Source organism: Pagrus pagrus, assembly GCF_965226575.1.
Source record: "Pagrus pagrus genome assembly, chromosome: 15".
Taxonomy (NCBI): domain Eukaryota; kingdom Metazoa; phylum Chordata; class Actinopteri; order Spariformes; family Sparidae; genus Pagrus; species Pagrus pagrus.
This window is the reverse complement of record NC_140199.1, coordinates 20,833,268-20,904,625: the sequence shown is the minus strand read 5'-3', so window position 1 is coordinate 20,904,625 and position 71,358 is coordinate 20,833,268. Positions and strand designations below refer to the sequence as shown.

The window sequence follows — 71,358 nt, the reverse complement described above, 5'->3', positions numbered from 1 at the left end:
CAGGTATATTGATACCTGATACTGGCCTGTCACAGGTATATCGGTGTATTTGTTTTCCGATATCGGCCGATATGAATTTTGGTTTTTCAGAACATGATGCAGAAAATTTGGCCACAAAAATCGCTTATCGGTTGGGTTCTCAATATATGTGTACATGAAAAGTGTATCTTTTGATATGTCTTGATAAAATAATCAAAAGTTACTGTGGAGGTGAATTTTATGTGTGGGAATTTTAAAAAAAATTCTATGAGCAACAAAGACTAACAAACCCTTAGCAGCTGAAATTAACCAAACGATTGAGTGACTCTTTCTTGTCTCACAGAAGCCACGACTAAGTACAGAAGGTATCAAACATTTGTATAATACAGTGAAATCCCTGAGGTCTTGACTGTTCTTGAAATAAAGTCCAGAGTCCTCTGAGACCTAGACCAATCTCGAGTACCACAACACGACTATGAGGCAGTTTTTATGTACTCCAGCACTGCAGTTCATTTTACATCCAGGCAGTTAACAAAGGTTAATTAACATTAATAGCGACTGGCAACATGGATTTCAACAAGGCGCCACAGTTTTTCTTCTCCCCTGAATTTTTGATATATTTTTATTGATCCCTCCAGCGGGAAAACCTTCTTTCCCTCCTGTCTAATTGGGATGCGGCACTGAAAACATGCCAGTTTAATGCTGATTAAAAAAGCCTGCAGACGGAGTGAGGAGTTATTTATGCTGCTGAGCGATGCTTCCACACGTATAGACACACAGGGGATCAAACCTCTAACATCTAGTTTGGAGACAACTTCGCTAACTGCCGGACCAATCCTGCAGCTCTACTTAAATCACCTTACCAACAAATGAGAATTACATTATCTGAGCGTGTGCAGTGACTGAGCCAGGGATCCTGCTGCGGGAGGACCTGTTACCACTTTTCATTGGACCCTCTCCTGCAAAAACTGTCTTCCTGTTGGTGACATGGGACCTTAAATGAGGGATTCAGTCAATCTCCATCTTTGTTACAGAGTGGAGACTGCTGACAGAACTGGGAACGTCTTGTGCACAAATGAGAGCGGTGAATAACAGTAAAATATTACACCTGAGACTCTAAACCTCAATTATGCAGAGATTTGGTGATATGAATCAATTTGCTTGAATATAATTGAGCCTGGCAGACTGACAGAAATTAGACTCTGCCTTTTGTGGAGAATAATTCAAAGCTAGGGAATAGGCTCAAACAAAAACTCAAAGTTAAGTACAGTTGGCAGTTCCAGCAGTAACAATATGAAAGTCTTTCTCACGAGGGAGGAATGATATCTACTGATTCCCAAGTAGAAGGAAGAGGTTAATTCAACCCTGTATAATCACGCTGGCATCCAGCTTCAGATCTGTTAGTTTTTGTCTTTGAAGTGTTCGGATTGGAAGCCGAGTACAGCCAGGTCGCTTTCAACGCTGATCAAACCGGTTCCTGATCACTTGCGACTCCATCTCTCCAGCCACAACAGCAGCAGGTGTTTGGAGGCCCTTCAAAAGGCCAGGAGCAGGTGTGTGCGCTATGCAAAATCCACACTCTTACTTGCCATCCTCCATCTCCACTCCTCAGCCCAGCCTTGAACAGCGACCAGGCAAATAGTGAGCCGCCAGTGTTGGACAAAAATAGAACTTGATGTCCTTGCGTTCCCAAAGCTGTAAATGCCCAGCTTTGTGCACTTGTTAAGGGCTTTGTGGAAGAGCTGTTTTTCTTTATTATCTGGTGATGGGATCGCCAAAAATGAGGCAATTCATCTCAATGAGACCGGTTCTCATTACAGGGAAGTCTCCTCATTAGAAGTGTGGTGTAAGAAATATGGGTGACAAATGCCACCTGAAATCATGCTCCATTCTCCACAGCAATTACCCTGAGGAGAGGGAGTGAGGTGCTCCACATCTGAAGGTTGTATTGTCTCTGTCGCAGACCATTTGCATTGTTCAGACAGGATGTAAAATTAACCTTTAAAAGTTGTCTGAACAGTAAATGAACTCAGCAACCTGTTAAAAACAACAGGCTCGCCCCTAATAAATTACACTAATATCTAATGTAATATATTCTCATTGTGACCATATTTATTCTTGGTCAAAAGGCAGTGAAAGGACTTTAAAAGCTTCATATTTCTGTCAGCAACCGGAGATGAAACGTAGTAATCAAAGCTTTTAAATGCTTGATATAATTTCCAGTCATAAACAGTTCTGTCAGAGTACTGTCCTTAAAAGCGTGGAGTGATTGTGCATAGTAAGTACTTGGGCAAATGGAGGCCTGGGCATTGGCTTGATTTGAATAAGCATTGTGATTAAGTGGTTGTTCCATACATGTAGTGGGCTGAGGGATGTGGACCAGTCAGCTCCCTGAGGGGGAGAGGAGGTTCAAGCCTTCCTGGCTCCTTCTGCACTCCCCCATTGGCTGTCGGCTCTCATCCATGTCCACAGCTCCCTTAATTGCCTGATTTCCTGACCCCACGTTGAATAGTTTGTTCGCTGGGGGCTGCGGGGTTATAATAATGACTTATAGTGACATGCTTGGGGAAGAGTCGCTCCCTTGACTATCATAGTTCTCACCGACTGACTGTAGCCCCGACACAGAGCTCTTGATTTAATACTTAAATTAAATCCTCGTTTGAGGCTGCACAAACAGTGTTTCTCACAGATAATGTGACACCAACACTTTCAGATGGAAGCAGTGCAAAATGAACTGTATTAAGGGACTGTATTACTCCTGCTCTATTTAGATGTATTAAGTAATGCAGCTGGATAACAAACCTTTGCCTAAAACTAAGAAATGCTGTAGAACAGAGAGGCAGATGCATTTGGTCTAGTAATTGATTAGTTAGTGAAATTTCAACTAAAGTGTATTACAACTATTGAATGCTTTGCTTTGGATGAATTGTAAAAACTTTGATTTCTTGACTTTTCATCTAGTTCAATTACCAGCGAAGATTTAATTCTGTCCAATACTTTGGTTTAATACCTGCAAAACTGTCAGCTGTACATATTTAATGCTCATTGGCAAATGTTTTCATGCCACCATGCGAAACCGACACATCAACATGCTAAACACCAACATGCCAGCATTATTAAGTGTTTTCTTTTTATATTCTCCGACATTTTATAGACTAAACAATTAACCAGTCAATCAAGAAAATGATTGGCAGATTAATTAAGAATGAGAACAATCCTCAAAGTCCGCCTCTGGTTTCTTCTTGTTCCTGCAGTTGAATGTTTGAGCTTCACTGTGTAGAATGAAATGTGCAGTCTGACACTAGAAGGCTGTTTTCACACTCATTGTTGAAACTGTAAATTTCCTCTGTGCTCTTTGAAAATCGGATTTTAAGAATCCTAGTCACTTTCAATATAAGTGTGATGTGGAAACTTGAAGCCCCCAGTGCCCGAACACTGACAAACTGACTTTACATATTCTTACAGTATGTTCTGTATTTTCAAATGAGGAGAAAGGAGTAGGTGTCATTAGTAGGATTTGATGCTTTTGTTCAATTCATGTCAGAAACAAATTAGATATTTTCTACCTTAATGCATGTGGGGAGGGGATCTTTTAAACTGATAAATTTGCTGCTTTCAGCTTCTCAAATGTGAGGATTTGCTGCTTTTATTTTCTTGATTGTAAATTGAATATCTTTGAGTTTTGGACTAACTGTTGGAAAAATAGGATTTCTACATGTGGGCTGTACAAATTAAATGCTTACTACCCTTTACGAGTTGTGTTTGATGATATCATCAGATCATGATGTGAAGATGATGAAACATCAAATTACCGTGCAGCTCTTCTTTAAAGTCGAATGACACCATAAAAGCCTTCAATTCACTTCTGTGTTGATGTTCACAGAGGCAAAGTAAGCAACGTCTTGCTAAAAAAATGTATTCCTGACAGCTGCTGGGCTTTGAAAGAGTACATGAGAGGGGGGACATGAAATATCCTCCAAGTCATGTCCTACTCATCATGTTGAACAGTTTGTAATATGCTGCACCGAGGCTTTAAAGCACTTCAGATCTATGACGGACACATGAAAACTGGGAAGTTGTCTGTGCTCTCACTGCGCCGCTGTTCACTATTTATGAAATCTCCATGCAGCGAGGAAGCAGAGAGATGGTCGGATGAGCTTGCTCATGGCTTTTGGACTCCTAAGGAAATCAACTGCTCAGACTCACACGGTCATTAGTGATACTCCTGCGAGCACACCAATAATCCATGAGGTGGAATCAGAGACTGAGAGACGCAGCCAGACAACAGTGTACAAACGTGAATCTGATTCTCACGAGACGTAATTTCAATAAATCTGTATAACCTTATCTATTTCAATGTATTACCTCCGTCCTCATTACTTGAACTACTGACACTAATCAGTAAAATGCTATCTACGTTAATTAAATGTCAGTTCAAGGAGCACATAAAAGCAAAAGAGAACTTTCCCAAAAGATTAAAGTCAGAGTGCACAATGAGGAATATTCGCCTTTGAACAATTTCAGACAAAAGGAACGAGCTGTCAAACATCCACCAAAGATAATTTTTCTAATGCAAAAGCCTAGCACAGCCAATACACACTACAAAGGCAGCACGGGGGTCTCTATCATCTAGAAATAGATTTATCCACTTCATCTTCTTTGTTGTTCTTCTGAGCTCCATCCTCTTTATTTGACACATCTCTTCAGACTTTGTGTGGCTTTTATGACCACGCTCGCTCTGACATGTTTACAGTAGCACTAACATCCTGTCAGGAAACACATCACCTACTTCAAGGAATGGACTGACATTTTGAAAAACATGCTTGTTCGCTTTCTTGCCGTTGTTGTTGTTGCGGTTCAATCAGTTGATGAGATAGACAATTTCTCGTGTTCACTGTCTCCCCGGAGTCTTCACTTCCCTCGCAGCCAATTAAGAAATCATCTGACATGTTACTCAAGTGAAATCGAACTTAAATAAGCAGGATGTAACGAGTTAATTAGCTATACAGGCACTTGCAGGCAGATTTTGTTACCTTTGGATGGAGCCAGGGTAGCTGTTTTCCTTGGTTTCAAGTCTTTAAGCTTAGCTAACAGTTTGCTGACTGTAGTTTCACACTGACAAAAACTGGTGTCAATTGTCTCATCTCGCAATGGGCAAGAAAGTGAAAAAGCTATGTCTTTAATCCGAGGCTTTAGTGAAAAAGAGTGAAGATGTTTTCCATGTAGTGTGATGCACAATGTCAGCAGGGAAGCTTAGAGAATATATCTGCCGCCAGTGGCGACACCAAGCACTATATCCTGCAGGCTTAATTGTGCTCTTCCCCCCTGCTGGTTTGCCCCAGGCTGCACCATCACAACCCCCACCCATCCTCTACAACAGGCTCTTCTCCATCTCTAAACAAGAGAAGGAAAAACAGTACTGCTCTTATACAGCATGACCAACATACCCAACGCACTGCAATAAACAACGGGCTGAAAATAATCTCAGTGTGGCAATACCTTCCAAATGTACACAATTAATCGTCAGTGCCGACTTTTTAAGCAAGCAAAGACTGGATAAAATGTGTCTGTTAATCAGAACTGCTCTTCACACGCCATGCATGGCTGCTCCCGTTTGTTCCTCCTTTGCCTTAGACAACAGAAACCCTCTCCAAATTAATCTCAAGCGTCACATGCTCAGCTAACTTGATTTCTGCTGCAGTGGTAACAGAAATGGCTGCGACATGTTTCTCTCCTCCATGTCTCTTCCTGCTACCTAACTTGAAAAGGAAGGTGTATGGGTGAACGAGGACAGAAAGGCTGTGAAAACAAAGTTCAGGAGGTTGTGAAGGTTTGGAGGAGCAGATGGGTTGATCGATGGGATTGCAGCTCTGACACATTCAGTCACACATGCATTATATAACAAATGTCTGTCAGAGATATCACAACAGACAAACAATAAGACAGTGAACAAAATAAGAAAGTGGCGTGAACAGATGTTGCTCGACTGTGCAGCGGAAGGAAGGAGGATAATAATAGAGCATCGCACAGAGGATCCTAGGAGGGAATCGAACTACATTTTCATCTACATTTCTCTTTACAGAACTGATTTGTGGAAAATCATGCATTTGAGACACCTCAAAAAGTAAACAGTAGTAGAACAAGTAGAGCTGCTGAAGGTCAAAATATTTGCGAGATGGCTTTGTGCATCTTTGCCACAAGCAAAGTCTTGCATCTGGACCATATGTAATCGTGGCAGGCACTGTAATGCCCGCCGGTACAGTAAAATGATGCTGTGTGGTGCAACACCGCAGTCAATGTCAGTGGGTCCGTGGTTACATTGTTTGTCATTTTGAAGTGGTTTGTTATTATAAAAGCTACAGCATAAAACCACATTTGAATCTCTGTATTAGAGCCAACAATGGAAACAGCTTTACTGCGAATAAGGCCATCAAATCTCTCTGAGCAGGCCTCTATCCAACAAAATCGTATATTCCAGTCATGCACGGTGAACAGTTTGTTTGCAAGTGATTGTATTTTGTTTATGTTCATGTTTCACGCAGCATTGCAACCTTTCTTTTGAATGGGGGTCATAAAAAATGTTGACTTCAACGTATTGAAACATGACATCTTGTGGAACACTGGAGCATTTGTTCCAGGGATGATTTATCCTCGGGGCAGAGCGACAGGTTTAAAACAAGCATAAATGAACAGCTGAAGAATTAGTCATCATCTCTTTACTGTCAGCCTCTGGACAACATGAGTCACTGATGCTGATGAGAAGTGTGCTGAGCCTGGACCTACTCACAGTTTACAATATGTTTACTGCCCTGTGTTATGATCTGTGAGTAAGTGAGCCATTTTGGTCACTAGTGAGTAATAAATGCTTGTTTGTACAATTGATGTGATACAATATCTGCCTTTACATCTATTTGTTTGGTCAGAGAAACAGTATATTAACATTACTTTTTTATTTATTTTACCTGGTATATTATTATCAGGGTCATGTGTTTGCCTCCTATTGGCTTTTGCTCCTTTATAAGTGAGGTTGCATCATGTTGTTTGGAGCCCTGATGAAGACCTAGTGGTCGAAACATATTGGTTGTTTTTTAGTGACATAGCCACTGTGATAAAGCCCTGTTGATAGTTTCTCCCTCCTTTCATTTTGTGATCCCATTCTAACAAGAAAATAGAAGCAGCATTCATTAGCTCAACAAATATTTGAAACACACTCAGTGTGGCTTAGTTAGCCAGTCAAAGTGCAAAATGTGATCAGTTCCATTAATTTCATCTTAAAGCAGCACTAAAAGTCAATTTTTGACCAATTAGCGGCAAAAGAAACAAGCTGTTAACAGAAAAACGAAATTGTATCCCCTTGTATAGTTGTCATAATGAAAGTATTAGCAAAAATGTTTGTATTTACAGACACTGAGCAACATTACCTTCAATTTGGAGTTGTGTTTCTGGCTTCTAGATAAATTTAAATCTAATGTTCACTCGCCTCTTGGCTCTGTTTTGGACTCCACCAATTCCTGAGTGAAATAAACGGCTCTGTTCACTAGCTAGTTGCTAACTTTGCTAACTAATGTTTTTTTCCACTAAAAACAAGGTTGGTGAGGGCAATAAGAATGAAACAAAACATTAAAGTTGCGGGCTGTTATGAAAAGCCAAAAAATGCTACTATCAGTTGTCTAGTTCATCAGTATAAGCACCCTTTTGACATGCAAGTACTCATCGGATCCATTACGAATATAAAAATATTGATTAAGGCAGCTTTAACAAAAGGTAAATGGAGTGCATTCATATTGGGCTTTTCTAGTCTTAGTTACCGACCATTCAAAAATCTTTAAAATAGACATCAGCATTCCCAAATTCACACACACATTCATACACTGGGGGCAGAAGCTATCATGCAAGGCGATACCTGCTCATCAGGAGCAATGAACATATTCACACACAGATAGAACAGCCAGTGGGAGCAATTTGGGGTTCAGTACCTTGCCCAAGGACACTTTGACAAGCAGACTGCACGGCCCGGGATCAAATCATTAGCCTTCATCAGTGGATGACCCAGTCTGTCTCCTGAGCCACAACCACCCCTTAATCAAGTTACTAGTACGGTGATACAGTGGTTATAAATCAGGTATAACTCAATATAGTATGACTCAATATTTGGAAGTTAAAACAACACTGACATACTTCCCAACTTCTATACTCCCCTAATATAATGGGTGAGGGTCACTACAGGTGCTTGAAGTGGGGGTGATGGGATATATACAAGTGCCAGAAAAGGCTAAAGGAAGCTTAGATTTTTCTGGGAATGTATTATGATTGAATGTAAATGTAAATGGAGAGGAGTAGGATTGCCTCGAACAAATCGGGAGAGGAGGCACAGGGATATGACAGCGGTGCTCAACTTTATAAAACTAGGTCAGCTGATACACTTTTCTCCCAAATCACTGCTAAAACTACAGGCCTGAGATATAGATAGAGCTGACTTTCTTTTTTTATTCTTCCACACTTACACTCTTGACACTTGGCACAAATGCAAGTGTCAAGAACACAGTCTCATCTCTCTTTCTTGGACTATTTCTCTGTTATATTAACGATGACTGCACTCGCTGTTCAGACTGCAGAAAAATAGGAGACCATAATAATGTTTTGCAAGATTTACACTACTTAATAGCGGTCACTGGAGGCCTGTGTGAATCAGTATCACAAGCTGCCATCTACCCATCCTCTCCTATCAAGATGCCCATAAAAGCCTAATTACTTGCACACCCCCATTTACACTTTGCTCTCCCTGTTCCTGAGCACCACTCTTCTGTGGCCACACAGACAATGATGTGCTGCGTATGGCCACAGCAGAGCTTGGATTAATTACGCGGATGTAGGAGTCATCACTTCACAACTTCTAATTAACAGCAGATAAAAGGAGTGAGAAGGAGAAAGGGATGACAGCAGGACAGGATCTGGCATGAAACTGGCAGGATTTCCATTACAAGGAAGAGTGAGCACCGAGAACAGAGCAGCTATAATTCAGTTAACGCTTTTCTCTACTATTAATTCTGAGAAACAGGAGCAATGTGACAATACTGAGCTGAGGCAACCAATATTACCTAAGAGATACAGATGTGCCACTTGTGCCAATGTACACAGTTCACATTTGTACACGTCATATTGACATTTACACAAAAAGTGTCATTTCATGTTCGCATTACATGTTCATTACCTGGCTTTCATATCCGTAGGTTGAGGGGATGGTGGTCGAGTTACAGGAGAGAAGGCTGGGACCACAGGTCGAGACTGCATTACAACTAGGGATAGGCACCGAGCTCAGTAAAAATAAATCTGTGGCAAATGTTGGTACCTAAAGTCACATCTTTAGATTAAAGTTATAAAGATTTACACGTCAACCCATTCACATCTTCTACACCTTTATGTAATTAATTAGCTAGTTGTTGGAGATAACTGGGCTTTTCTCACTGTCTTGGTTGACGTTATCCTAGCATTTTTACTAGCGTAAGCCAAAGGTCTGCAACTGGCTCTATCCGAAATACCTTACCAACATGCCATCTACTGTTTGTTACTGATGTTTCTTTTGACAGTTATTAATATTCATTTTTATATAATCTGATCATTTTCTAATTTTAGTCCAGTTATCCAGATCTTTGAACAGCTTCCTCCTGAAGCAATGCTGGTCACATTTGGTGACTTATTTTGAAATGAAATTACATTTTTGTTGTTACAGAGAGAGTAAAGTACCGAAAAAAGGTAGCATTGAGAACCGGTACAGAATTCCAGTTATCTGTATCGGTTCAAATGTGAACGGTACCCAATGTATTAATGTCCCAAGACCTAGGGACAATTTCCAGCTGTGTTTGCGGTGACAAAAACAGGTCTATTATGCCAAAAATTAATGTTTTCCTTACCCTAACCAAGTGTTTTTTGTGCCTAAACCTAAACAGAGTGATAAGCACAGCGCTGTCACAAAATAAAATTGAAAATTTACCCCCAAAAAATGTAATGTTGTGACAGAAATCTGAAGATATCTGTGGTTTTCAGAAACATACATTTATTCTGGCAAATATTTATGCTTTCCATCAAGTCAAGTGTCTCTGTGCGAGACGTACAGAGGTGGTCTTGTAAGAAATATCCTGAATCTTCCTGTAGCCACTGAACTGACGGTCTCAGTTGCTCCTCTCTTCTCCCCATGGTACTAATCTCCACCACTCTGGATGACACTTAGAGTACAGATGAGCAGCTGATAGAGACAAGACTGGAGGTTTTCTTCTTTAGAAGTGGTATAGCTGATTTGCAGCTCCTCCAGTCCACTGGGCACAAGCGGGATGTCAGGAGCAGGTGTGTGATGATCTATGCATCCTTCTCAATTATAGATGTGACGTTACGCAACAGACGCTGCTCCTACTGTACTGGAGATGGCAAAAAAGCCTAAAATACGCTTGTTCTGAGGAGCCTTGCTCGCACCACTTGGACGGAACATGAAACTTGAATTGTTGAGCTCAAACACTGTTTTTTTTTTTAAATTATATTATGGCTGGTTGGACTATGATTTAGGTGACGACTCATCTGTAACCTTTCTGGCATGACAACACTCAAATCTTATAGAGCTGTAACAAAAACATAAATGAATCTAATGCATTTTAAACATTTCTAACCAAATTAAAAAGGTTTTCCTGTCAAATCTCTGCTGGTACTTTAATGAATCTGTATTTACTTTCTTCAAACCCAAAAGACAGCATTAGAAATGTCTCTTGCACTGAGCTGTGTGTTTGTTTCTTTCCACAGTCCCTTTGGCCGACTGAGACTGAGAGCTGAAGCAGGAGAATTTGCTGTTCAGTGCTCGTTTCTCTGCAGAGACGATGCCTCAGTTCCTCTGCTGATGGGTACGACTCCACAGTCATTGATACATAAATACCCACAAGTGGAAAATAACTGTATTTTTCTGAGTTATCCCAGCCAGACATGTAAGATCTTGTCAGGAGCACCGTTAGGATTTGGTACGTAAGCCTACCCACAGACTCATAAATATGTGTCCCAGTACCATATAACCCATTTACATCAAATATTTAGTACATCATGATGATCAAGTCCTCTGGGGATATGTTTTCTCGTATGTTATGCATATCACTAAAACATGTGACATGGTTTTAAAAATGGATGCATAAAGAAAGAAGAACATTATAGATGAAAGTCTGCATGGGGAATTAATTGTTTTCCTAAACACTGCACTGTTGTTGTCTCCTTCTTTTGTCTTTTTGTTCTGACTGCGCATGGGAGTGTGTGCAAATTTGAGTGAAACAGTGACTCTGTTTGCAAATGTATATGATCGTGCCCCTTGACTGAACACAGGCCTACGCGGTAAGACTTGTGCCTGGTCTGTGCGTGCAGTTGCTTGGCTTGAATAAGGGCGACAGATGTGGAGGAAGTTAATGGAGGTTACACATAGAGGTTACATGATAGTTCTACATCCAGGTAACACAAACAATTGTTTTCTACCCACTGAATAAATCAATTTATCTCTGTGGCTGTGACAAAAGACCAACTGAAATGCCAGCGCTGCTCCATTGTTATGCACGATTTACACACCATCAGGTAAAAGAATTATAGATTTTAAAGAACTTTTAATCTTACGCTATTAAAGATCATCAGTCTGTGACTGATTCTGTTTCTTCTCGCTTCTATTTGAACTACTGGTTGACTACATTTCCCAGAGTGCCTTCCCCAAACCTCAGACAACATGCTCAAAGTTGTGAAACTCAGCTGCGGACTAGTCTTCAAAAAGGGTGAATAACAGCTCTTCTATGTGAGAACAAGTTTGAGCTATACCCTTCACTCACAATGCAACATCTAACAGAATGGCTGCAATGCATTCTGGTCTTGTGCAACTGGTTTTGTTCTCTTATTAATGGTTTAACTGTAGTTTGTAGTCTCTCTGTAGTCTGTGTGCAGGCTGGATTTAACCGTAAGGACCCGAGCAAGCGAGAGCGTGTATCTGCATAACTATCCCCGTACTTCTCCTCAGCTCCAGCTGCGTTGAAAGGAGACGTTCTCTTCGTCACTCACAGCAAGCCCATACCTTGCCCATCCCTTCCAGCTGTCCTGCAAGCCAGCAATGAATGTGTACATAGGCCCTCTACAACCTGCTCCACTGTTGCATCTCACCATGTCCAACTGTGAGCTTAAAATAGAATCCGACCTCATTTCATGCCTCCTGAAGCTCTAAATTTGCACCAGAGGGGACGTTACATTTGTGATAGATAGTGCGAGTAAATTAGGAAAAGAACAAAGTCTGTTTGTCTGACGAATATTGCACTTCTCAGCGGGAAACAACAAACCTAAAGCGACTATTTTTATAGGCAAAGGACAAGCCTAATCTTAGAGAGCGCCATTTCTTACTATGAAGATCTGGAGTGAAACAAATTTTTCTACCTGAACTTGTGACCAGCCAGGCAAAATGTAGCAGGAAATACCACAGAAGAAGTTTTGGCCATCTGCCATGTGTTTATGTGTCTGTCTGTCTGTCTGTCTGTCTGTGGATACATTTCTTTTACAACTTAATAGCATCATAACTATGCGAGATGAGAGAATATTTTAGCAAAACACACACATACTGCATGCCAATACTAACATGGATAAAAAGTTGACCATGTGAAGATGTTTAGGCATATTTAATAAATCTGGCACAGTTTACCTATTGCTGCTGCAAGTGAAGATGGTGATTAGATGTTGTGTTACAGAAAGCTACTGAAACTTGTGAGAAAAATAGTCATACATCCTGTCATTGTGTTACAAATGTATGGTATTAAAGTGGACCTAAATTGCTGAGGACCCCATAGAACCCCCTTAAGGATGTCTTGGGGTCCCCAAACCTAACTTTGAGAACCACTGTTTGATTTAATGAATGCAGAAGACCAAGATAAGCAATCAAAAACATTAACCAGTAAGATAACTGAAGAGAAAATGAACTAAAACAAGATCAAGTAAATGTCCAAAAACATTTGACTCAAGACGATGTTAAGTGGTATCATTTTAGCTAAAAATGGTTCTTCGGTCTGTCTTGGGGAAACACTCCTAATTTAAAAAGACATTTTTACCTTCCATTTTTCCTGCATGTGAAAAGATTTCCCTGGTATCTTTAAGACTTAACCTGCAGCAGCAATATCAAACTCAATTTCTGTTCAGGCTAAGCCTGAAAAAGGATATTCATTCATGTTTTATTAATCATGATGTGGCTCGGTCTTATAAGATAACATTTTGTTCGAATTCAGCAGAAGTAATCCCCCTGGTGGATGGACATAAATGAGATGTCAGAGTTTCTGCAGCACTGATAGTATCAATGCTCTGCTGCTTCATATCAAAGCTGAGCAGTGGATGTCTCACGGATTTTGCTCTCAGTTGTCAAACATCTGCTTCCTTGATTGAAGATAGATGGTGGAGCTGAGCAATATATCTATATTATATCACTATCATGATATATAACATTTAAATGTTGTCGTTTCCTGATTTTAAAAGGTGCTTTGCAGTAAAGTGATGTAATTTTCTAAACTTACCAGACTGTAAAAAATGTAACTGTGTTAATACTTTAACTACCAATAGTCATCCCCACAATTTTGTTGCAATATTGATATTGAGGTATTTGGTAAAATATATATATATATATATAACAATTTTCAGAATGTCTGTATTTGGCATTGATGACTGCATGCACTCATCCTGGCACGGACTCCACAAGTTTGTGCAAATCCCAAAAACATGAATATATGATATAATAACACATAATGACACCAAACACACTTCATTGCTTTGCAAGAACATCTTCCCTGCACAGTCACCTGACCTCAGCCCTGTTAAACATTTATGGGGGCACTTAAAGACTGAAAAAGCCGAGCAAGAAGCTTTGTGGAACACTGTAAAATCATGCTGGGATAACATGAGTCATCACATTTTGCACAAACTTGTGGAGTCCATACCAGCACAAGTGCATACTGTCATTAAAGCAAAAGTGGGACGTACCACATACTGAGATATTCTGAAATTCATGGACATTTTTCAAACATTCAACTTCTCACTCAAATTGTTAAGCTGATATTATCATTTGTAATGAACGAAAGTGTTTCAGTCAAAACTAATGCAAAAACATTTAGACTAGTGGACTTTTTGACCCTACTGCCATGGTTTTGGTCAATTATTTCCTGTTTTATTTTGTAGTTGTATCCTCTCGTTTCTTGTTGTCACTTTCTTCTTTCTGCTCACCTGTGTTCCCAGTGTTCTGTTTCCATCCTGTGTTCCTGGTGCTCCTCCCCAGGCTGATTTTCGCCCCACACCTGTCTCACATCAGCCTCGTTAGTGCTGACTTGTTCCCAGTGTCTCTCCACCTGCTCCTCATCCCCTCGTTAGTTTGGCTTATGTTTAAGCCTGTGTTGTTCCCTCACTCTGTGTTGGTTTGTCTGTTTTCAACCATGTGTCTCCTGTTTTCCTGTATTGTCCTTTGCCTGCCTTTTTATTGTTTCCACTTTCGGATTTGGGACTTCTGCTGATTAAAGCTTGCTTTTGGTTTACTACCTGCCTGCCTGTGTGTGTTTTGTGTTTGGGTCCTTTCTGTGTAGCTGTGACACCTACTGTCATGTATTGCGATATATATCACCCAGCCATACTAGAACAAATCGTTAGCCATAAGTTTAAATCTTCTGTGCAAAAAGAGAAGAAGAATGCTAAATCTCAAAGAAAAAATGAGTGAAAGGTATTTGTATGATTGAGATATTGAAGCTCAATATATTATCTACAGTGACCTTTCTCCAGCAACCAGTGACCTTTTCTTTGATAGAGACATCAATCCCTCCATCTACGGCCATTTTCAAACTGCAGTAAGAGTGTTTTTATCCTCAGGTAGAGTATGTGTGCTGATCTTCACTGAGAGGAGGATTGATTACTGGCATTTGGGCTGAATCTCTGGCAGATTGAGAGAAAGGAGAGAGATGCCCGAGAGAAGTCTGAGACAAGAATCGAACAGAAGACATTGCACGTGCAGGCAGTCAGCTGAGCACATCCAGAGCTGGGTCCAATCATGCTAAACACAGCCTGAATGTAAACCTGTGGCAACATGTGATTAAAGGGACAAACCTGCCATATAATCCGCTTATATCTATATCCATCAAAAGCAAAATTCTTGCTTCATCCTGCTTTGAGTTTGCACCTCACAGGGGAGAGATGCTCAGATGCAGGTTTGATAAACAAGACAGGTCTTCATGTTGTATCTGGCTGTGTTACACATGCAGACAGTTATACTCGAGGGGCTATTACAGCATCCTGCATGTTTGTGTTCCCCGCAGTCTCATATTCATGATACTCAGATGATCTATCAAGTCGCACGGAGCAGCTGAGTCACACAGCCACCTCTCATCCACAGCCCAAATCATGCCTCACTACCAGCTCCTCTTTCCCCCTCACTCTGGTTAATCCTGTGTGAAAGAGCATGTGTGCCAGCGTGTAAAGGCTGGTGGCAAATGAAATAAACCTGCAACTCTTTGCACTCCACTGAGAAGTACTCAGCCTCCCACCTCTCCTGAAATTGGCTGCCCTCAGCATTAGCCCGCCGTTCTCCAGCCATTACCCGCTGCTTTCTAGTTGCCAGTGGGTCCTGAGTAGTCATGTTGTGTGTGCCGGAGCGGCCTGTGGGCTGATTCCGTTCAACGCATGGCATGCAATCGTGTGCAATGTATGACGATACTTTGCTACAGTAGTTGACAGCTGCAACTGCTGTAGGTGGTCCAGAAGGAACTGAGAACTAGGCGGACGTGGATCATTTCTGTTCATTATCTTATTTTTTGGTTTGATAGAAACAGAAGCAAAGTGACAACATTTATCGGAAGGCAAAACACAACAGCACTTATTTGAGGAGCAACATTTCCACTGATTGCCTTGCACACGGACAAATGTCTGATGCAACAGTGCAACTCATCATGAAATATTGTATTCCCAATATGACTGCACTCCACAAAGCACTATTATAGGGGATAATTCGAGAAGTGACTCAACATGGATGTTGTGTGAAGTGTCGGTGTGCTTTGGGGCAAAATGGACACTTGTGTCTCATTCAGTTTGATCAGAACACAACCACTGTAACAAGCTACACTTCCACAACAGCAATTACAATTCAGTACTAATGGAAAATGAACTGTTATGTAGAATATAATGAGTTGTTTGAATCATTCTGAGTCTTTCAGGAAGTGTATGAATAACATGCACATAGAACCACTCATTTTTAGCCAGAGGTTTAATTATACTTAACACAAAGGCATCATTTACACTGGGAACATGACCCCACAACTTGTTGAAGCTTTTTGAAAGCACAATTAGTTACAATTACAAAAGTAACTTGCACCAAGAAATGTTAACTCAGAAAAGATATGAAATGAATTTAATTAAAATGAATGAATAATGCGCTATTATGCAATTTTTTCTTATTATCTACCCTGGTCTCAAACGACCCTATCATCATTACATTGCCTTAAATCGCATATGTTGAAGACTGAGACCATTTGTTCCCACAAAGTGACACCCTTGACTACACAAGTTAAACAAACTAGGTGGAAACTCCATTAATTACTGTTTACATCAAACTTGGCTTTGCTGAAATGCTTCTCAGTATTGAGAAGTCAGGAAATCGATTACCTTTAGAATTATCAAGTAAAGTAGACCATTTAATTCAAGTTTTACGAGCTAAAAAGTTTAAACAACCTAGTCTTAAATTCTTTAATTGTTAGTCTATTTCATTTGGTAATTTTGATGTAATCAGTTTCCTCGGGTGTAGAAGTACACTGTATAAAATATGAAGTACCTTTGTGTATCAAAGAACATAATACAGTTGTATAAATATATTAATCTACAGTTTCATCAGATTTAAAGGTGCTATGTTGTGCTTTTAATTTTCTTACACTGTCCATCTTTGCAGCACCTCTATTCACCCTCTGTCTGATTGTCTGTTTCAGCAACTCTCTCTTTAAAGTCCCCCCTCCCAAAAAAGCCCAGACTGCTCTGATTGGTCAGCTCTCACAGGCCAGAGCAGGCAACACCCACCATGTTACCGCATCAGCTCTGCTGTTTTATTATCAAACCACAGCTGTGCTGAAGGCTTTGCTGAGGGCGGCAACTGTTTAGCCTTCATTTAAAGGCACGGCTTGTGTGCTGACTGTGTGCTTTTATCTGAGGGTTGAGCATTTTGATTTATAGAGCAGCCATCCTCCCATTTAGTCAGGCTTTAATGGAATATTCCTCTTTACTTTACTATCCCTTCCCTTCACAGCAACACTAGTGGAACAAAAAGAAGCAGAGACAGATTCAGCTCTGGACAGCAACTGTCCTGTGATGTCTGCAGTGTTCAGCTGTTACGTATAGGTCTATGAATTTTGAAGTACCCTGGCAGCTGTTTAATATTGCAGTCACCACATCATATGAAATTTACAAAATTTTCCACCAGCTACCAACCCAAAGGCCATCCGCCAGCAAAGTCCTACTGAATGTATCCCCACCAGAGCGGCAATAACAAACAAATGAACAAACCATTGACAGTTATTAGGACTGCGGTTTGTCCCGACACCACCGCAGCAAGACAGAGCTCCTAGATAAAGCCACGGAGAAAGTACTGTAATCCATCACCCAGCCAGGATCAGCAGCAGCCACAGCCCCAGCAGCTAATGCGGTGCAAATGAACTGAAGAAGTGATGGGAGGAAATAAAAGCTGTGTTGACAACTTTTTTTTTTCTTCAAAGAATCAACTGCTCAGAGCACTGTCTGAGCCCAAGCTCAACAAGCTCCAGTGAAGCAAACACTAACTCCTCTGTCTGCTGCAACCAACAGCAACACTGCTAATTATGAGAGAGGAGGGTGTTTAAATTCAGTGAAATTAATAGTGAAGATTAGTGAGTGACAGCGAGTATGTTGAGCTCTCTTATTGTTCTGCATGTGGAGCAGCAGCCCTTTAACACCAAGTTCAGGTTCATGTAAAGGATGAAAGGATGGAAAGAAGTTGAAATGTGGGCATCAAGGTGGCTGCGTGACGCTGCCATAAATCCAAAACCAGGCGCCAAAAATGTTTAAATGTACCTCTGGTGATTGACATTAACAATGAGAAACCTGGAAATGCTTTCCCAGTTAGTACATTTACTCAAGTACTGTCCTGAAGTACAATTTTGAGGTACTTGAGTATGTCCATTTTATGCTACTTCATACTCCTTCATATACGATACCTTTAATTACTAGTTAGTTTGCAGATTAATAATACATCATCATCAAATAAATGATGATGTATTATTATGGATAAAGATTAGATTTACTTGGCAGTATGACAAAAAAAAATGCAACAGGAAACTAATGTACATATTAACCCTCAAAGAGCTAGACAGCCACTGCAGGCTGGAAATACGTATAATGTTGAATACCTTTTGGATGCATTAAAACCTCATGTAATGTCAGCTTTTCAGTGGTGTCACATGTGCACTGTTTGGGCATTCAGGGGCTCCGTAGTGATCGTGATTACACCACTTACTCTCTGAACTGTACAGGAAACTAAATATGGGACTACACCTGTTTTTCACTGACAAAAATGAGGGTAATTGAGGTTTAGTTGACAAACACCAAATTTTAACTGCCATTTTTCTTTTCTTTTAAATTCTGATATATTCATCCATTCTCGGATAAAGTGAGACTTTACATAAGCCAGACTGAATCTTAAAGGAGCACTGTGTAGTTTTGAGGACTACATTAAAATCAGAAGAGATAAAGCTGCAGTCATTGATTTTCAGCACTGAACAAACTGAATGATGAAAGCTGTTATTAAAGGACAACACAATGTAATTCTTTTACTGCAGGAAACTTCTACGTCACCAGCTTTCTCACTTCACACAGTGTTACGGGGATCTTATTACACTCTGAGGACCACTTGTTTGTTCAGTTGTGGAAATATAATAAATAAATATCTGAAACATATTTATTTCTGACTTTTATTACCTTATTAATAGTGTAGATATGACCTTTCTGGGATTGAATTTATTTTTCCAAACTGCATAGTGCACCTTTGGGGGAGGACATTTTAATCAGAAGAGAAAGATATTCATGTTTATGCCTAAACAAACTAAATAAATAAACTGTCTTTGTTTTCATTACTGAATAAACAAACTGACCTTAAAGGACAACACAATTTCATACTGTTTTACTTTGTTTATATGTGGCGGACCCTGCTACATTTCTAGCTTCAAACAGTGTTCTGGGACCTTATTTTCCTCTGAGAGCAGCTTGTTTATTCAATTATGGACAAAATAAATATTTCTGAGTTTGTATTATTCAACTTATTAATATCGTAAATATTAAAACTATGAGTTTGACTTTCATCTACAAAACTAAATAGTGCCCCTTTAAGGTTCTCCGGAATCAAATGATGTATGGCTCTTGATGCTGACTGTTCACTAACGGTCTTTGAGGGTCAATGCAGCAATAATTATAATTAGTTTTTTTCATAATTCAGCCTTTACTATTTGAACTTTAAGTATATTTCGATGTTGATACTTTTATGTATGGCTTTTACTGCTAACAAAGTATTTCCACACTGTGGTATTACTAATTTTACGCACTAGATCTGATACTTCTTCCACCACTGTCCACACAGTTTAGTATGCACATTATTCTCTCCCATGCTGTTATTAAACCTGTGTTCCCAGTCCTCTCACTTCATCCTCCCACACACAGCCCGACCATGTCAGCTGGAGCACGCCACCCAGCTGCAGTGTGTGTTTACTCACTCTTGTAGCTCGCACTCCAGGGCTGATATCCATAATACCCGGTGATCCTCAGTATTCGCTCCTCTATGGACGCGCTGTTGATGTCCTCGACTGAGCGGGAGGACTTGAGGTCCTCCTTGATGGCCTCGTCCACCACCAGGTACTTGAGCTGTCTGAGCTGAGGGCTGATGTCCGAAAGCCTTCTGGGGCTCACGTCGGGCGACTTGCGCATCCCGCTGTAGGAAGAGGGAGCAAGAGAGGGGGTGGCTGCGTTAGAAGACAAAGTGAGACCACCTGGATAAGGAGAAAGGTATAGCGTGTGAACCTTGTATGTGCCTGGATGAGACAAGAGTCCTTCTTGGCTACACCAGCAGAGTCAGTGCCGTGTGTCCCACAGAGACCGGCGTTAGGGGCCCCTGCAGCTCCTCGCTTGTACAGTACAGAAATCATCATCCTTCACTGGCCCTGCGCCGGCACAACATCAGTGTGAGAGACACTAAGCCAAAGTGACTGCTCCTGCGACTGTTGTATACTATGCCCTGTGCAACTCCCATTATAGGCTTATAGGATTTGGAAAGTAATGAATCGATGAGTGATCTGTGGAGACGGTGGAGGAACACTTGTGACAGCTCCAGGCTTAATAGATAGGCATAAAACTGCGCACAGCGTCCTATCTCATTTATAATGCAGAGGCGATAAATACTGGTGGTTTGAGTGCAGCAGGTGAGATAAAACTCCAAATATATCGCTTAATACGGCGCAAGTAAAGCTCTGTTTGGTGTGTGAAGTGGTAAAAGTAGCGCAGAGACCTGACAGCCTCTGAGCTGTCTCTGAAACCGTCAACATGTGAAAACAAAACATGATTCACTGACCCACTCTCAGAAAACCGGTGCGTAAAATATCCCCCTGTGCAGCCAGATCCTAATCAGAGCCGCGTAATGATTTCTAATCTGGGTCACAGCAGTTACTTTAACCCTCAGTTACATTTAAATCACGAAACAAATTCACAGAGAACAACACACCACGGCTTTAATCAATATTTTAACACTTCTGCCCAATTAAGTCAATTAACTCCATCAATGCGCACGTGAAATCAAGTGCGCAACAGGTGTGGCCTGCCTCCTCTCGTTCGGCTGTATTGCATTTGTCAAAAAGTTTAAATGTCTTACATCGGCATTAAAGTAGTAGGAGGTCCAAGGTAGCACATACAGTCCCGATGGGGCCGTCCGACCCGGTCCCACACGGTGCCCTCTCCATCACCGTACATCCTCAAGGCCACTAACCGGGCAGCAACTGGGAATCTAAATCCTCATCAAGGCGGAGCCAAGTACCATCGTCCTGCTCCCTCTCACCCCCATAAACATATGCCTGCCTGCCTGGACACTACAGTGCACGAAGGGTGCGCTCTGCTCTGGATGCTGCTGCGTCCTGGAGGCACTGCAACAGCGCCATCTACCGGATTCACCTGAAATATCTTTATCTGTAAGTCTTAAATACAAAGGATGGATTGCAGCAGTGCTGACCTGTAGCAGGGGGCTCCAACCATTCTGAATTACAAAGGGTCATGCACATGAGACTTCCGATACTTATACTGTTTTCTTTCGAGGAATAATAGATATAACTGAATTTGCTGTTCAGAAGGACCCCTGGTGGCAACTGGATGTGGCTCTACACATGCATCTGCACATCTGCTGATCACAGCTGCAACAATGAGTCCATTAATCAATTAGTCGACTGAAAGAAAAGTGATATTTTTCATAAACCATTAAAGGATTTTTTTCATTTCTTTTACATTTTCTAGACAAACAATTGATCGATTATTCATAAAAAAAAAATCAGCAGATTAATCGATAATCAAAATAACCATTAGCTGCAGTCCTGCTACTGACCCAGCTCTCCCTCTCTCTCTCGTAGCTGATCTAAATGATCTGACAGCATATTTTCCTGTGGCTCGAAAGGTCACATCAGTGAGCACATGCCAATCAGCAGCAGTCATACTTTACAAATGAGCTCCTTCTGGTCCTTTTGCCTCGAGCTGTCACATTCAGACAGGCACAGCGAGTCTCCCTGACCTAAGATGAAAAAAAAACTTACTTTGAAGCCTGAAGTAGGTGTTTTATTTTTAATCCAATAGTGCCAATTATTTGTGGCTCAGAACTGTATCAAGTTTTCTCAGCGGTATTCAAAAGACTGTCAAGCAGAAAGATGGGAATGTGAGGCGGAGGCTCATAGAATTACCTTAATGGTGTTGGCATAAACAACAAAACAAGTGCTCAATGAAATCTCTGTAGTGTTGAACCTTTTATGTCAATGCATGAGTCAGGATACTTGAGGTAAAGACATAAAAATTGTTTGACTGGTATGTTGCTACTTTTCATTGAAGACATCTGCGCTGCGTGGGTGTGAAAGACTGGTCTCTCCTTCTTTATCACACAAACTATCGCGGAATGTTTTTCAGCACAATACGCACGTCAGCGCTGTTACCAGACAACTTTTTGCAAGGACTATCACTAAAGATTGTTCAAGAATTCATGGGCCACTGGGGTCTCCTGTGCTCTATTATTCATAGTCTACTTTACCACCAGCAGTTCTGGCCTGTATTTCAAATGTCTGGCTGAGCAGAGGTAGAAATGAAACAGTAGAAATTGTTGTTTCTGTTCAAAACCGCAGAATCAAAGACACTTACAGGGATTTGATTACATCCAATCAGAGCTGTGCCTCCAGTAATGGGGTAATTATGTTCAGTGGTGGTGATTATATCTACTTGAAAATTAAAATCATTTGATTGTCTTTGTCTCTCGTGATCAGAATTGGGAAATGTGCAACAATGACAGTACAAGCAGAAGGTTTTTCACACTCTGATGTAGTTTTAAAGAAGTGAATCCTGACCGCGAACAAGGCATTCAAATGTTATAATGTTCCAGCTTTAGATGAAACATTTCATGCTAATTTTGCAGTCAGTTTGGCAAAGTTTAGCTGAGATGTCTGATTCTGTCCCTAGATAAACCCGTGCAGCACATGCAGTTCCAGCAATGAGGATGAGTGGAGCTCTACCTTGTATGATTGGGGTAGTCTCGCCCATAGGTCCCAGGTCCGTGGTCCCCTCGCTGCATTGCGTCTGCATTCTGTGAGCTCCTGACTGCGGACAGCAGCACAAGTACGCCGGCTGTTTTTTTGAAGACAGGTTTTGCATCAATCAATGACCGGCCACAGCTCGCAAGTCCTCACACTGAGGGTGGGGACCTGTGCTTACTCGAGCAAAAAAAGTCTGAGTCTGGTCATCAATAAGCGGGTCAACACCCCCCATCGACAGTCTCAGGGAGCGGAGGATCGGGTTCATCTTGCATAATGCACCTCTCAACTTCACAGCTCAGCCAAAGCCAAATCAATTCTGACTGTTCGACCTTCTGCTTTGCCAAAACTAAAATAATGTGTACGCCTCTCCTGTGAGACACAGCCCATAAATATCTGAACAGCTGATATAAAAGGAGTGCTGACATATTCACTGCCATCCAGAACACCATCTTCAACTCCAGCAGTCCTCTAATAGGATTTAATTGGTGCCCCAATCTACAGGGCACTGCGCTCCTTTCTAAATATGGATCAGAGATGAAGTGGGAGCCAAGGCTCAAGGCCAAGAAAGATAAGATGAACGGTGTGAGAATGATCCAAATGTTGCTTCACACACACATGCAGTGGAGCTTAATTGTGGGCCATGGGCCAAAAGCGAACACCTTTTGTCTTGTATCGTATTGTATTTTTAAGATGGAAAATGGTAAGAGCTTTTGATTGAGTCACTGATTGATAAAAATGTCAATCCCATATAAAAAACATTCAATAGCATTTTTTTTCTTCCCAAGCAACATTTGCCAGGCCAACCTGAACCTTAAGGTGGGCCAACTTTGCGCAGCCCCACTCAAATCCAAGCTTCTGTTTATCAATTTTACAAGAATTTCATTATATGTGCATATTTTGGTTATTTAAAGGTGCAATATGTAAGAGTATGAATTGGCCAGCTGTCAAATTCACAGTCAAAACAAACAGGGTGCAACATATCACCAGAGTAACTGCTGACAGTAGGCGCTATTAGCTTGTTAGCTCGTTAGCTCGGTTAGCCGTGCAACTAGAGGTCCAGACTGGGAGCTCGGAGCAGCAGGGGAGTGTTTACAACGTTTTTTTACATAACCAGTATAGAAATGCTGGACTGGGACAGGTTGGGGCTAACTGGTTAGCATGCTAACTTCCATAGGATGTATATCTCTGCAACACATTTCATAGACATCCCAATGTCAAAAGTGTTATTGCTTCACACTCATCACTATCTACTACTCACTCACTATCATTTTGGAATGTTTTCAACTCAGCTCAAATTCTTACGTATTGCACCTTTAATGTCCATTATTAACCACAATGTTTATAATAGAAAAACACATAAGTGTGCCAATAAGCTGTGAAAGTGTGACCAGGATGCTGAAACTGAAGCTACAAAATTGAATTCATCCATTGTTAATGTATGTATTTGCACCTCTGCTTTTTCCACCGTGACAGGATGAAATGTCATCTGGGAAACGAGGCATGTTTCTCAAGGGAGCATGACCTTTAGTACTGGGAGATAAAAAAGAAAATCTAGCCATTATGTATTCAGCTTTTCTCTCAACATACAGTACGACGGCCCATATACATCCAGGACATGGGGAGATTTCAAAGTGAGAGGCCTCCAGGTTGATACTATCTGACAGACCAGGATCAAGATTTCACTCCCCTTCATCATAACCTCGCCTTTATCTCTCCTCTGCTACATCAAAAACTTGAACCCCTCAGTCAGAAACAAAAACCGGCATGTCGTACACCTCCCTCCAATCTCTCAGACAATTCCATTATTTCTCTCATCCTCTCGTGTCCAGTTTCATACAATTTAGTAAAGCATGATGTAAATCCTCTCGCTTCGCACCATCAATATTTAACGCACCTCTCAGCCTGGAAACAGTGTGACAGACCCCTGCTGATTGGCCGTTGCAGGAAGAGAAGTGAAACTATGAACCAGTAAAAAAAGCCACATTCATCACTGTGTTAACTTAAAGGTTATGTAAACATTTAAATTGCCGTTAGTCAACATTAAATTGGTGCATTTTGCATTTTCATATGCCAAAATGAGGAGCAATGTATTGTTAGAATCCACAGAATCACATCTGTTCCTCTGTGGCAGAAGATGTTATTTGTCGAAATGTTATTTCAGCCAGGAGGAAACATAACCTTCATGGAACGGGCTCCTGTAGTCTCAGAGGCCTCTGAGATTTCTTTAGGGTATATTTGTTATTCAGCTGCCATTATTGGTAAGGTTGACACACAGCTGGAGAGTGGCCAGAATCTCTGTGGATGAGAGGGCCCGCTGATGCTATTATGTGTCAGCATCGTGAACCAGTTAGCTGCCGAGGCGAGCAGCTCCAGTGGGGGGAGAAGACTGGCATCTTCTGTCTTCTTTTCTGGCTAGCCGTAACTGCCCCGATTTCCATACTTAGATAATCCTTTTTTAGTTTTGCTGACAAATGAAAACAAAACAAAACATATGAATAAAGCACTGTGTGTCCATGCATAGTTCCCTCTCTGCTGTGCTGCTATTAATATCAAAAGACACCTCTGAAATAGCAGGAAAATGGCACTTCAGAGGATCTTCTGGATCTTCTTATCTCTATATAAGGAGAAGACTTTTTATGCTGAAAACAAACTCTCTTTGTTTTCATGACTGAATAAACTGAATAAACAAACTGACCTTAAAGGACAACACAGTTTCATACTGTTTTACTTTGTTTATATGTGGCGGACCCTGCCACCTCTCTAGCTTCAAACAGTGTTCTTATTTTTCGATTCATAATTTTATATCATTTAGTCATTAATATTGTAAATATTGCAATTCTGACTTTAAATTATTCCTCCAAAACTACATAGTGCCCCTTTAACACATACATGATACACTCTGCTCTGCCATTATATAAATGTAATCAGTGATTGAAGTGGAGTCCCTCTCACCTCTTCTGACCATCATTCACATTCATATTGTTATAAATAGAAGGTCTTTTATGCAATGTGCAGCTCTTTATCTCTTTCCTGCCACATCAAGCTATTCATCCTTTGTGAAGGAATAAAGAAAATCACTCCACTGTTCTTCACACGTAAATCCTCCTGCTCTTTGTGTCTTAGACAACATGCACCTCTCCCGCCGTAAATGTCTGCTTTGCATTTTAGTTGCACATTCTGGCCAAAAGGGATTTGGAGTAATTGGTCACCCCATGTTGGCAAGGGAGAACTCCCGGAGTCCTGAAGGAAGAAACAAGTGTTTGCTTCTTTTGAATATTTATAACCAATTATTTTCGTTGAGTTGTGAGGTGTGAAGGCTCGGCGACGACGAGATCTCCCAAATCAGACCACTACGTGACCTGGCAATTAAACTTGTCAGTATTGTTCTTTCATGTGCTTGTGTTTTGAGGCAAACTGTGGTCAAAGGCACATTTGTATTTGCCTTTTGTTGTCCAATTAGTGGCCACATCATTTCCCCATTCTCGCTCAGCTGTGTAACATACTCAGATCTGATTAACCCAAACGTCAAGGCAGAAAAACGTGCAACGTGCTGCTGCATTCCCGAGAGTCCACCAGTTATGGGTGTTGTCAGAAGTCTGAACTCAACAGCACAACACCGTTGTGTTTTGTTTTCCTGTTGCTCTTTTTGTGCATTCATGTTTATTACCCAAGCACCTAAAGATGTGCGTGTGCCTTCTGTGTATGAAACATGAGAACACACTGCAGAGATGGAGGTTTTACTGCAGGATGGCCATGCCAATGGCTGCAGCATCCATTCGCCCCTCCTTTTCTTCCCGTCCTGTCAGTTTGTCTCACCTCTTACACATTCAAGACAGAGATAACTAGGACAGTGTGTGTGTTTCCTGCTGTTTGCTTTGTGAATGTCTGTACATATATACATTTATGTTAAGAAAACAGGCACAAACACAACCTAAAATGCAAGATTCTACATCTCATTTTAGTCATTTGTTGGGTGCATTACACAGTAAATCCACATTATCATTTACAAAATATAATCACCACTCGCTTTACTCCGGTAAAAAGAACGCATTGTGTTTGCAGTAGCAAATGCGAGCAGTTAGGAGAGTTGGCAGTGGGGAATGTTTGTGCTCGAGGCCTCCTGCATTCCCATAGTCCCAGTGTGTGTGTGTTTCAGGATATAAATAGAGCAGCTCCACCACCAGAAAGCTGTGCTATAGGGTAGATGTCAGTCGTCGCCTCAGCTCAGCCCGACCCACCCCTTGTCCCGGATGACCCCAGAGTCTCTGGACCACTGATGCATGAGGAGCCGAAGTTGCAACGATGGACTTGCTGTAAAACCTGACGGATGAAATGTCGAGCATTACACAATGGTCTCCTGGGCCATTCTGCAGTGTGTGGTACTCCTGGGGTGTGCTGGAGTGAGTGTCTTGCATTATTTGCACACTAATGCAAGTATCCAGATACCCTAAAGAATAGCTTTAGGTTCATTGTAATCATGGATTCTCAATTTGAACACGGAGAAAAGAATAATTCCTGTTGCAGGATTAAGGCTGTGTTTTTTTTTTTTTATCTTCACAGCTCAGGCTCAGGTAGTTTCCGGTGTGCATATGAATGAAGCTAAAAGATCAAACAGCAATATTAATGACGAGGAGCAGTGAGCACATTTCAGTCAGGTTTGTAGAGGCGGGCCTTTGGGGGATAGTCCTGTTCTGCCCAGATGCACTCCTGACTGACAGCCTCTGACAATTGTGCTGTATGTATGAGTATGTATGCGAGTCAAAATGAAAAGTAAATAAAGCAGAGGAACTGTGGGGATTAGATATGACATCTCAATGTTTAGCTGTGCTTGAGCTGGTTTGTGCCAACGTCGGAAGGTATTTTGTTGGAGTCTCTGGAGATACAAAGTCATTTTGTCAACAGATTTTGCTGGTGCATGCAAAACATTTCATTTCTGGGAAAAGGATGCTCCCTCCCCTCCAATCTTTTTGTTTGTTTTTTGCTTGTGAACAGGCATGTAGTTCACTCATAGACCCTGGAACTCACAAAGTCACAGAGGTGGCAGATTCACCTCAAGGGGGCACTGTCAGACATGCCAACCTGCGCCACCTGCTGCAAAGGAAAGCAAGCAGCAGCAGACTGCACATGCGAGTGTAGAAAAAGAAAATGCCACCGTCTACAGGGCATTTATGTAATTGCTGTAATAATTTCCAGCTGCCAAATGCAGGCAATCAATAATTAAGCTTAATTTTTCAATAGCTACGGTTCATATGTTTGGTTATATTTATATTTTATATTTAAACCTGAAAGAAATTATACAATTTGCTCAGAGGCTGGGAACCACTGCTATGAATGAATAATAAGAGTGTGAATTAGTGATAAGTGTATTTAAGTGCGCCAAAAGTGCTGTTGTGTTGCTTTTGCTAGTTTCTCAATACTCCTTGAGCCTTTTCAAACGAGAATGCATAATGTTGTTTTGATGTATCACATGCATTTACATGAAAAATTATGTGTGAATGCAATTCGTGAACGTGAAGGTTGTCTATTTGTCTGGTTTGATTATACTTTTGTTTTTCATGAAGCTTACAATGTGTTTCACGCAGAAACAGAAGGGCTGTGAATGAATGTAAATATTTAGATTTTTTTAAATGTAAAAGTGCAGTCAAACGGTATTAAACAAACATACTGTAAGCAGTTGTCTGTGACTATTTGCAGTGCATAAATTGAATGATGGCGGGGAGTCGGCTGCATATGGCGCTCAGCTGTTCTGTTGTTGTGTTTAAATCCCTTTTCTCTAATAGGTTTTTCTGAGCTTTAACTCCCCGAAATGCACAGTACTTAATATCAATTCAAGCAGATTACAAGCATTAAAGAAGGGATTCTGGTTTGATTACAGTGATTTGTCATTATGTACATGAACGAACACAATTGCTGTTCCGTCCTGATTCTGAACATGGTGGATTTGTACTGTATCAAACAGGCTGACACCCAACATTCATTGTGCACCCACAGGTAATTGTGTTCACACAATGTGCATCCAATAAATACTTTGCCAGGAGCTCCTTCCCCTCATCTTTATTCAGGTAGTTAAACTTGAAAACATGGATGTAGGCTAAGCGGCTCTGCTCTGAGAGGTGCCTGCGTGTCAGAGGTAATTACACTTCTGTTCAATAAAGAACAAACAAAAGTGTTGCTCTTCTTTCTGCACCCCAGACCCAATTAAATTCACCCTCCTCAGAGAGACATAAGCTGCCCGTGGCCATAGAATAGCATATATTCTGTAGCACTGGGGTGAATGCTGTGGTTTAGGGAATACTGACAAATGTTATACTCATTTTATTCTGATTAGTTTGTAAAGTTAAGGTCACACTGCAAATTTTAGAGAGCTTTGTTGGTCTTCAGAGGATCTTATCATGATTCAGTGTCTTTTCACAGCTAACAACGTCCTCTCTTTTATGAAGTGCCACATATAATGAGTCTGATGTGCAAATCATTGCATTTTACGTCCCTCTCTTTCACCTCCAACTTTAATTACAGCTCTCCTGTGACAGAGACAAAGGTGAGCCAAACATCTGAGTCCACACTCCCTATTTTATATTCACAGATGGGACAAATGATTAAAACAGTACCTCTTTAAATATGCTACCCAAGACTCTACAGATAATCACCTTTATTTCGATTTGCTCTGCTCTTCCGAGTGGTTTCGAGTGTTCAAAAGCCTGGCAATTGTGCACAACTCTCACCCTTAGGTGCATTTGTTTGAAGTACACTCTTATGGTAAATATGTTATATAATCGCACGTGTTTCAGAGCGCAATACCCATAAGCTTTTACACTTTTTGTAAGAGGGATTTAACAAGAGTCAGATTAAGTATTTATAAACCACCAACTTTATTTAAGACACAATGATGTTTTACAGTTCATGGATTCACTGCTTCTGCTAAAATGAATTTCACATAAAACCTCTGTACTCCACGTCAGTCCTGTATTACAATATTGGAATCGTAACACTTAAATACTGGACAGTGCATGTGAATCCACAGTACGCATCAACAACGCCAACTGAAGAGATATGTACAGAAACCAATGATTCCAATTATTCCAGTCGAGTTTCTTTTGTAGGCATAAATAAATAATGTCAGTGTGCTTCCGTTTGACACAATGTTAACTCCCTGAACAGAACTACTTCACCCCGGCAGCTCGTACCTTCAAGACAAACTGTATGTGCATGACAAATACTGCCAAGAGCAGTCAGGCTGAAGGGCCGAAGCCTTGACATCAATCTATTCAATATAGCTACCAAACATGGAACATCTCACAGTAAAAGAGAAACCCCAACCCTGACAAAATTCAAGTTCTCCCTTTTGTGCAGCAGACGAAATGAACAATGCTTCACAGTTTACATGAAGGCCTAGGCTGGTGGAAAAAGAAACATGAAATACAACCTCACTGATCGATAAAATACAATAATAAAGATCAGTGAGTAAGACATCAGATAATGACACTGTCAAAGCTCATTTTGCAAGCGGTCATGACACCTTGCCACAGCTCACCTAAACTAACAGAGCCAGCAGAGCAGCAAGGAGTATTGCCGCACTCTCACTGTAGCAAACGGCATAAAAAACATTACATTCAAGACTTCATAAAGGCTGCGACTGTGTCTTGATGCATGATGTAGCGGAGAAATATGAAGTAAGAACTTTGTACTAAAGGTAAATATGACATACAAGCCTGCACCGTAGCAGTTTGCTACACTGTACGTGTGGGTTGCGCCAAAAACAGAATATAAGTGGACAGATAATGTGTATGTAATGAGTAAGTCTGTCATAACATTTTCGCTCCAGATACAAATACTTTAAAAAAATACGCAGAGGAGTGCTTTATCGTACAAACTTGCAAGTGTATATCCACTGGTTTAAGTTCCAATCATGGACAGTTATCCTTGGTTTTTGAGCAGATTAAAAACGTGGTAGACAATCAGAACTGGGAAGTTTTAGTTGCACTCCTGCTGCTGTTGAAGTTTTCCTCATGTACCGATTCTAGTACAGAATTAATCTCATTATTTACTAACAAAATTTTGTAAACCTTCCTCATGTCATATTGAAAAATATACATTTGTACATTCAAATGATGAAAATACAGTAAAGTAGCTTCTGTTCCAACATCTCGCTCTTTTCTTGCCTAGAGCAAAATTCAAGCCGTTTTTTCCACTATAAATATCTCCTGTTTTGACGGATTAAATCTTTGGAGCCATGTCCCTTTCTCTCTGTACTGCTGCCTGGCTCCAGTACATGTGCAAACTGAGCCCTGTTTATCAACAGTGTAATGCAACGGACCAGCGGGCCCTCAGTGTGTGGTTCCCTTTTAAGCTAGGCTTACCTCACTTCCCTTTTCACACAGTTCAGCACACATTAAGTCATTCAGACACATCTATAAGTTATAGTGCTTCTTATCACACATGGACGACTTTGAAATACCACTGCAACATGTTCAGAAAATACACAGACAAATACTTTCCCTCACTATGAAATGTGACAATGTGGAGTGCAACCAGAACAGTTAACAGCTTCGTAAAGATGAGCCAAACATATATCAAGACATAGACTAGAAGTAAACAGTTTCCTATTGGCAGTTTCTGCAAAAACACCTATTGTTCCAGACTTCCAGTCACACTTTCAGGATACCTCCTCCTGACCTCAGGCCACTTATTGTTCATAAGATGTATTGTTTCTTCTTTCAGATGCTTTGTTCAGGAACTGAAAACTGAAACGTTTCTTTCAGTCAACCATGTGACCCACATTATGCAACCAAAATGAAAATTAAATACTCGAGTCGTCTTTATGTCTTGGCTACACGTTGGCTCATCTTTAAAAGGTGTGTTAATCCTAGATGTCTCTATACTGTACAACCTAAAACATTTACCTGATTATGTACATTACACGGACCTGTCAAGCATCTCTATTTATAAGATACATACATATTTATGTTGCTATTTTGTGACTGACTACAGACAATTGTTCTATGTTTCAGCTAGATTTAAGAGACCAATTTCTTTCTAAAATGTTCCTAATATGCAATAAATAGTTGAGCTCTTAAAGGAGCTTAGCTCCTGTGAGTCATAAATACAGCAGAAGGCTTTTCTTTATCACTGCATGTGTCTTTATCATCACTGTTAAAATATTAGTTTTTTCCCTTATTAATACACATAAATTTAATCTCTGCTGCATACCACTATAATATCAGTACTGAGGGTTGTAAAGGAGATTGTATGCTTGATCTGAATAGTCTCACCTACTTTTATGACTAAAATTTGCAGAATGCCTACAACTGAGTTACTCATTCTATCTAGTTATAGTCTTGTGTGCATTACCCCCTACTCTCACATTATCATCCTTCAGCAGATGCTTGCTCTGTCGATGTTTACTGGATCATGGGATCGTCGTTTGGAGAGCCCAGAGTCGAAACACTAACAAACGGATGGGTTTTGTCGTCATTCTGGGCTCTTTTGCACACAGTAGTGAAGGACAAGTGATCATGCTCCAAGATGGCGAGGCGGTCCTGCGGCTTCTCCTTCTTCAGGTAGAACATCTTCCTCAGCTGCTTCAGCTGCTGCAGCTCGCAGAAGGTCTCCAGCACCACCAGCATGACTATCAGGCCCAGGATCAGGTAGACTGAGGAGACAAACACACAGGCAAGGAAAGGGGTTATAAGAAGTATGAGTGATTAGCTGCAGTGAGTGGTGCTGTTACATATCAGCATCATCATAAACAAGTGACCACGCTTCTTCAACCCTGTCAAGGAATCACTTTAACATTCATCTCTAAGTAAACACAAGCAATGTATTTCTTCCCTATTGTCCCATAACCTGTTGTTTATATGAACTGTCACAAGAGGGCAGTGGAGCGTGTGCTTTGTTGAAGGGTGTGATTCTTCAGAAGGAGAAAACAGTTTCAGATGATGGCGGAAATCCCCCCGAAAGGGTTCGTTGGTCGGTGCCGGCGGCAAAAACTCTCAGTGACTGACTTTCACTTCATTGCTTCACTTTCACTTTTCAACATATTTGGCATTTAATATGAAAAACCCTGTGAAAACCCCCCAGAAACAAAAAATATGTGTGCAGACCAGCTTCGGACTACAGAAGCTGCAATACAACTACTGTTTTAGCATCATTACCATTAATACTTTTAATAGCAGGATTATTGCACCATTAAATATTGTTAATTGTTTGTGGCTGACTGTTCATTTCTTCTCTTTCACTGCCCCAGAGTTACACAGATAGTGCTGATGTCACTTCCGATTACAGAAGTGTCATTTTTCTTGGAGGAAGCTGTACAAATCTGTCTGGTGTTATTTGTGCATACAAACGCACTCTGTCAGAGCCTCCTCTCCTCCTACAGACTGACACATTGTGCCTACAGAATGACGTCTCTCTGGCTGGTGCGTACCACACGCCCACACGCATGCTGGTGACAGCTCACTAGAGTAGCGTTTGGCATTCATGCACACCCGCGGCATGAATTTGGCTTTTTGCTTTTTTAATTCAAGTTGCTGTTGGCTCGATATTTCTCCAGCAATGCACTGTGTCAGATTAATAGGCCTTTAAACACGTAGGAAATACATTAGGATTTGTCATTTGGATTTGTCAGCAGCGTCCAGCAGCTTAAAAATATTCGAAGTATGCAAAAGCCACCCAAACTGCTACACCTGCAACTGAACCCTCTGCATTTTTAAGATGTGTGCAGTAAAAAGGTTTCCAGGAAATATATACATATCATGAGTCATGTTCTTAACCCTTTAGTGTCAATAGTAAGAGTGTTATTAAACAGTTTCTTGTTTGTAGCAGTAAGTTTGGAATAGCAGTCTATTTTTAAAATCTATAGTGATGATTCTAACTGTATCTGTCAGGGCAGTAAAACTATAAATCACATCTGCTCTGGTCTGTAATCAACCCAAGCTGGACTATAAATTAAAGCACAATGACTGATTTTGTCATGTGTGTATAAAGCCGAGATAAAACAACCACTGCCATATATATTGCAAAATAGATTAAAGGCATTAACAGGTCAAAAATTGACCCAGCTGATTCTGTCACACCTGGGAAGGTGAAAGGTCTCCATCATAAAACCTGCTACATATACGTGCAGTAAATCATTACATATAGCCTGAGACATGGGGACTATTTACAAAACTGAGACTATCACCATACTAAATGTTACACAGTGTGGCACATATACCGGATTTCATAGTTTTATTGCTTTACAGCTCAAATAATAAAGAGTGTTGTTCTTCCAGTGCAAACAATGCAAGCAGTAATATCCTCTTTGCAACAGGAAGTACAGGAGGTTATGAGAAACAGAGGCACTGACATTAACACTGCTCTGTTACATAACATCTTTTGGCTGCTGTAATTCGATGATATGCTGTTCACAGTGCTTCACATTACCATAACAGCACCTCAATAATAATGAAAAGACCATTTAAAGCTCCCACCACCTTGCCATAGAAATAACTCCAAATAGGAAGAATCATCAGCACTCACCGGTGATGCCCACTTTGTAGAGCTCCCTGAACTTCTGATTCACAGCCTCTCCAGGTACGTAGTCTCCTAGACCGATGGTGCTGAGGGAAATGAAGCAGAAGTAGAAGGACTCCAGGAAGTTCCAGTTCTCCTCCAGCGCGGAGAAGATGGCAGCGGGGATGAGGAAGAAGCACGAGACGGCCAACGTGGCGAGCAGAGTGGCGTGAACGATGGCCACCAGTGGCTTGGAGAAGCCCCAGTGCCTGTGGATGTACATGATGGGCCTCCGCGTGCTGAACACCATGATCCTTTGCACCACAGCGGTAAGGAAGAGGAGTGTGAAGGGGATACCGATCACCGAGTAGATGATGCAGAAGGCCTTCCCGCCGTCTGACAGGGGTGCTGTGTGACCATATCCTGCAGAACAACAAACAGGACAGAAAAAAGTTTAACTTACAATTAAGAAAGCTGCTGCTGGAAAAAAAATGACATGAGAGCAATACATTTTCTATTAAATGTTATTCAACCATCTCACACACAGTAGAACAGAATTGTGGTGACTATTACTTTAGAAAAGGGGTAAATAACTGTATCTTATGGAGATACTGTAAATGTTTTTATGGACATTAAACTTCATGGAACCAAAATGTAGTTAGATCTTGGAAAGGATGTGTCAGCCCAGTGCTTAGTTTGTGGTGCTTAAACAAAGTCACGTAGTTCAAGTGTTGAATATTTAAAGGTGAAATCTGACTTAGCCCTACCATTTTGCCTTTGGGTATTTTACATCAGAAGCAAAAAGTACTTTGTAAAGAAAAAAAATTCTGGCAAATATTACTATGGTATAATATAATATTATTATTATCATGACTTGGGATATTTGCACCTAATGGCACACAACACTGTCATTACATCTTTACTAAAATTAGGTTAAATTAGCTCTTTATTGCAGCCCTTTTTGGGACAAAACTAAAAAGCACTGATAATTGATTTTGTCAATGTGGACCTTCATACTGTTCTTGAATATGTGTACACATTTGCACTTGGTCTTAGTCAAAGGTTTTTGTAATTCAGCCTGTTTCTGTCTTATTTAACTTTATTTAAACATGGAAGATTAGGTTGGATGAGCATACATGCTCTTACAAAAGACACGCCTGAGCACAGTTTCACTGATTAAAAAAATTAAAGGAACAGACAAAGTAATTTATGTTCCATTAATGGGTCAAAAGAAAAGTAATACAAGACTTGTTAAACAGAAGAAAAGACAATAATCTAGCTGCAGGCTCAATTAAAGCCATTACATGTATATTGAGGGTGGTAACTGACAAAAGTCTTGCAGTTTTGTTCAAGTGAATGAGTCATTGCCGTGAAAACATAACATAGTTGCGTGAAGTGGCCCTAACTAGAGTGTTAAAAATACCACTGCCGTGTGAAACTCCAAAACAATTCACTTATAACTTCTGCTTGATATTTATTAAATACCATACAACTACTTCTGCTTAGAAAAAGGTCAATGCATGGCTACACACCGGTGAGAATTAAAGGTTATGCCATTATGATGGTGCTGTATCTTGTAACAGGTCTTTCATAACTGCTGGGTAATAAAGGTATTAGAAAAGAAAACCAACAACCCTCAGCAGGTGTTTTGTTTATCATTAATAGCTGGGAAATGAGGATCACACTAATTCTGAGAGTGAGATTTTGAGACTGAAAATAGCAAATGACGAAGAGTCAGGGCTATATCTGATCTAGATGTCTGTCAAGTCTCTGTTGCAGCAACAGAAGAGGAGTTTTATGCAGCTGGGAACACGGTATCTGCGCAATCAGCCATGTTGAAATCTCACAGATAAAAGCTGCCATGTGGTCAGACTAAAGTTCTAAAGGTATCCTGACTGACGTGCATCTACAAGCGATATTGCTATGTGAGATGCTAGATAACAGAAGGTGACTCTATGCATTGTGTCGTGCAAAAGCTGTCCGACCGCCCTAAGAAAAGATACACAAACTATTTGTTTAAAGGGTTTACATATATTGGAATATTTGATAGCCTAGGGGGGGAAGAAGGATGATGTTGATCTCGACACTGGCTCAGGTGTCTGTGCTACTGAGCCTGACACTTCCGCTTCTGACCTGAAAACAGAAGTATACTGTACACTTTGGAAGAGGGCCGCTGCTTTACAGTACAGGCAGTGTTCACTGTGCCAACATATGCAAGAGTGAATATAGCTTTAGCTTCTGTACCAGAGTAGAACACAAATAGGAATAAAGGGTAAATGCATCCAAACTTGCATATTTTTACATTTGAGGTTGAAGCTTGAAACAGTTTCATGGTCTGATTGAAATAAGTAGTATTGCAATGTGATGATATCATATGATCATATTTTTCTTTTCTAAATCACATTTTTGTCTTCCACTACCTGCCTAGTTACATCAGTAGGGTAGGCCATAGGTTGTTGTGGCCTAGTAGCAGCTCAGGTACCCTGCAAGTCAGACAAAAGGATGCTGTTTTTCAGAATAAAGGAGCACATGAGGAAACATGAGCCCACTTAAGACTAATTCTGGTTGGAAATACATATAAATACATTAGATATGCATGGCTGCGCACCTGGTGGTCTGCAGCATCACCTACACTGTTCAGCCGGACTCTTACCTGTGGTGGACAGGACGGTGCTGGCGAAAAACAGCGCAGAGGTGAAGTCCCAGTTCCAGTTCGCCGAGGCGTTGTTGAGGATGGAAACCCCATAATTACTGGCCTCCAGGGCTTTTTTTAGAAAGCGTTCGAGCCGCTCCTCCGACAGACACTCATTTTCCTGGAGAAACTGCTTTTTGATGGCCCTCAGCTCCTGACGCAGGAGGTCTTCATAAGGCAGCTCGACCGACGAAAACACAACAGCGCCGAATACGAGATAAAGCAGGTACCCCAACACCAGAGATGCAAAATACCACGTCGATTTGTGACTCTGTATCAACCGCACACACGAATTGCTGGCTAGAGACTGGAGCATTTTCAAGATCACCTCGGTGATACGTTACTGGCTGTATGAAGATAATAATAAACTACCGTTAATCACTGAGCCGTCTCACGTGTTGTGCTGCCGAAATATATCCTTTTCAGAGGGATGTTGTTAAAGACAAAGCTCAAGTGAAGACTCGCTTCCCCCTCCGCGAAACCTGCTGTGGCACTTGAGGCGTTCAAGTGTACTCGGAAATATCAGAACTATACGATGAGACGAACAGTATTTTGACTATGGGAGCTGACTTCCTTTCATGTGATACGCTTCTCGTGAAGTGTGGCCATCGAGTTCGTAATGTGAGACAAATACAGATGTAAGAAGACTTATTAGATAAATAAAAGTAATAGCAGTAAAGCAATAAAGCAATAAAAGAATTTGAAGCATGTGATAACTTATTTCAACTACGCTACTTATTCTCTGCAGCTATTTTAGGCCTCAAATAGCAAATTATGCCCTGATTCGTAAAAACGATACAACTGCATCACATTTCTCAGTCTACCATTTCCATATTGATTTAATTCCAGAGAAAAACACCCAGTAAAGGGCTGCCGAATCTGTAGTTTTTATTTTTCCGAGCTTCATGCGACACGGAAAGGCATCAGGTGATGTGGTGGCGGCGACAAAGGCCTGTGACGTCAGACTGTCTCTCCTCCCAGGTAGTCGGGTGTGTTTCGATGCCTTTCAGTTTCAATTGACCATCGGAAACGTCGACAGCTATTGTCACTGTCGCCCTGCGTGTTTCATTCATAAGAAAAGGGAAGATCACGCGATGAACAAACAAACAAAGAACTGGCTATAAATCAGGTGGAGTGCAGATAAATTTAAGGCGTGTGGAGACAGGTTTGACAGCAGATGAAAGACGCCTGAATAAAAAAAAATCATTAATGAAAATAGTTTTCAAAATGGTTAATGAAATAGTCTCACTCCTGTGTACGAAAGCCGATTCCCGCCAGTTAAAGAAAAAAAGATAGAAATTAGCTTGATATAAAATATTCCCTTGGTAAGTCTTGTTTATGAGATTAAAAACTTTAAGTTGTGAGCTAAAAAGTCATAATAATGAGGTGAAACGAGGCATAACTATGAGATAAAGGTCTTAATTATGAGAAAAAAACTCATTATTATGAGATGAAAAAGTCAAAAATCACGAGATAGAACGTCAAAATTGAAAGAATTGTGTAATAGAAAGTCCAGATAAAAAGTCATAATGATGTGATGAAAAGTCTTAATCATTATATTAAAAAGTAGAAATTATGAGATAAAAATGATCAGTCTTTGTTATCAAATTATCATCTCACATTATGATCGCTACATTTTGACTTATTGACTTGTGAATTATAACTTTTTTCACACAATTTCGACTTTTTTATGTGACTTACTGTGGGATTCTTTTTTTTAACAAGACTAAGTTTTCATCTAGTTTTTCGTCTTTAACCTACAGAAATGGGCTTCTATACCTTTGGGATCCTGTGATCATAGTAGTCACTACAAATATAGCGCTTTGTATTAACTTCAGGTAATAGAGGCAGCTTTGATGGGTGATTCATGAATTTTTATCTTAGGCGATTTACTTGTAGGCTTTGTGGTATTTTCCTCCATGAATAGTTAGTCCAGAATGCAGTGTCAGTGTGTTAGTATTTTAAAAAGTCATAAAAGTTAAAATACCTCTCTAAATAATGTCTGCAATTATTTTGAAATAGTTTCTCGGGAGTGTTTCTTGGTGCTGTTTATTTATTAGGCTAAAGCAAACTTCAGTGAGTCATTTTGTTATTCCTATATGACACATCTCTTTGCCTACGAACAAATAGGCTACAGTTTTATTAGTAGTCATTAGCATGTAGGAATAACAAAATGACTCACTGAAGTTTGCTTTAGCCTAATAAATAAACAGCATCAAGAAATACTCCCGAGCTTCTTTGGAAGTAACAGTTGATAAAGGCTTGACAAACAGATTTCCTCTTGTTCTTGTGTGACATTTCTACATACTTTGAACTATAGTATTCCTGAGTCACACGATCTTTAGTAGATGCTGTGACAGTAGCTCTTGTCTTGCAAAGACAGGATGTGTCTGATAATCAGAAACTGCTATAGATGATCAGACAGTGTGCGGGAGATGAGTGGGAAGTTGCAGCTGACCTAAAGTCACCCTTTGTGCATAATGCCTAGAGCAATTGGATCGAAATGGGCACATTTTGGGGATGATGCAAGATCATAACTCGGATTATTAAAGTTCATTCTCGAGTTCTGAGTTCCTCATTTATTTACTCTTTTAGCTTATGCACTCGTGAGCTTGGAAATGGTTAGGTATCACCACATAAACTGTATGAACAGAAATGGAAACTTGGGGCAACTGCCCTAAAACCACCAGGGGCCCCCAGAGGCCCACAGTATCAACTAACATGTGAACAGCCTTATGGTTTACCTGTTTTAAGAAGAAGTCAAGTCAGGTCAGTTTTATTTATACAGCCCAAAATCACAATCACATTGCTTCAGTGGGCTTTACAATCTGAACAGTGAACAACATCCTCTGTCCTAAAAAAAAAAAAAGAGGAAAAAAAAGCCTTGTAGAAGGGGGGAAGTAAATGGAAGAAACTTTAGCAAGAGCCACAGAGGAGGGGTCCCTCTCCAAGATCTACAGACAAGCAATAGATTCAGAAGAAGAAGATGAAATACTTTATTAATTTATTAATTAGAGAAATTATTTCACTATTTAAAAAAAAAAAAATTGCACACACAGGTCTGAAATACACAAACTTATACACAGGCCAAATACACATGCATTAATGTATGGAGGATGTCAGAGGTGATCTGAGCAGTAAGGGGTTTGGTGCCTTGCTCAGGGGTGCCTCTGCAGTGCCCAGGAGAAGCCCAATCCTGAAGAGATGCCCTGCTTCAAAATCAATTTCAAGACGATCATTTCAGCTGACATTGTGTGCATACTGAGTTCATTGCAAAATCGATTTGTGCATTTGTCATGTTATGTTACATCAGGAATATTGATTCACAGATGGTCAAAAATAGGGGGGATACGGGGCCGGCAGCTATTTATTTATTTTATTTTTTGCCCCCGGGTCCCCCTGGCAGGTTAATCTGTCAACTAGTTGCATTCACTCTTAAAAATCCTCATTCATCATGCAGTAGACAGGGTGTTGCTGGGCCCCCTGACATCATGTCACATTGAGCCCCCTGTACTGTAGTGCTGTTTGCAACATAGTGCTGTCCAATAGTGAAGTGCCATCTGAAATTATTCTCCCACTGGCAACAACAAAGTAGGTTGTCATGAATAATTAGTAAACCCTCCAGTGATCTGAACTGGTAATTTGAAGAGGATTTACATTTCCCACTGCTCTATAGAACAAGTGATTTACAGTATGACAATTCGTCATTTCAGTCAAGAGGCAAGCATATGATAACTGATTCACCGTGACTGTACTCTGAGGATAAAAAACAAGCTCTGCACAGCTATGACCGTAGATGACCTATCCGGGTTGCCGTAGTAATGCAAGACTGTGGCACTCCTCCTCAATGAACGTTGGAAAGATGGCGACGGCATACGCACAAGCGAGAGTCAACTGTACCGGCGGATAGAAAGTGCTCTAAAGAGACACAAAACCGTCTCTCTTGCAAGGATTTAACGGTGCAAAGTCTGTCTGATACCGCTGCGACATGGTTTAGTCCATGCACGGCTAGGACCGAGAAGCCGCTACTTTGCTATGGAGCCTCCGGATCGTAACAAGCCCAGCAGGTATGCGAAGCTGTTGAACAGACACTACACCATCAGGACCTCGCACTTGCCAAATAGGGAGCTGAACGTGACACTGCAGCGGGCTCTATGGGAGCGCTTGCGCATCCCTTAGAAATCGACTTCCTGCCAAATAGTGCTACGCGTGCAGTTACTGCATTTGCAACACACAAGAGTTGCAAACTTTTTCGAGCAACGTTTTCAGGCGCACTTCGCTGCAGATATTAGCCGCTCGTCTGATTCTCGGTCGCTAGAAAGAGAGGCAAAATGCTCGCCCCATGCTGAGGTAACATTACGAGCGGTTATTCACCGCTGTAACAGTGCAACATGTCAGGGAGCGAGCTAGCTAACATCCACTGTTAGCTGTCGCTTGTCACTTTATTGTTCAGCCGCAAGTTCACTTACAGAAACTGACCGAGCTGAAGCTGGATACGTGTTGCGACGTGGGTTCGTAAAGTCAACTTGAAGGTGTATTGTTTATTATTTCATGGTGCCAGTCCATGCATTTCCTCATAACACCGAAGCACTAACTTCGGCAGGCTTTAGCTAGCATGTTGCTCCACTGTTATTGTTAATCCTGCAGCTAGACTTGGCGCTCGTGTTGTTGTTGTCTCGCTCTCCCCTGCTGAATCATGACACGGACTCGCAGTTTATGCATTTTTTAGGTCATTTTTATCTCACGTAGATGTCTGTAAGTCGGTGTACAGTGTGTTGCAAATGTATTCGCAGTGCTCGGATGTCGAGGTTGCCGGACGACAACTTGCGTTTGTGCAGTCTCGCAGGGGAATGCACACATTCACGCACACACGAGATGTTTTTTCTCATACGTGCGCATCTCCTAATCGAAATTCCGCAGTGTTTGCCCCTGACCGCCGGCAGACAGACCCTCAGGAATCTGCTGTTATGTCTCCCCCCCTCCTCTCATGCAGTCGTGTGTCTGCAGAGAAGAGAGAGGCATTTAACACGCAGGATCAGCTCTGTCATCTGCCATGATCCTGTTTTTTTGTTTAGCAAGTAGCTTGTTTTTTTCCTTTACAGTGTCGGCTTTCAGTCATGATTGAGCACCAGCGAGTTGTTATTCTCTTGTGGCCACTCAGTCCGAAGTGGACACACAAACAGCTCGCGTGATTGTGCAATACTGGCCCTGTTACTGTAATTGCAGCCTGGCATTGTTACGTAGAGAAAAAAAACACAGAGCCATTAACTGAGGTGTTTCACTGTCGCATATTTTTCAGTTTTACATCCATCTTTGAGGTGAAAGGCATGCATGCATTGGCTCTGCTGTACAGTCTGTTTTACTTACCTGCAGTAATGGGATTAGAACAGAACATAGGTCACTTGGACCATCGTAAACAATAAAGGTTACATGGCCAAAGTTGCATAGTTTGCAGGAACAAAACATACATTCATTGCTCAGACTAAAACAGGCCTCACAACATGCAACTGTGAGTCATCTTTTCTTCTTCGTATCTAGGAGATCCTTCTATCCACCTCGACGAGTGTATATAGGTTACCCATAAATGTGAGGCTAGTTCAAACTCTTCTGATTGCTTGGCAGAGGGCTGCCGTCACTGTTCTCGCAAGTACAGTGGTGCTTTGTCAATAATATCTTGTTCTCAGAGTGAGTGTATGAAGACAGTGCGGCTCACAAGCATTCCATAGATTTCAGGATGTGGTGTACTGTGAGCGGTGGATGGCTGCCTGGAGCCCCGGACACGCTCACGGGGCAGAACTCATTAATGCCTGCATTTGCCAGGAGCGCAGGCTGCAGAATACAGATGGACCATCCTGTAGCGTTTCCTATCCGCATCCTGTCTCTGCCCGCACCTGCTTTAGAGAAATGAGTGCTGCTCTCACATTCTGTCACTCTCATCTGTCATTTCCTCTTAAACAATAGGATCTTTGTAACTACTAACACTTATGAGGTTACCAATAAGCTGCGATAAGATGAATGACAAGGAAGGAGAGGAAAGATTGTGTAGTTATGCAGAATAACGCGTTTGTCGGTTTGATTTGACATTTATGACGTGCACAGTTTCAAGAAATTGAAACTGACAAATCTGTTGCTTTTGGCTCTCTGTAGTTTCAGATTGAATTTTCAAGGTGGAGCAGACTTCTGCCTGCACTGCATTTATGATGCAAGTGGCATTAGGTAAAAAACATGTCATTACGCCATTTACCTCATGCTGCAGCCCGCAGTCTGCAGGCACAGTCTACATTTAGATACATTTATCATGTGACTTGTAGTTAATGGCATGAGCTTTCACTGGTACAGTAAGGTCTACATCTTTTCTTAGACTGAGGATGTTCTCTGGTGTCAAGCAGTTTGTTATGCCATGTATAAAAGCACAGCAGTGTTCTAGTGATGCATTGACTCTCTCATTTTTACGACTTGAAGTGGCTGTTTGCAGCATTTTTGCAGGAGCAAACTCCTCTGTTTTGCATGTACAGTATGCTGTGCACAGTTGTAGGAGAGGCTGGGAGGTCCACTCTTGGCAGTGTCACACTGTTCCAGCCAAGGGTGGGGTCAAGTACGTCGTGTACATTGTTTGTGAATTCTGTCCGGCCCCGGCACAAATTCTGCATCAGCTCTGCCTGTTTATCAGTGATTAACAGCAGGTCAGTGATGCATACACAAGCTACACTTCCATTTTGATTTGCGGTTCATGTGCACAAATAGGTTGTCTATTCTTACTGCCTCTCCAGTTAACCCTGCGCTGAAATAAGTGGCTAGCAGACACGTCCTTTTTACAGTGGGAGGTCATCAAAATCTGGATTTAGCTTATCGAGCATCAGTTATGCCAGCGTGACCTAATTGGTGGAGAGTATGCTCTTACAAAACCCCGGCCACATTCTCCTCCTTTTCCTCTCTCTCGAAAAAAAATCCCCTTTAGTTTGGGCATTGTGAGCAAGTGTGCTCACTAACCAGCTGTGTGCTATTCAGCTGTGGGCCTCACGGGCCACGTGTCACAACTATACAATAGAGTGCCCCTTCCTGGTACAATGGTGAGGATGGTCGGTGTCAAAGGTCAGGCCCCCCTGACTCTGGCAGCCCTCGGTATCACTGCTTCAGTCGCTCTACAGAAAAGACTCTCGATTTTGTGCTGTTTATTATGCACTGAGTGTTTCTGCCTAGGGGCTCTAGCATTCCACCGGCCTTTATTGGAGCCCCAATGAGCCATCAGATGAGCCATTGAGACCAGCCAGACACCATCTGCAGTGATAATTCACCGGCAGCAGCCAGGCAGGGACAGCTTGAAGACCATAGTGCAGCTATGGTTAACTGCAGGGCATGCTGGCCAGTAACTTTCTCTGTGCGGCCTGCGCGTAGGTTTAGGAAAAAAGCAAAGAATTCAGAAGAGGAATTTGCTCGGTCTTTACTGCTGCAGCACAATCTGTGCTCCAAGTGTCTCATGGCAACCAAACAAACAACCGGCGGCAATGGCGTCATTGGTTCCGCTGTCATTCCTGAGTGATTTAGTCATGCTGTTGTGCGTAGAGAAGTGTCTTTTTTAAACTTAGTCGCGTTCCCTCTCACATGCATGGACTATTTTTGTCCTCAGACTTAACACACACGTGCACATTTTGGAATGTTTACAAATGCTCACGATCTGATCTTACCCATGATGGATGCAGTGGGAGCTTTTACCGTGCGTTTACTCTTTCTCTTTGTTTCCTGCTACCTATTTCAATTTTTGTGTTGCAGAAGCACAAGAATTTGCCTGTTGTTGTTGTACTAAATGCCTTATTGTGACACACGAGATCGCTTACTGTGCCTTTTTGTGCCTGCATACTGAAAAGATCACTGTCGTGTCGTGCTCCTGCAGAACAGGCCCCCTCACAATTTCCCGTACAATACACTCATAAAGGCACCAGTGTTCTTTCATGCGAGAGTTATTCTGTAATTTCAAGACTGCTGTGGTACACATGGCTTTGCTGTTCACGTTAATCTTGCAGTATGTTTCATTCATGAAGTCTTGATTGCATGTGGAGTCGAATAAAGTTGCAGGATTTGCAGCAGGTGTCTGTCTGCCCTGCACGTACTTCCACAGCTGCTCCCAGGGGACTCGGTGTGTGTGCACAGAGACTGCAGTGGGGCAGATGGGCAATAGAAGTCTGGACTTTCTCCCTGTGTGGCTCTCTGAAAAGCTTAAGCAAGCGGTTTCCCGATTACTCCCCTTAACACTCACACACACTTCCCTCCCCCCCGAGTGTGTGCCCCTTTCAACACCGCCTGCACAGACGCTAACAGGCGCGTGTTGGGGAATGCCTTTCAGTCAGATGATCGATGGAGAGACACATGGTGACGAGCATATAGAACGCCCGTTTCATGGCCCTCCTCTTCTCTCTTTGTTTTTGTTGGCCGGGTCAGACCTTCCAACCTTTCTCTCTAATCCTATTAAAAACCCCTCAGAAAGGCATTAGGGAATAAAGCTCAGCCTCTGACATTGTAATCTGAAAAGGCGTGCTGCCTTCACTCTCCGTTTTCTTTTTCTTTTTTTCCTCGGGGAAGTGTTTCAAGTGATTATAGTGTTTCCTTTCTGCAGAACTAGACGCAGCATACTCTGCAACGACTATCTATTATCTGCAATATTGAAGTCAGAATGTTGTTAAGCAGCATCATTATTTGTAACTGCAATCGCACAAAGTGACGTGCTGATTTGCATTAGCACTGTGTTTGCACATCTACACAATGTGGGTGAGTGAATCAGTGTTCCACGAAATCTTGCAGTACAGATGATGACTTAGCAGACAGATTTAATGAGGGTTACTATTTCTCCCTCTCTGGTTCAGCCATGTTTACCTAGACCATGAGCGGGTGCCAGTAGGGAACCCACAGCTTATTATCCTGCGTCTGGAGGGCTGTGGTCGTGCACAGAGCATTGCCGCTGCACATTTGGGAGGCAGCCAGTCAGGCTCCAAAGGACAGACAACTCGTCAGTCTGCTGTAGGTAGCAGCAGACATTCAGTCTAGTTGCAGTTTAGCAACCTGTTTGCTGTGGCATTAGAGGAGATTTGGTGCACTCCCTGTTATGGGTACAAACAACCCTGCACTGTTTGACCTTGCACACACATTTCTTACGTATGACTGTGATATGACTGAAATTAGTATCCTAATGACATGCCAGAGATTTGGCCTGCCATTAACATCACTTTCATTAGAAAAATGCTGATGTTGATAATTTGTCTTGACTGTTTTTGCTGCAATGTCATTAAATGTCAACAGGCAGGCCAAGCGGGCGGAAGATGCATCCCAGCAGAACTCTGAGGTGGGTGAATCCTGGGACTCTCCCAGCGAGGAAGAGGAAGGTCTGTATGGCACATCACCTCCTTATAACCCCCGTCAGATGAAACGCATGTCTGGCAAGCATCAAAGGAACAGCCAGGGGAGGAATGCTGGTCGATCTCCCAACAAGGGTAAGTTAATGAAACTATTTATAAATGGAAATCACTAAAATCACATTGCCTTTTTTACATGCATTGCAGTAACTTGTGTTTATGTATTTTCTGTGTTAATTTCAGCAGACCTTAGCCCGTCTGGCCTGAGAGAGAGTCCCAGGCCAGCGGAGACTCCTGAGGAGCACAGCTATAAGCAGGGCAAGAAGCAGAGGGCCACACTGCGCTCCACGGAGAGAGACCAAAAGAAGACCTTCGACAACTTCATGCTGGATCCACTCTCAAAGTCGAGCCCTTTTGGTGCCCTCAACATGGATCCCAGGAAGCATTACTTGAGCTTGGGCTGCAGCACTTGCAAACTTCCTGTGACTATGCCCCATATGGCCCGGACCCACCGCCAGACCTCCAGGACGGACTGTCCTGCCGACCGCCTCAAGTTTTTTGAGACTTTGCGGCTGCTGCTCAAGCTCACGTCTATGTCCTCCAAGAGGAAGGAGAAGGAGCAGAGAGGCCTGGAGAACATGGCCTTCATGGGTCACAACAACGAGGTCATCTGGTTGGAGCTGCAGGCTTGGCATGCAAAACGCTCCACAGGTGACCAGGACCTTTTTCTTTTCACCGCCCGCCAGGCCATCCCTGACATCATCAATGAGGTGCTGCACTTTAAGGTCAACTATGCCAGCCTGAGAGGGGCCCTGTGTTCTCAAGCAATCGAAGGGGACTATCATAATGTCCCAGATTTAGTCTGTGGAGAGGACAGGGAGCCTGCTGTAGCAGAGACCAACCACTGTGGAGTAGATCCCTGGGGGTTTAGTGCCTCGCCCTCATCAGCAATGAATGCAGCAGAGCCTCTGGGCTCTGGCGCTGACTGCAGGGAGCACCTTCAGCGCCAGCGGCTGGCATTTGAACAGGTCAAGCGTGTTATGGAGTTACTAGAGTCGGTGGAAGCTTTGTACCCCTCTTTGCAGGCCCTGCAGAAGGATTATGAAAAGTATGCAGCACGAGACTTCCAGGGCAGGGTGCAGGCACTCTGTCTGTGGCTCAATATCACCCAGGACCTCAACCAGAAGCTGCGTGTCATGGCCACTGTGCTGGGCCTCCATGATCTATCCCGTATCGGGTGGCCTGTCTTTGAGATCCCTTCACCTCGCTGCTCCCGTGGCAATGAAGAAGAGGAGAATGAGGAAGATGAGGAGAATGACTCGACAGCAACTTTTACAGCTGACAGTGAAGGAGAGGAGAGGGACGTTGAGGAGGAGGATGGCGGATTGGGACATGTAGCAGAGGAAGAGTTGTCTCCCTCCCTGACTCCTAAGTTTGCTCGAATGTTTTCAGAAGATGAGTTTCTCCCAACTGCTAATGCAGTAAGTACAGAAGTGATTGCAGGAGGGGGAGTATTCTGCCCCACAGCCATCTACAGACCATTTGTGGATAAAGCTCTGAAACAGATGGGACTGCGTAAACTGATCCTCAGACTGCACAAACTGATGGACCGCTCACTACAGAGGTCCAGAGCAGCGCTGCTCCGCCACACTCCTGCACTGGAGGTAGGACTATCGTTCATACCTTTTCCTTTACCTTCACACTTAATGAGTACAATAATTGATCTGATATGATCTTGCATTAACACTGAAATAAAATGGTCGTAGTGGCATTATTACAGCTTAGTCAGGATGTGATCATATATCTGTATGTAGCAAATGTGCTCTGGTGTCCTGTGGAGATAAAAACTATGTACTAGTACATAAGGAGACTTCTCAGTAGACTTGTGCCCTCTCTCTCTCTCTCTCTCTCTCTCTCTCTCTCTCTCTCTCTCTTTTTCTCTCTCTCTCTCTCACACACTCACACACACACAACGTTTCCCTCTAAAACATGTTTTATTATTGATTAATATAAGATTTATAACACAAATACATAAAAATATTAAGGATCAAACAAGTGCAGCCTATTCAATAGTGCTGGATTTATTAATGAATTTACAGATTAATCAGTTAAGTGACAGTTAAGTAAGTTAAACGATTTTGATAAATGAGTAATCTTCTGATTTTGGACTGTTGGTCAGTGAAAACAAGCAGTCATCTACGTGACATTGTGACGACAATTTCACTGTTTTCTGACATTTTATTGACTAAATAATAATAAAAAAAATCAAATCAATCAATAATTGAAGTTCATGTTGGTCGAAACCCTACATCGCAGCTATGTCACAGATTCCGATATATTTAGGAGAATACCACAACAAAAAATGATATAAACAAAATTAATCGCTAACTATTTGATAATCAATTATTCGTTCCAGTTATTTTTCAAGAGATAATGTCAAACATGTGATGTGTGCTTTTCTTTGTCATTTATGATGGTAATGGAGTCTTTGGGTTTTGGACTGTTGAGTGGAGAAAATAAGCTATTTTAATTTGGGCTCTGCTAAATTGTAACAAGCATTTTCCCCATTTTTGGGGGGACATTCTATAGACAAACTGATTACTTGGTTTATTAATAGATAATTGGCAGATTAATTGATAATAATAATTAATTGAAGCCCTATAAATAACTTACTTCTGTTGGACCTTTCAGGTTTATTTATATATATATAAAAAAAAAAAAAAAATGTGATAAAGCTTGAAGCATGCTGTGGTGCTTGAAAGTAAAACTAAATGCACAATTTTCCACTCAGTTTATAGGAAAAAAGGGCCTACTGTAGAATATGAGGTAAATTTGTATTAAAAGCAAAATTCACATTGTTAATGGTCACTGAAATGTCACACAGAAATTTAAGGATTTAAAAGTTTCTTTATCACATACAGTTTTAATATGTGTTGTCAAATGCAATTTTATGTTTTCCATTAAATTTTTTCTATTGAATACATGTCGTATTCCAGTTAAAATAGTTGTATGGTGTGGTTTACTGATTCAGAGCAGTCACATCTGCAGTCTGGAACTGTCTTCCAGACTGATGTCAGAAGGAGAGCGAAAGCAGTCAAAAAGCTAACTGTAATGTTTGCAGTGCTAGTGCTAGTAATTTAATTAGTCCCTGGAGGCTATGAACAACAGAGGATGTGTTGACACATGGAGAAAGCAAATACAAGAAAAAATGAGCAGTAAAGAGGAGAGGATTGTTATTGAGTTTATTGCGATGGATAATCAGCTCGTCTGCGTGTTTCTGACCTTTGATCAAAACGTGGAGGCCCACAGACACTACAGTGCTCTTGCAAGTGTTGCACTTCTTGGACTGCTGATTTGCTGAACGTGATGGAGGAGACGCATGTTGTCGCTGTACAACATTGGTAACAGAAGCATGTCTTTGCTCAATACTGGGGCTGTTTCTGTGTAGTGTACGCTATGCAGTGCAATCCAACAGGGATGCATCTTTGCAGAATCTTTGCAGGTGCAGTCTCTGTGGATCAAGCAATGAAAACACAGTTTGAAGAAGAAGGAGAAGATGTACTTTATTAATCCCTTTACAGAAAAACTCAGTGTTTTTGTGTCAATTGTCAAATATCATTTATTAAATGGCAAAATAAAATAAAAAACAGCTTTGAATTGATCATGAATGAAAGTATTCAGACACTTAATATAACACTGTATTATTCCACTGGTTAGCAATGGTTTTGGATATGCTAAATTAACTTCACTGGACCTATTTCCCACCTGCAGTTTGCAGACTTCCCAGACCCCATGCTGTACAGTGATTACCTGCCAGAGCTGTCGCGCCATGAGTCCTGCGGTGGTCCGGCCCATCCTGAGCTCGAGGCAGACCAGGTTTCCTGGGAGGATTTGCTGCACATGGACCTCCCATCCTTCCGGCCGGCGTTCCTCGTGCTCTGCAGAGTCCTTCTTAACGTCATTCACGAATGCCTTAAACTGCGACTTGAACAGAGGCCTGCTGGAGAGCCTTCACTGCTCAGCATCAAACAGGCAAGCAGCAAGTGAAACTTTCACTTTAGCCTCGAAATTGAGAGTTTTTAAGTGACTCTTACATGCTGCATTCCTAACTAAATGCTGTTTTACTTCTAACATAATCTTAGTTATGTTGCATGCTTATGTTGTTTGTGCCCTGCAGTTGGTGCGCGAGTGTAAAGAGGTTCTTAAAGGCGGTCTCCTGATGAAGCAGTATTATCAGTTCATGCTGAGAGGCGTGGTGACTGATGATCAGGGCTTGCAGACAAATGCCAATATCGACGAGTTTGAAGAGGACCTTCACAAGATGCTGGTGGTAAGACTCATCTTGAGTGTATAATTGTTGCAGTCAGTCTATGCATTATTGAAATTCAAGTTGAACGTTAAGGATCCTATGGTTACCCCAACATCTGTCACTGTTTTTGTAGGTCTACTTTGACTACATGCACAGTTGGATCCAGATGTTGCAGCAGCTGCCTCAGGCCTCTCACAGCTTAAAGAACCTATTAGAAGAGGAGTGGAACTTCATCAAGGTCATCACTCCTTACATCCGAGGAGGGGAGGCCCAGTCTGGGAAGCTTTTCTGGTCAGTCCCCTACCTGAAAACGAAACTGATATAAATGTTTGTGGATTGATTTGTGGACTGATCTCTTAATCCTAAATCTCAACCTATCCTTTAAGAGTCTTTCAAATAATTTATATAAAAATGAGGATTGTTCTGCTCTTTGCAGTGACATTGCTGGGATGCTGCTTAAATCCACTGGAGAGTTCCTCGATGCCGGCCTGCAGAAGAGCGGTAATGAATTCTGGGAAAGTGCAGATGACAGCACCGCCTCAGATGAGATCAGGTAAGAGTGATAACTTGACTATCAGATTTCTGTTTCAGTCACTGTTCATATATTTTGTCCCATTTGATGTTTTTGGTTTTTTTTAACTTTGAAACTTTTGATTCTTGAAAGGCGGTCGGTTATCGAGACAAGTCGATCACTTAAAGAGCTGTTTCACGAGGCCAGGGAGCGGGCGTCCAAGGCTCTGGGCTTTGCCAAGATGCTTCGCAAGGTGAGAGACAGCAGTGAAGAATTGTCATTCCCTTGAAACAGAAAGTCAAAACAATACTGACTTTGGAGTCTGTCTGTGACCCTGTTTTCTCTGCTCACCAAAGAACTGGGACTGTGTGTTCTGACACACACTTTGTTTGCTTCTCTGTCTGCAGGACTTGGAGGTTGCTGCAGATTTCAGTATCACTAATGGGGTGACTTGTCTCCTGGAGGCACTGAAGAAGAGAAACCATGTCAAGGTGCGTTTGCTTTTTTCTGCGTATATTTATCTTTGTCTTCAGTTCTCAGGTCATTTACGCACCTGTTTAACCTCCTTCTCTTATACCCAGGTTCAAATTCCAGGTTTGGAGGAGCTGCAAGTGTTTGTCCCCTGTGGTTTGAAGGATCAGCGGCCTCTCATCCTGCAGCTCCTCAACGCTGCTGCTGGCAAAGACTGCTCCAAAGAGCCTGATGAAATTGCAGAGGACGAGGCCTACCTGCTCATGAGTAAACACGGAGCTGGGGACTCCGCCACTGACTCTGACTGGGCTCAGTGGGAGGGAGAGCTGCTCAAACTGGTCCCCCAGATGGAAGCTGTTGACACTTTAAGGGCCATGAAGGTACCGGACATATTTTCAATGATCTTAACAAGTCCCTCAGTGGTCCATGTGCTTTCACTAAGGTTTATAAGCCTTGAACAGGGCTTATTTGAACTGTTTCCAAGTAAACGGGTTCCTTAATTGAAAGTGGTTGAAAAGTGCTTGGATTTTACCCTTAAAGCTATACAAACTGTTTTTTTTCAGGTGGAGAACATGCTCTTGATTGTGATGCAGTCAGCTCACCTGGTGGCCCAGCGAAAGGCCTTTCAGCAGTCCATGGAGGACGTGCTCACTCTCAGCCGGGAGCAAACATCTAGTCAGCCTCTCATCGCGAGTGCCCTGGAAGAGCTCAAGGTACTTACGTAACCACACGCTGACGATCTCTAACCTGGTAAACCCCATGTTTATTTGGTGTTACTGTAAAGACAGGTGCATGTGGGTGTCCTACTTTCAGATTTGTTTTCCACTGCAGCTGCTGTCATTCACCCTAAATTTCTGCTCTATTATAGTTACCTAATAAAGACACTCTGCTACTATTAGTCCAGATTTTAGAGGTGGTTCTCAAAAGGGAAGTCATTACACTTTCATATCTGTTGCATTCAGAGTCGCAATACCACATGTCTCACTTAATCAGTTTTTTGTTCGAATGCTTTTACTGATTGCTTTGAATTTGGGATTTTAGAAAATCAGAAAATGATAGTAAAACTCTTCTTCCTCATTCTTCTCTCCTATCACAGGATGAGGCACTGCAGCTATGCATTAAGATCAGCACTGCCATTGACCGAGTCGAGTACATGTTCACCACGGAGTTTGAGGCGGAGGTGGAGGAGTCGGAGTCGGCCACTCTGCATCAGTACTACAGGGAGGCGATGATACAGGGCTACAATTTTGCCTTTGAGGTAACGCATGCTGTAGATGCTACACAGCCTCTATCCCTGCTTCTTCTCTGATTTTTACTGGTCAGAGCTTATGACATAAGAGTCACATGTCCACTTCTGTAGCATTGAGTTTTGGGTTATATTTTGCGGAGTGAAAATAAATGTACATAAGTGTACTTATTGTGAAATCTGCAGATGAGGGGAGGTTGAGTTGAGGCGGTAATCTAAATGTCCTCCTGTTTGCTGCTTTGTGTTATTTTCAGTACCACAAGGAGGTGGTGCGCCTGATGTCTGGGGAGTTCAGGCAGAGGATCGGGGAGCGCTACATAGCTTTTGCCCGCAAATGGATGACCTATGTCCTGACCAAATGTGAGAGTGGCAGGGGCACCAAGCCTAGGTAAGGCTTTACTTTTTATCAGTTGAGCACTTGTATACATTTTTAAGTAATTTGTTTGTCTTTTTTCCCCTCTGGTTGGGTGCAGAGTCTGCTAGCTAGTGTGATGTTCCAGCATTTAAAAGTTAGAGTATGTGGCTCAGAGATGCTTTAGCCAGGCCCTCTGGTGGGGCATTAACCTCATTAACTAATAAGCACTCCTACTGAGGCAATTAATCTTGGGTAAAAAGTAAACAATGTTCCCCGTCAGCTTAAACAAACTGCAGGCTGTTAAAAACATAAAACATCTCTCTCGGTCTAAGTTCATAGTAGTTAATTATGTTTTCTTTGTGTGATAAATTCCTTATTTGGCCTTCTGTTTGCTACAACTATTATAGAAGTGATCTATTATTTGGAACCAGTTATATTAATCTTCTGTGGAAGAGACACAGCGTTGAAATACGTGTATTTCTGCCCTCTTTGTCAAGAGCTTTCGTTGTGACCAATAACAAGCTACCATGGCAACGTTGTACTCTGATAATAGACTGAAGCCTTTAGGTTATTTCATGGAATACAACTGAAATAGTAGCATGACATTTTGGAGACATGACAGAGACCTTTTTTTTCTATAAATATGACAAATGTGCAAACAAAAATAGGCACATATCAGTGAGCATGAGCTGAGTTGTTTTGTTTATAAGATCTAAAACTGTGCTGCTCGTACGGAGAACACAAAGAGCCACTTAGACCATGTCCTTTGTCCTATATGATGGTATTATTATGATTATATGATGTTGTCTAATATTTGTACCTTAATGATGGCTGTTATTTTTTTAAAATAAAGCTGCACCTTTTATTCTGTTCAAACACAAAAGAATGAAACGAACAGCATGAGAAAGGTTTAGGACACCCTGATTAACCGATTAAGTGTTTCACCTCCAGGTGGGCGACTCAGGGTTTTGATTTTCTTCAGGCTATCGAACCTGCCTTTATATCAGCGCTGCCCGAGGATGACTTCCTGGTAAAACATCCTTTTATTCTTCTCTTTGTTGCTGTTGACAAATTGCACAACAACCATGCTTGAAAAATAATGTATTTACTATCTATTGACTTTGAATTTACGTGTCTCTGCAGAATTTACAAGCTTTGATGAATGAATGTATCGGACATGTGATTGGAAAACCTCACAGCCCAGTCACCGGCCTGTACATTGGTAAGATGCTCGTTGTGATCCGAACTGTTGGTGACTTCCTCATCTGGAGTTCAGAATTTAATTCGGTGTTTACATTCTTTTGTAAGTTTATAACCTGGGTGTCACAGGGACACAAAGCAGGCACATAGTCATTGATATAACAAATCAGTTCCATTGCAACAGCAGAGATGGACCTTACGTTTGTTAGTCTGAGTAACCTTTCTGATTACTCAGACTCCTTTAAGCAGGGCAAGTGTGAAAGTCTGCTACTATGACTGTGAAGTCGGATGTTACTGAAGAAGAGCATGTTTGCTCAGCAAACACTTCTGATTAAATAAGAACAGAAAAAACAAAACAAAAATAGGCAATCATAGAGTTCAGACATCTGCCAAGGCCAGTAGTCTACTCCTCTATGACAGCAGACACATGAAATAACTGCCACGCAAACAGCAGGATACATATCACCAAAGCAGACAACATGGGATTGTATAAGAACTATAACTTCACAGCGGCTGCAACCACAAACCTCAAAGAGAGCTGCACAGAATTAAGTTGTTTAGTGATGAAGGTGCTCACCCGCTCCACAATGAACTATTGTTGACTTGCATTACTGTAGGTGCAACGAAGACGTAGTCAACCACACATTGCTCATACTACCAACATTACAGTCTCTTGTGCCTTGCTGTACTCATGCTGAGCGGGTTAGTTGCTCGAAGACACAATGATTGTGATTGGCTGCACCAGTGGAACACACATTGCATTGATTTGTTGTTGATGATGATGATGATGATTTATTTTAAGACAATTGGAGAATAGGGCTGCCTTAACCTTGTGATATGGAGTTATTTTATTTCTACAATTGGCGATTGTTTTTGTCACTATTGAACTTCACTACCACCCACTGGATTTTAAGAGATATGGCATTTATTCTGCCAAGGCCAAATGCCCAACTGGAAATGTTAATAAAAGTAAAAATAATTTCCGTTTCTGTTACCTGTTCTTCCTGTATTCCTGTTCTTCCTTGGCCCATGCTACTACCTTCCATCCTTGGATCCATCCTTGTAGTTTTTCCATATAATAATCCTGCTAATAAACAGACAAAACCAACCGAAAACATAGCTTTCTTGCTGGAGGTAATACGGTCTCCCTTCTGCAATTTAGAGAGTCACTTCACCGATTTTACACATCAAGGTTAGTTTTTTTCCTTGTGATTAGTCTTCTCAGCCTGTGAAAACCGTTGTATTATGCTGCTCTGTGGGAGCTTTGTGAAGACTCAGAAAATGACCCCAATCACATCACTATGACATCTAGAGGGTTATCTCATCTTGGGCTTAGAGTTGACACATTTATAATAGAACTCCCTTACGGACTGGAAGTGTGGATATTTTTTTTTACACATACTAGGGACTAAAAGTCTGGATATTTTGGCTGTTGGATCTATGTTGACCATTCTTTTATTAAATTCATCTATTTATGGAGGTGCCATACAAATCAGTGGAGTACCCCTTTAAAGAAATACAAAAGTAGTGTAGTGTAGTGCAGACAAATAATGCCCGAAAACGTGACCACCAGATGTGGCCGAAAAATAATTTCTTGATGTGCAAACTAAGAGTCAGTTTGATCTTAGAACAGCTGTGCAGAGAACTAAATGTTGCAACACAACACAGTGGCTGGCCACTGTATGTGGTTGTAAACATGAGTACTTCACCACTTCAGAGCAGAATGAATGTTACTTTTGTGATGTTGCTTCATTGTAGATTTCCTCCAAAACGACAAACACCTTTTGTTGGTGGCATGATTAAATCAAGCTTTTGGTATTTTTCTTTTCAGCTCCCCGAAATGGTCCTCGTCCTGTAAAGGTCCCTCGCTGCCATAGTGACCCACCAAACCCCAACCTGTTCATCCCTAATGCTGAAGGGTTCAGGTAGGTGATAGTTGAAGTTTTGACAGAAACCTGTGTGCCTAATGTGTTTTACTGTCAGTACTCTTTCCTGCATGGCTCATTACCTTTGCTTTGTATGCCTCCTGGTGTTTCTGCTCTGTAGTTGTTCAGCTTGTGTGTGATGTTGGATTCCGTGTGTGTGTGTGTGTGTGTGTGTGTGTGTGTGTGTGTGTGTGTGTGTGTGTGTGTGTGTGTGTGTGTGTGTGTGTGTGTGTGTGTGTGTGTGTGTGTGTGTGTGTGTGTGTGTGTGTGTGTGTGTGTGTGTGTGTGTGTGAACGCTGAGTGTGTTTCAGTTTTGAAATGTATATAGTGTCTGAGAGTGAGCGTGTTCGTCTGTCCCTCAACCAGCCACCCAGTCCACACCCTTAAACATGATCTATTCACATCCCACACAAAGCCACCTTTCCTCCCAAGGCAGAGCTCCTCAGTTTGTTTTTTCACCACACAGCTCTCGAAGTCTCCCCTGCGACCTGCGGAACCAGCTGTTCCCCAACGGCCCTCGGCCCGTCCCTCAGGGCCCAGGGGAACACAGCCACACCAAAGCACCCAGCAGCAGCCCCAGTGACGTCAGGTAGCCATGTCCCCATGTCCCAAAGTCACCTGGTAGAAATCGCTAACAAAACACAGCCTCAGATACAAAAACAACAGCCCTCTCAATAGAAAAGCACGCTTATAGAGAGATATATTTTCTCTTCTTCTTTTTTTTGTAGCTTTGACTCATAAGTTTGATTTGTAGATTGCTGATTTCCTGCTTTAAGCCCTCTGATTGCATCTAAAGAAACACTGTTAGACAGATATTGGATTGACTTCTATATCCACAAAGTCGGCCTCCTGAGTTTAAATTTTGTACGTGAAGTTTAGATCTTTGGAAAACAGATCATTTCTAATGCGTTGAGGCTGTGTTTACCACATGGCTGTTCTAGAATCTAGACCGGCTACAGCTTCAATGAAGATGCTTCTAAATCAAATGCATGGCATCGATGCAGGCTACAGAAAGCCCTAAAAGTGTTAGAGCTTTTACAAGCCCTGCTAAATGTCACCAAATAAGAAAAAACGGCCTTACACAATCCTGGTCAAGGGAAGAGACTGTGATTGTTGTGCATGGTGTGAAAATGGAAAAAAACACACTCTACCTCATTGAAAGAGTGAGCTATGATACTGCGCTTTTTAATGCTATTAGTCTTGCTTTGATGCTGGTGATTCACTGCCATTAGATTTTTGGCTTGTGTTTTTGTGTGTGCTTTTGAAGTCAGAACATGCCCTCTGGAGATCTAACATTCAAGTGTGTTTGAGCTGTTTAATGATGCTGGTGCATGCTGAACTGCTAATGGGTTTCAAAAGGCATACTGAGAATCTTTGTTTCTCCTGAAAGTTCAGATGATTTTATCAGAATTGTTTGTATGTGATGGGCTGGATTATTCATGTTCTTTACAGTAATTATGTCATTTTCAAGACTGGCAACATTTTTATCTCATATTTAAGATGTTTTCGATTGCTTTGCAAGTCTGGATGCTCTTAGGAAGGAATGCCCGTTAAGGGCACATTTAAGTGCATTATATTTTATCAAGAATATATTATTAAAAATAAATTGTAGTCCTGGCAGAAGGGATCACACTCTGTTGATCTTAAATTTGGCCATTGACAAAGAAACCCCCCCCAGACTGAACCCCACCATCTGAATCAGAAGTGTTGGACTCGACATTGTTGCATCAGTTTCTTCCGTGTCCTCGCAGGGGATCCAGTTTCCACGAGAATGACCGCCTGTCGTCAGTTGCAGCAGAGTTGCATTTCAAATCTCTGAGTCGCCACTCCAGCCCCACGGAGGACAGAGAAGGTGGGCACAGTCGCTGATTGGTCTGCATGCCTTGATCCACATTGTGCGTATTAACTGTACTGATTGGGTGACTTTTCTCTTGTGATTTCGTCCTCCAGAGCCCTCCTATCCTAAGGGAGACCCTAACAGCGCTGCACGGCGAAGCTGGGAGCTCCGCACCTTTATAAGCCAGTCCAAGGGTGAGACTGTCGGGTGATGAGGCGTGTTGGATCTATTAAAATATGCAATCAGTAGTGTTGTTTTAAATAAATCCTGTTTCCTGTCTCAGACACAGCAGCCAGGCAAAGCCCCATGGAGGCCGTCCGTCGCTCCATTCGCAAGTTTGAGGACAAGCGCTACGCTGTGATGAAGCAGCGCAACATCATCGGCCAAGTGTGCCACACACCCAAGTCTTATGACAACGTCATGCACGTTGGGCTCAGGAAGGTGACCTTCAAGTGGCAGAGGGGCAACAAGATAGGTATGACTGCACGCTGACGGCTTTTGTTTGGATGTGGGTTATGTAACGCACATGCAGGCAGTGATGTTATTTTTTTTGTGTATGATAACAGGTGAGGGCCAGTATGGGAAGGTGTACACCTGCATCAATGTCGACACTGGAGAGCTAATGGCCATGAAGGAGGTATGTGCTCCAGAGGTATCAGTTACTGTAGGTAGTTATCAAAATAACTAAAAGGTCTGCAGGTAGAGGTAACACATTCTTTCTTGCTGTTGAATCAGATCCGATTCCAGCCCAACGATCACAAAACAATCAAGGAGACTGCAGATGAACTGAAAATATTCGAAGGCATTAAACACCCGAACTTGGTGCGATACTTTGGAGTCGAGCTCCATCGGGTAAGAGAAATATGTTTATGTCAGTTCAGGCATCATGTGGCGCTTACTGAAGCAGCTTGGTATAAATCTCCATGCGCTCCACCTGTAGGAGGAGATGTACATCTTCATGGAGTACTGTGATGAGGGCACTCTGGAGGAGGTGTCCAGACTGGGGCTGCAGGAACATGTCATCAGGCTCTACAGTAAACAGATCACTACAGCCATCAACGTCCTCCATGAACACGGCATCGTCCACCGGGATATCAAGGGTCAGTGCCACATGCTCTTTGTCGCATTTTTCAGAGTTTTTATCCTTATTAAAAGTGCAGAAAAGTCTTTACATGCTGTTGATTCTCTCTTTTTTATTTTTGATCATATCAGGAGCCAACATCTTTTTGACGTCGTCAGGCCTGATCAAGCTGGGTGACTTTGGCTGTTCAGTCAAGTTGAGGAACAACACTCACACCATGCCAGGGGAGGTGAACAGCACACTGGGAACAGCTGGTAAGAAATGATCTCCTGTGCCTCCACCAGGGGTCACTGTGGCTCGACATTTCAACTTTTTCCCTTTCACAAATAGGCCTCCACCCACATGCTGTGACTTATTACAAAAGTATGCTATATTAGTTTAGTGTGATATTATTTGTATGCAGTTGACTTTACAATCTTTATTTTATGTATTTGTTTTGTATGTGTTTATATCAAACATATTTCCCATTGGTCTCATGTGATGACGCAAAAATATATTTCTTGAACCTGCAAGCATCCCATATTGTCGTATTATTACCTATAATTGCATAACAAATCTGAGTGTTTTAATTTAAATTTGTTGTCTTTATCAGCATACATGGCACCTGAAGTCATCACCAGAGCAAAGGGTGAAGGTCATGGACGAGCAGCGGACATCTGGAGTTTGGGCTGCGTTCTCATTGAGATGGTGACTGGAAAGGTAAGGAGTGACAGAGAAGAAAAAATTAACAATTACATTAAGTAGACTTATCATTTGTCTTAAATCAAGCAGGTTTAAATAAAGAAGGTGGTTGTGAGACACTGTTCTGTCAGTAAATTGCTGACTAACTGCTGCTTCTAGATAAGTGAAATAATAGTGGTTATTTGGGTTTTTTTTAAACTGCTGTTAGAAAAATATAGAAAGAAACACCACTCATCCAGCATCAGACGAACTAAAATTTAAAAATCTAAAGATTTTTGCACACATTTGAGTGTGTATGTGCTGTTTCCAGTCACTTTAAGATTGATGGCTTTAAGTTACAACACCTGACACTATTTACGCGTGTCAAAGGCCATTTTCTTGCCCATATTGTGGTTGATTCATTTCCCTTTCTTTCCACTTCAGAAAATTCAGTCCACCAAAAACAGAAGTAAAACCCACATGTAAATCATTTTCTGTTCTCACTTTTATCTTACCTTGCAGAGGCCCTGGCACGAGTATGAGCACAACTTCCAGATCATGTACAAAGTGGGAATGGGCCATAAACCCCCCATCCCGGAGAAGCTGAGCACAGAGGGGAAGGACTACCTGGGCCACTGTTTGGAGAGTGAACCCAAACGCCGCTGGACAGCTAGCATGCTGCTAGACCACCCGTTTGTCAAGGTAAGATGCTGCTACGGCTAAAACCCTTTGAAATCACATGAAAGCATCCAACAAGCTCCCATATTACAGCTGCTGTCTTTGGTCTGTTTCAGGTTTGTACGGACGAAGAGTGAATGGACCTCCTCTGTGGCTTTCAGGTTTACAAATTAAAGCACTACTGTACATGCTGTCGGCAAAAGAAAAAGAACTGTGGACGGGGAGAATAGAAGAAGTTATGGCTGAAGGCACATGGAGTTAAACTGAGGAACTAATACAATATCATTTCAGAGGACAACTGGACCTATGAAGTATAGGGTTTTTGTGTCTTTATGTACCCATGGACTGGGGGTGGAGGGGCCGGGGTGGGACTGTACATACTGTAAGAATAGGATTGGCTTTAATTCTTGTATAAACAATATTGTAAAGTTAAAGTAACTATTGCCACATGTGTTGTTCTCACTGGTGAAGAGACCTCTGAAAAGGCATTGAGGATTTTTTTTTTTTAAACAAATGGGAGGGCGTGGGTGGGGGGAAGAAATCTATGGCACTTTTAAACTGTTTACCCAAGGGGCAGTTGAGTAGAGGAGGGAAGAACCAGTTGCCCTTTGAGGCTGAAAAAAGGTGTGGTAAGCCTCACTGAATGGACTGGTTTATGAAACGAACACCATCCAAATATTACATGAATTTATGACTTGTCATTTTGCAAGCGTGGGCACTAGGAAGGATTTTTTAAAATTGTATTTTTCTTTGCCTTTGCTGAGGAGTTAAATGTCAAGTTGGAGCAATGTTCAAGTCTACTGGTTGCCGGTTGAAGAGCTGTTCATGTGACCGGAGTGTAGCCAAAACTGAGAGGAGAAACGGGGCCTGCTCTCCCTCCCTGCTGCTGAACATCCACACAACCAGACACTGACACACACCACAACTTCTGGTCCTCTGCTGCTCTTACAGTGTTTGCTATGTACAAACAATATTAATAAACCAATCGTTTTTTTAATGAAATGTCTATTTTCTTCCACTTTCTTTGACGTCTTGAGCTCCTGAAGCAACAAAAAATGCACGTGTTAAGAAATGCAACTGTTATTCTGTTGTAGGACGGCAGCCAAGAAAGTCTGTTTTGCTAAAAAGGTAGTTTGACTGCGTTTGCTTCATTCCGAGGGATTAATAATTTCATCAACCAGTCCAGCAGGAAAACGTCACCCAACCCCCACTGACTAACCTATCGTATGTGTGGCAGATAGTAAGAACAATACTTGTGTTACTGACACAGTAGCCCAGTCTGATGTTGATCCAGCAGGCCAGCTGCTTACTGACCAGCCACAGAGGTGAAGTACAGAGCAACAGGTTGATAACGAGGCCGCTGAGTCATTATGAGCTGGCACGAGAACTTGGATTTCGGCAGCTGCAGGAGGCCGAGTGTTCAGCAAAGAGTAAAAATGTCATGTTAAATATGCACTAAAATAAACAAGAAATTTTTATTTTGGGCATTTCCTTTCCACTTGAAGACATGTAATGAATGCAGAAATACCATGACAACATTGTATTTCCATGCATAGGACATGGAAACACAATGTTTAGTAGTGTTGTGCAATGTCTCCCATTAAAGCAATAAGAAAACAACCACCTTGTCGGGGCACACACACCTTGCAAGTGTAATATGGCTCAGCTCTGCTCTGTCAAACAGGCCTATCAGCTCGTGCTACTGTTGTCTCAGGGTGTGACCTTACAGCACCCAGCCCTCTCCTGACATCCAGATGAACTTTGATTGGATTTTCTCATTTCATATTCTGAACGGGACTGTCAAGTTGGAGTGTGACTAAACCAACAGGGCAGCTGACCTTTTCAGTGATATATGGCCACTGCATCACCAACTATTAATAGCTCAACTCCCAACTATGCTGTGGTTTTGTGAGAGCGTTTCCTAAAAGTCAAGGTAATATCAGTTTACATATTCCTTGGAAAACCACACTCCCTTACTGAAGAATAGAGGTATAATATTCTGCTGTTACCATCACTCCTGCTTTTGTACTGGTGACTCACTGCCATTAGATTTCTGGTGTTTGTGTGCTTTTGAAATCAGTACATGCACACTAGAGACCTAACCCTCAAATGACCTGCAGGTGATTCTGATGCATGCTCAACTGTTGAATAAGATGTTTTTTCCTCTTGAAAAGTCAGATGCTTTTTTCAGTTTTTAAAACTCAATCCCACCCTCTTTTTCTGCATTAAAACATATAGTATAGTCACTAGATTTATTGGTTTAACTTGTGCTTACAGGTCCTCAAAATAAGGTTTAAGACTTGGTTCACATACATACATTTTATTTGAGTTAACAGTCATTTTGATTGTTCCTACTGTCCATGACTGTGAAGAAATCACATCCTCAACTGATTCTAATGTCTCCAAAGCTAATATAAAGCTATGCTGAGGCCTGTTCAGCAGACTACATCATGGAGAATTAACACTGCAGAATTTAAAATTGAAAAATCTAAATAAAGAAACACTAATCATCTTTTCCCTTTTAATATCTCTAGTTATTGTGTGATTATTAAATGACAAGGGGCATGCACCATCAGCTCTGGTCCAGGATTGTCTGTATCGAGATAAATGGCGACCTCATTGAGCGTCGGGCTCTTTCAGTCACAGTGGCTAATAAAATTGGTTATTGGAGGAAAGCTGAAAATACAATCTCACTGCCTGACTCAAGAAACCACCGCAGCCACCAGTGTCCTCCATGATGTCACCATCTTCCTCATAAATTGGTGATTTACTCGCCTTCCTGTGTAATTTTGAAATAACTAAATTTTTAGGCTTTCTTTATAACGAGCCAACAATAATGTGACATCACCACCAGGGGTCACTACAGCTTGATATTCCACTGTCTTTTCCTAGTTTTCAGTGATCATCAACAAACTATTGTCTTCTAAATGCAGGCATGGCCTCATGTCTTCCTGGTGATGAGTATGTGAGGCAAGTGAATGAATCATCACCGCTTAATAATTCCTACCAATGTGATTCCCCCCCCATTTTTCTCTATCTTCACAAAAAGATAAGGACTGATGTTTCAGTGTTGGTGATGTCATATAATCTGCATAGATGCAAGAATATGTGAGGATTTTGTTTTGTTTTTTGAAGCTGCAAACTTTGAGTCTCCAACTGTTAACTGAGGGAGGAGGTTGACTGAAATACTTGATTACTGTCCAAGTTTTTGTGACTGTCGTAAAGATAAAGAGATGCATTGTCGATGAGCTGTTCATGACCAACGGGGCCTGCTGTCCCTCCCTGCAGCTGGACACAGAACAACCAAGCACACACTGAAACACAACACAACTCCTGCTCCTCTGCACAAATAGTATTCACAAACTAATATGATTTTTTAAAAAGTGAATTGTTTATTATCTTCCACCATTAAAATGCCTTTCATGCCTTACATTAAAAACAAAGAGGTAGTCCATTTTTCGACTTGGTTGACTTTCAGCCTGAGTACCAGTGAAAATATTTGTCTCGACTGTATTCAAATATTTCCATTTTGATTCGAGGAGCATGTAGTAAAGCTGTAATTCATCGTGCCTCACATTTCTTAGAAGTTTCCTGAAGGAAGCTTCCCACCACGGTCCGGTTTAATGATTTCCCAGCTTCTGCAGCACACCGTTAAGACGACACTAAACTGTCAGCATTGTGCTTTTAAGCAGGTTCGCACTTGTTAGAACAGCAGATCTCGTCAGAGGAGTGTTTACACATTCTGCTGCCGGCAATCTTGCTAATTAGTAGCTGTGCAAAGAAGCAGTTCTGAGCAGGTCAGCATTCTTTAGTTGTTGTTTAGAGGAACATCCTTGTTCCCGTAGTTTGAGCCTCTGTCGATCTCAGTCTGGCCGATCATCCAGCGAACTCCCAGTGAAGCTGAGGAGGGAAGATTGAGAGAGGGAACATTTGGAATATCATTTGAGGAAGTTGCAGAAAAGGTGGGACAGGATTTGAGATCATGTACAAGACATTGTTATTTCCACAGCTTCTTTTCAGGATCAGACTCGGCTGACGCATTCGTTCAGTTTGTCGTTTTCAGATTGGAAGCTGAGGGTAAAGTCTGTCAGCAACCAATGTCTGGAAAAAATCCAACATCTTGTTCCAATTTAACAAACACTTTTTAATAAATACTTAAGATTGAGCTTGTAATTTTTACATCAATAATCGCGGAAACTTTGACATGCTGTTAGAGAAATTATCTCTCCATTTAACATCTAAGTTAACTATTCAGATAACTGAATGTTAGCTAACTTTGCTAAATGAGCACATGCCGGCACGCTGTTAGGGACATGCTCCCAAGACTGATGGATCATACTTTCAACAAAAATGAGACTTACATTTGAGTTGTCAAATCTGCTGCTTTATGAAACGTTTGGACAAAAAGGAGCTAGTTAAATTGAGGGAAGGGGACTTTTTTATTTCAGGGTGACTTCACCTGAGGAGGAATGTATGAAACCAACCTGCAGAGCAGAGAGCCACTGACGCCAGGATGGTCAGTATCGATCCAGAGCTGATCAGCTGAGCGACTAGCAGGCCTAACGGGTAGAGGAGCAGGCAGGCCCAGAAGAGCCAGTTGATCAAGGACCAGGGTCGGCGTGGAGGGCTCACTGTGGGGCCGGGGAAACGCCCTGTCTGTATGTAGTGCTCCTGGAAACTGTCCTGTTGACACATTCATACAGAAACAGCTTAATACCAAATCCTTAGCAGAGGAACATGACTTAGTTTGTTCTTTAGAAAGCTGAAGAAACCAAAATCTAAATATCTTGCGTAATATTTTAACATTATCCAGATCAGATTAATGAGTTGTTTAAAGCCCATGAACTGTGAGAACAGAAAAGTAATGAGAAAAGCTACAGCCTTGAGCCAAATGCACCAACAACATTACAGTCCAGGGTCTCCCACAGTGTTTTATAGTGGAGGCAGACCACCTCAAATGAAATAAAGACGACCTCGCTAATATCAGACTGGAATCTTTACAACTTCTACAAAATACAACATTGACCTTAAAGGTGCAATATGTAAGATTTGGCCATCTGTTTATGTTCACTCCTAACAAATAGGTGGCAGCATATCACTGGAGCAACCGCCACTCAGTATATGCTCACTATAATACTACTATGTGTTCTGCATAAAAAAAGGACTAGACCGTTGTTATATATTTTGTTGGATGTCAGTGGCGTCATATCTACTTTACCCTCTTTAGGTGCAATAACTTCGAGGGAAACAAGAGAAACAGGTGGTTTTCGAGAGTGTGAAAGGAAGTGGGCCTTATTGTTTACTATTGTTTGCATCGTTCCCTAGTGATGCAGCGTGAGCAGTCATTGCTGTTTGCAGCATTTTCCTTTAACAAGACAACTCCCTCTGTCGTGTGCAACCCTCAGTGTCTTTAAACAATGTCTTTTGTCACTGTTTTGATCAGAGGAACCCTAGAAAGCCGAAATGACACGCTATATTCAAAGCTGCTGTAAGCGTTGTTTTAGCTTACTTCCTGTCTGTTTCGCTGTTAGCGATCCCCTCTCTCCTCTCTGCATCACCACTCTGCAAGACTTCTTTCTCCTTTTGTCGAGGCATCTCTCTTTGCCTCTTTCCTTTCTCCAAGTGTTTTTCTTTGCTTTGCGTGTTTGGTAGTATAAGCTGTCACCCAATCTGCCCTTTTGCCAAGCAGACATTACTGCCAGGGCAGAGATACCAGATATATTTTTTTGTCTCTTTTACTGCGTGACCAGGGAGAGGAGAGACAATATGGAGCTATTTAATACCTAAACACCTCTTTAACACTTAAACACCTATTTAACATTTAAACCCCCAAGGCTGTAAACAAATGGTTTGGGCAATCACGATGTGGTTGTTTACGGCCTCAACTTCCCCTTTGGGAAGCTCTGTATGCATCAGACACCTGCACCTTCAGCACACTAACCTTCTCCTGGTAGAGTTTGTGGAGCCAGGCAGCACACTCTGCTTCATCCTCTGGGATCGACTCTAGAGGGATTCTCCTGCGAGTGAGAGGGGGAAGTCAGATCTCTCGGTCTGATAAAAAACGATTACACCAGTTAACAGGAAATAAAATGAAGCAACCCTTGCTGCCAAACATCTCTGTGTACCTCACATATAAGTCCGCGTGATATTTCTTCCCGTTCAGAATATCAAGCAGGGTCGGTGTTTCGTTGTTTCTGAAGTTCAGCGTGGAATCATAAACGGCTGCAGCTGCACGGGACAAAGTAAATGGCAGTGGTTAACTGTGACTGTACCACTCATTTCATATGCAGATGCCTCCAGCCTTCTCCTCAAACAGACTCCAGCTCACAGAAGCTGTTGGCCATATTTGAACGATTTATCAATGATGGACACTCACCAGTTCCTCTGAGGTTCTGGACTGTTACCCAGAATCCTTTGGTCCTGGGCAGAAGATGATACTTGAGTTTGGGTAAACCTTTGCTCTCAGCCACCTGCATGCTGACCTTGTGCTTCTTCGGTGTCAACCGTGTGCCTTCACAGTAAAGCAAAAACTAGTCCCAGGAAAGAAGAAAAAAAGTATTGTTCCAAATCCAAAATCATTAAGCCATCACATTCAGTCATTGATTTTACAGCAAGCTGAAACTTACCCAGAAGTTTTCAGGGTAATCCTGCAGGTTCTGAAGACTCTGAGCCACCGTCCTTCGGTCCTCCTCCCACTTCCTTTTGCAGAAAACGATCTCCAGGAAGTACCACATCCAGCCAATAACAGGTACGTAACTCAGCTCTTTTTTGGCTAATACCTTCGAGCTCTGGAGGAAGATTAAAATTTAAAGCACGTTAAACAAAATGAATGCACTCAAGGTAGATCGATGGCAATTGTGGGAGACTTTCTCTCACCCCGAGAACTCCAAATCTCTCGCAAAAGGTCCAACCACACAGGAAGTCTATCTCGAAACTGTGGTTGAGAACCACAATTGCGTTCTCATTTCCATACAGTGGAAAGCTCTTTGGGTCTGTGTAGAGCGTGCATTCTGTCCCAGACCACCACTCCAGGGCAGCTACCATCTCTGAGGAGCATCAGGACACGAAATCAGGGAAGACAGTTGATTATTTTTTGAACGGTGCATTTGTAAAAAGGTGTTACGCTTCATGCAGACTGATAAATGTTTGTCTGTGTGCATGCAGAGTTTACGTCTTTGATTATGTTTATTACAACAGTTTCCATCCAGTACCACCAACAGACTTCAGTGTCATCTATCAGTACTTACGGCTACTGACGCAGTAGCCCAGCCTGATGTTGATCCTGCGGGCCAGCTGCTTGTTGACCAGCCACAGAGGTAAAGTGCAGAGCTGCAACAGGTTGATAACGAGGCCGCTGAACAGGAACACATAGCAGATGACGAGGTGGCACAAGAACTGGGATTTCAGCAGCTGCAGGACGCCCATTGTTCTGTAGGAGTTGCACAAGTTTCAGCATTTAAAACATCACACCAGCTCCTCCCATCAACAACACACACAGACACACACATGCAACTATTTCATTAGTCAGCCCTGTCAAAGAGCAGAGCTGCCAGCCACTAGTGCTGGCCGGGGCCGTAACAGCGACTGTTAGCTGCCACTCAGCCCACTCTGACATAAAGGTTTCCTTTGACTGGACTCATTTCATCTGCTGAATGGAGCCTTTGAGCTGGACTGTGCAGACAGACAGACTTTTTCAGGGATAGGAGCTCTACCATCAACCATTCATTCATTTGTAGTTCAGTAATATCAGCTTAAATAAATGCATGCTCATCATACTGTAGTTTGACAGCTCATGGGAAGGTTTCCCATTTTCATCTGCTCCACACACTTTCCTCATATTTACCATCAAACAGTTATTGATTGTAAAGCACAGATCAGCATATCAGCAAAGTCAGCTGCATCAAAAATCTAATAACATGTCAAATGTTAGGTTGAAGAGATGAATGAAGATGAACAACATGTGACAAACATTATTTCAACAGACTGCATTGGGCAAGGATCACCTCATTACTCATCTGTGAAGAACATAAAACTCAGGTACACACCTTAATCCCACATTTTTATGAAACACGTGACATTTACCTTGATCCAAGAGAGCTGTCCTTCCCAAAACACCTCCGCCCTTTCAAAGATGGCGAAAAAAATTTAAAATAAATAACACCAGTCTTCAATGTTTGTCCATGCCTCATGGAGTTACAGCCGTCCTCTGTCAGACTTCAAGTTGTGATTCATACAGCAAGTTGTATCTTCCCCAAGTTGAGTCACTGGTGAGAGCAAACTTCCCCTCGTAAGGAGCCACACCCATCGGAGAGGATGGAGCTGCGCCTCCTTCTAGAAACTCTGGAGCTAGACCGGCTGCAAAGATCGTCTCTGCTCTGCAAAATGCGAAGGGGGAAAAGTAAGACGCACATCTGGGCCACTGTCCCCGCTCTGTTAAAACGATAACAGCTTTATAACGCGTTAAAAAAGTTATACATTTCATCAATTAGCCACCAAGGCGTTCATTTAATCTATCTTACATTTAGTTTTGATGATTTGGACCACATAAGCCGTTAAAACGTGAACTTTTTTTTTTTTAGTTCAATATTTCCTCACTGTTACGACGGAGTATTAGGGCCACATTGAGGGGAAAAAAAATCACAAACTTCGAGAATAAAGTCGTAATTTATGAGAAAAAAGTCGAAGTACTTAAAACGGAAGTAGGTCGATTGAATGGTTGTGACAAACAGGTGATCAGATTGTTTACAGAAGTATGTTGATCTTGACAGGTTGCTTATTGTTTACAGAAAAATGAATTTTTGTGTTTGCATCAAACCAAAGTTTTTATTGTTTACAGAAAATTTATTGATCTGTTGTGATCAAGTTGTCATGGATTACAAAAGTAAGCCAAAGACATTGTATTTCTTGAGGTCACTTGCAGATCTTTGTATGAAGAGATTTTATTCTGACTGTTTACTTACTTGTGAAGTTATTAAAAGATATGTCTCTGGAAAAGATGCATTTTCTTGCATAGTCTTTTTAAAGTCCTAATACTTATGATGATATGATGCTGATGTGCCAAAAGATTAAGTATCTCCTTGTTTGTGAAACCTATCCTAAAGTACAACTCCACAAAATCCTCCACGGCGCTCATTTTACCAACTGTCTTCCTCTAAAACAACAGGTTAGAATATTATGACTTTATTCTCGTAATATTACGACTTTATTCTCATAAATTACGACTTTATTCTCGAAGTTTGTGATTTTTTCCCCCCCTCAATGTGGCCCTAATACTCCGTCGTACACTGTAATGCGAATACACGAGGTGTTTCTGGGTGCTACAAACTGTAACCGAGTGAGCCTTCTTTCCTCATGTTCCTCCTCTCTGCCTTGATTTTATTGGTAACAGGAATGGCACGAGGATGTCAAACTAGGAATGGGTCACGTGCGCAGTCGCTTTTTCCTTACAGATGTAATATAATATCACAAGGAAGGTAGTTGTCTCTTTTTGTTTTTGTTTTTGCACCAAAGTTACTTCCTTGTTTCATTTCGTCTGAATAAGAGTCATGACCTCGGTTACAGAGCAGCTTCCTCCGTCCTCACCATGATGTCAGGGATGTTTACAGAGAGGTGGTGAGCGGTGCTGCTTCTTGGCGGACAGCACCACCTGCTGGTGATGTGTCGTAAGTGCACGAGACGTTTTAATTTAACTTAAAGGAGCAGTTGACCCCAAAATGAATTCAGTCAATGTTTAGCATCACTTGAGAAGGTTATTAGTGGCAATATCAAACACTGTAAACAATGGACTACAAGACTGCAAAATATATTCCACTGTCAAGTTTCAAATCTAATCAAGTGTATTTATGAAGTGCATTTAAAAACAACCACTGAAGTGATTTACAATAAAATATGGTAACATGGTAACAACAAAGAGAACAGCCAAGATATCATAACAATACCATCGTATATCACCCAGTGGAATAGTGCTTGAGTAAAAAGTGTCAAAAGAACACAAAATATGATGTATTGTATTATTGATGGAATGTAACAGTGCATTTACTCAAGCACTGTACTTCGGTACAATTTTGAGGAACTTGTACTTTACTTGAATATTTGCATTTTCTGCCACCTTATACTTTTACTCCAAACATTACTTAAAATTAGTTACTAGTTACATTGTGGATGGCATGCTCCATTAGAGGCAAAGTTGCACGTTTTTGATTTGATTTGATTTTGAAAAATGCTTGAATATTGTAGTGTAGTGGACCTACAGTATAATAGACACTATCTACATACATATATGTGTATATGTGTAATTTACTTTTACTGTACTTGTACTTTGGATTCCAAAAATGTAGTGGAGAGGAAGTATAAAGTAGCAGAAAATGGGAAAAGTAAAGAACAAATACCTCAAAATTGTACTGAAGTATAGGACTTGAGTAAATGTACTAAGTTGTATTCCATCCCTGAAAATAACTACTCTACTCTACTAAGTAAAGGATGAAAAATTAATAAAAAGCCAAACAAAATAACTTAAGGCCGCACATAAATCTGAGAAAACATCTTAAGTTTAGCCTTTAAAGTGTCTGCAGAGGGGGAACACTTGAAAATTGTAAACTGTTCCACAGATTTGGGGCAGCTACTGTGAGCACATGATCATCTTTACCCCTTAGCCTGGAGTGAGGGACAGCCAGGAGCAGCTGGTCTGAGAGACCTGAAGGCAATCTGACACTTTTAGCCGGAATGAGGAG

At 41.7% G+C, this 71,358-nt stretch overlaps 4 protein-coding genes across 9 annotated transcripts in view; 1 reads left to right on the top strand and 3 right to left on the bottom strand.

The window, feature by feature from the left end:
- Positions 1-21,062, bottom strand: part of slc35f3b (solute carrier family 35 member F3b) — a 59,365-nt gene extending 38,303 nt beyond the window's left edge. The window contains exons 1-2 of one of the 2 annotated variants that reach the window (XM_084375679.1): positions 20,924-21,062; positions 19,776-19,990 (exon numbers count right to left, since the gene is read on the bottom strand). In XM_084375679.1, coding sequence (XP_084231805.1) covers positions 19,776-19,990; positions 20,924-21,021 — 313 coding nt within the window. In that variant the 5' untranslated portion in view covers positions 21,022-21,062. Of the gene's footprint in view, positions 1-19,775; positions 19,991-20,079; positions 20,157-20,923 lie in introns of those variants that run through there. The other variant, XM_084375680.1, reaches the window with a different exon arrangement.
- Positions 21,063-29,674: 8,612 nt separating this feature from the next.
- On the bottom strand, positions 29,675-37,512 carry kcnk1b (potassium channel, subfamily K, member 1b). Its single transcript, XM_084374727.1, has 3 exons — positions 36,973-37,512; positions 34,347-34,742; positions 29,675-32,478 (listed from the first exon to the last, which is right to left on the bottom strand). Exons 1-3 carry the CDS (start codon positions 37,325-37,327, stop codon positions 32,228-32,230), a joined length of 1,002 nt encoding a protein of 333 aa, XP_084230853.1. The 5' UTR covers positions 37,328-37,512; the 3' UTR covers positions 29,675-32,227.
- Positions 37,513-40,855: 3,343 nt separating this feature from the next.
- Positions 40,856-61,634, top strand: map3k4 (mitogen-activated protein kinase kinase kinase 4). 5 transcript variants are annotated; one of them, XM_084375751.1, is made up of 27 exons: positions 40,856-41,078; positions 46,303-46,493; positions 46,602-48,019; positions 50,127-50,387; positions 50,533-50,685; positions 50,798-50,955; positions 51,101-51,217; positions 51,329-51,428; positions 51,583-51,666; positions 51,757-52,026; positions 52,210-52,359; positions 52,743-52,904; positions 53,147-53,280; positions 54,199-54,277; positions 54,391-54,469; positions 56,279-56,372; positions 56,839-56,961; positions 58,124-58,224; positions 58,323-58,403; positions 58,493-58,684; positions 58,776-58,846; positions 58,945-59,061; positions 59,150-59,309; positions 59,422-59,544; positions 59,883-59,989; positions 60,473-60,652; positions 60,745-61,634. In XM_084375751.1, the coding sequence occupies exons 1-27, from the start codon at positions 41,047-41,049 to the stop codon at positions 60,763-60,765; spliced, it is 4,758 nt and encodes a 1,585-aa protein (XP_084231877.1). In that variant the 5' UTR covers positions 40,856-41,046; the 3' UTR covers positions 60,766-61,634. The 5 variants fall into 5 exon arrangements, with proteins under 5 accessions (XP_084231877.1, XP_084231876.1, XP_084231879.1 ...); XM_084375750.1 differs by having other exon boundaries at positions 46,599-48,019; XM_084375752.1 differs by lacking the exon at positions 40,856-41,078 and adding an exon at positions 41,236-41,361 and having other exon boundaries at positions 46,599-48,019.
- A 2,361-nt stretch (positions 61,635-63,995) lies between these two features.
- On the bottom strand, positions 63,996-68,965 carry agpat4 (1-acylglycerol-3-phosphate O-acyltransferase 4 (lysophosphatidic acid acyltransferase, delta)). Its single transcript, XM_084375258.1, has 9 exons — positions 68,711-68,965; positions 67,876-68,057; positions 67,505-67,674; positions 67,255-67,416; positions 67,005-67,158; positions 66,754-66,856; positions 66,570-66,645; positions 65,113-65,311; positions 63,996-64,528 (listed from the first exon to the last, which is right to left on the bottom strand). The coding sequence occupies exons 1-9, from the start codon at positions 68,815-68,817 to the stop codon at positions 64,437-64,439; spliced, it is 1,245 nt and encodes a 414-aa protein (XP_084231384.1). The 5' UTR covers positions 68,818-68,965; the 3' UTR covers positions 63,996-64,436.
- Positions 68,966-71,358: the final 2,393 nt, after the last annotated feature.

Coding starts and splice junctions, on each gene's coding strand:
- map3k4 (XM_084375750.1), top strand. CDS start 41,047: ATGGAGCCTCCGGATCGTAACAAGCCCAGCAG. Junction 46,494..46,598: donor TGGTCGATCTCCCAACAAGG/GTAAGTTAATGA, acceptor TGTTAATTTCAG/CAGACCTTAGCCCGTCTGGC. Junction 56,373..56,838: donor CCTAATGCTGAAGGGTTCAG/GTAGGTGATAGT, acceptor TTCACCACACAG/CTCTCGAAGTCTCCCCTGCG.
- agpat4 (XM_084375258.1), bottom strand. CDS start 68,817: ATGAGGCATGGACAAACATTGAAGACTGGTGTTATTTATTTTAAATTT. Junction 67,675..67,875: donor GGGCTACTGCGTCAGTAGCC/GTAAGTACTGAT, acceptor GATGCTCCTCAG/AGATGGTAGCTGCCCTGGAG. Junction 67,159..67,254: donor ATTACCCTGAAAACTTCTGG/GTAAGTTTCAGC, acceptor TCCTGGGACTAG/TTTTTGCTTTACTGTGAAGG.
- kcnk1b (XM_084374727.1), bottom strand. CDS start 37,327: ATGCTCCAGTCTCTAGCCAGCAATTCGTGTGTGCGGTTGATACAGAGT. Junction 34,743..36,972: donor CACCGTCCTGTCCACCACAG/GTAAGAGTCCGG, acceptor GTTGTTCTGCAG/GATATGGTCACACAGCACCC. Junction 32,479..34,346: donor CTACAAAGTGGGCATCACCG/GTGAGTGCTGAT, acceptor TTGTCTCCTCAG/TCTACCTGATCCTGGGCCTG.